The following is a 60,948-nucleotide window of genomic DNA, read 5'->3' as shown; positions in this document are numbered from 1 at the left end:
CAGAGCCTCTACATGTTCTCACTGTAATTTCCCCCTCACGAATGAATTTTTACTAGCACTAATTTGAATGTTGGGGGGAATCAAACGCATTTTACTCGCAGTACTCAAGCTGACTTACCTTTGCTTGAATGACGGCGTACTCACAACGTGGAGGCTTAAAAAATAGCCAAATCTTGTACCCAGTCCTTGGTGAATTGGATGTGCGCCTCCAGAGATTTATAATTGCGAAATTGGTGCGCCGTGTATGCTCTGACTCCACAGACATGGTATGAGAGTAGATCATGCTAAGTCAATAGCGGTTTGGTCTTCAGGGTTTCTATTCCATGGCTATATTTCATACGGGTCCACATTTCAACAATCAAGTACCGTCTCTTTGCATCTGGACAGAATCTGTCTCTATACCGTCATTTTCTTTTGAGCTACGTTTCAGAATGGTTCGTAGCAATCTTGTTTTGATTCGTGACCTGCCAAGATGGTGCTGCGCTCCCACAATGCATTGCGACATTACGTCAACTCCAAAGCCCTTTGCGTGCAGGAGTGTATGCGCATGCGCATTGCCACGGTGGTTTAAAAAATAAAGATATAATGAAAAGTAATTAATAAAAATTAAATATTTAAACATTCCCACAAATGTGCAATGAACGTGCAAAAACTCTCTTTAGTAGTTGTTGCTGTTTCTTTCTTTCTTCTTTTTTTTTTTTTTTTTTGAAAAATAACGACGTCTCTGAGGCGCGAAATCTGACAGCGAGAGGAACGGCCGGATACAGGAGACGGGAAGAAACAAGCCGATTATGTTCGCGTTAATTAAGTGGTTGGAAGATGTAAAATTCTCAATTCTGCCAACTGAACATATACGAGATTTTAATGAGGATGAATAATTAGCCGGCATGGAGGAAACGGACCTTTATTTCATGGAGTGGCGACAAGAAGCCAAGGCGGGTGGCCAGTCTAAGAAGCCTCCATCATCAAGCTAGCAGGTGCCTTTTCCCATATAATATTACTTTATTCTCGTGTATTTGGAACGGAAGCGTAGAGCTGCCACCCAGGCAAAAGAGAAATATAAGTATATCACGTTATAACGTGAAAAGTTTATCGTTCTAACAATATACTATCATGTTTGAACAACATGTTTGAACAACATTGTACGAAAAATGTACATAATTATCACGTCCGTACAATATTGTGCGAACGTGACAATTATGTATATTATAATAACGTGATATTATATTATACAAACATGAAAAGCATAATGTTAGAACAATAAACATTTCACGTCATAACGTGATACAGCTCTATTTTTCTTTTGCCTGGGTGGCAGCTCCACGCTTCCATAATTTGGTAATCAAAATATGTAACTTAATTAATTATATTGTGACGTACTTTTGCCTTTTCTTATTATTCTGCCTTCTCAATAACTATCAAAGCCTATTCACATTTAATTTGGCTTTCACAGAAATCCTACCTCTCCTTCTGGCTACAGAGTACTTACCAAGGTTAGAAACAAAGAACAGTTATGCTTTATTAATGTTCGCTAATTACAATGTTCCACATTTCCTTGCTTTTTAAGTCATTTTTAGGCTTTTTAGAGTTTTTGTTTTTTATTTTTTTAGCAGTAATGTTTCTGCCTATTTATTTCAGCCCATGAAATCGAATGCAGATCTTCCTAATGTGAGATTTACATAAATGTAAGTAATTTTGTTTGTCATTGTCATTAATGTTGTTGCTGTTGTTGTTTTTGTGCAGTTTGCAATCATATAAACCTAGCAAGCATCAGTCAGCACAGTGACTAACCTAAACAGATTCTTGCTTTATTCACATATATTATATGTAATTATATATACCTGCACATTGTACCTAGGGTTGCAGCCACTTGGCCCCACCCCATTGTTGTGACAGCCCTGATTGTACTTATACACTGCATCTGAACAGGGAACAGTCTGCCACATTAATGTATTTTTAAGTGACTTGTTTGTAATACATGAATTTGTTTTTTTACAGATGTCAAAGTCTCAACCTCATGCTGCCCTCCCCCATCCTCCTAAAGTAAGTATTTGTTGTTGTAGTTTTTTTATGCGGTGTCTGTGTCACATGCTAATCATAATTATTGAAATAACTGTTTTCTAACAGATTTTCCAAAACACTAGTTATGTTTGTTGTCATTCAGACCAATACTACTGCTTAGACATTGCATATGCATAGATACAGTCGTAGTGCTTGACACATGCAAACAGCAGTAGATGTACTAAAAAGGAAATAATTACAATCATGATGTTGATTGCTGATGTCAGTATATATATTTTAGAGGAATGTTTTGTTTTTCACCCAAAATGAACTATATTGCTTCAGAAGAGATTTATTACCCTACCGGACTCTTATATATTGTTCTGTTTTTTGTTTGTTTTTGTTATTTTCAGGTTCAATGGTGCGTGTTCTTCTAATGGCCGCCTTCCCACTGGAGGTTTTGATCCACAGCAATTTAAAAGGTAATCAGCTTTGAAAGTCAGTTCAAATGGTTAGCTAATAGTACTTTAAAAAGCCTACAACTCTGTCACCAGTTTCTTTACCAAAAATTACCCATAAAAGTATCGCTCAATAGCATATATTGTAGTTCAAATGTTTAGTTGTACAAATATCAAATTTTTGGAAATCTAAAACTAGTCAAACACTCAAATGTTCATGCTTTTTATAGGAGGACAGAGCAAAACGGACATCGGCGCAGAGTGAAGAACTGCCCTTGATAAGGACACTATGACAGCCATATATAGTAAGTGAAGACTTTCTGTGTATCTAAAATTGCATACAGCACAAATAACTTACTTTGCAACCATTAAAATAGGTTGTAAAGTAAGTTACCAATACAAATAGGTGATGATGCATTGTAGTGGTTGGTCTCAGACAAAGAAGGTCAACAGATTTATGAATGCTGGAAGGTAAGGAGAGACGACCAAAAGGGGTGTTAGCATTACTGTAATGTGAATTGGATAGACTTCCCATCTAGGAAAAAAAAGAGGTAAAATTATGCGTAAAATATATCTGTATTAATATCTGTATCTATATAAACAGAAATATCTGTTTGCTAAATGAAGCCAGCTAACATAAATCACATTTTTATTTTAACTCTGATAAAAGTAATAGAACTGTGACTTTTGTTTGTTACAGTGGCGGTAAGGAAGGGGTTTCCCAGCGTGTCCAGAAGGGCTTTGAGGATTGCCGTGAAAGCTGGGGGAACTGAGACTGCTGGAAAAGGAAAAGAAATTACATTTTAAGTATGCTGACTTATGTTCATACAATCACACACACATGCGCGCGCGCGCGCGCGCGTGTGCGTGTGTGTGTGTGCGTGTGCGTGTGTGCGTGTGTATATATATACATACACACACACACACACACACATATATGTATATGTGTGTGTTTCTTTTAGAATGTTTAAGTATGTAATGAGAATAAACTTATAAAATGAATATTCCTTGCTTGATTGATATGCTATATGTATGTTTTAAACATCAAATAAAGATTTCTTTCAGATGTTACATGTGAATGTGTTTTCTTAGAAATATATGAAGGGTTAAATTTATATTTTTTTGAATGATTTTAAATAAATTTAAATTGTATTTTGAAATATATTTTATTAATATATTTCAAAATATACAAAAAATGGCCAAAAAATATGTGCTAAAATACATTTTAAATATATAAATATATTTTAAAATGTATTTTAGCACATATATTTTTTGGCCATTTTTTGTATATTTTGAAATATATTTCAAAATGTATTTTAAAATATATTTTTTTACCGTATGGGTTTTAATGTCCTCGACTTCCTCAGCTGTCGGTGTCCTCTTCGGCCCCATTTTATCTGGTTACCCTGGTAGCAGGTTCAGTCAGCTGATTCCTCAGTCAGCTGTTAGCCTGGTAACGCGTTGGCTAGCCTGCAATTACCTCGTTAACTCAGTTAGTCCAGTCCAATATCCTGTATCAAAGTCGTAATCCAGACAGGGTTGTACCAAAAGTTCCAACAATGTGAGTAGTCTTTGCTCCAGAAATTGATGGCCAAATTTCAAAAATCCACAGGACACGATCAAAACACAACTTCCAAACAAATGGCAATGGCTTGGAAGACAACAGACCAGGCATGGAAACACGGAGGGTGGGAACACAGACGACGCGACACAGACTGTAAGAAACACAGAGACTAAATACACATGAGGGATGATCAGGGGAAGTGGCCACACATGGGAACGCAGCTGACATACATGAACTTAACGACAGGACAGGAGGAGTGAGCTGAATACACAGACAGTGAATGCAGGCCTTCAAAGTAAAACAGGAAACATGAGACATGAACCGGGGAGACGTAGTACAGGGGGAGGTGACATAACTGACAGCATGAACTTGACAGTACAAGACACACAGACATAACCACACGAAGGGCAAGGGAGACGTAATGCAAGGGTAACATAATTACAAAAAGGACTGGACTACCTTAAAGAACCTAAGCAAACAATAAACATCAAAATAGGTTAAGCATAACACACTCCCAGTAAACACCAGTATGTGGGCCCCACATGGGCTATGGGGGTTCCAAGTGGGGATGGGCTTACAATGGGCATCCAATCTGGGACCCACCTGGGTTAGCCAAGTAGGACCCACTTGAGCCAGCCCAGATGGGCTATGTTCTATGGGCACCATATGGGTAACATATGGGAAGTTGCATGAACAGGCAACTGAGTTTAACGATCTTAGTTAAGTATAATTATTAGTCATGTGTAAGTATAAACATGAATTAAGATGAAATAACTGATAATAAATTATGCCAGAGGCAGCATATGTATATTTAATTAATAACAAAATATACATATAAAATATATTAATATAAGTGAAACACAAAGAACAGATGTGACTTAAAATTGTAAGACGCTTAATAAAATAAAACAAATGGTTTTACATTTGAGTGGGAAAAAAATTTCACTCCATGTAGGAGTGCTTTTCGAAATCTCGCGTTATTTCATGAAATATCACGAGGTTTTCTCAAACTCGTCCCCCCATTCTGGAACATTCTTCATTTCGCGCCCTTGGACAAAGCTGACAGTTAAGCTGGCAATTTTTGGATTAAGTTCATCTTTGAGCTACGGACTTATTTTCTGCACTAACGGTAAGAACTTTTTGACTTAATTTGAATCCCTAAGTATAAATGAAATGTTTACAAAGTTATGATGCTGCAAAGTAATGTATGGCACAAGTGCTGGCGAACTTTTTCCTAGCACTCAGGCAAGGCTAAGCTAGTTTAAATTTTTAGGTAATGTTGGATTTAGCCAATTTTCAGTTTGAAAGCATTTTCTGGTGTCCTGTATACTGCTTAACTAGCACCAAAATTAATTACTGCGTGTACTTAACATCAAGTTGTACTTAAACATTATCTTGGTTTTTCTCTATGATTAGTATTAATAAAGGACTGTATTAGACCAATTTAACAAAGTTCTAGTTTTTTAGGAGGAATATGGGAGGGTATTTTCACTATCAGAGCAACCAAAATTGCTTTGGTGTTGTCTTTATTAGCTTCATTCCTCACGGCTAAGTGAGGAGGGTAGGCCATGGTCATGAGCAACTAGTCCCCAGCTTTTGCCCCTGTGTCAGGAGCATGCACAGCAGTCAGAGAGGCAGATCAGTGAGCACTCTATTTCTGTAGAAGACATAATCATCATTTTTCTTGCCATTGTTCTCATTTTTCCAGAAAAAGCAAAAAAGAAAATATAGGTATTCTTGATTTGTTTGGGGTTTTTTTTTTATACACACTTTAGTATGCAACTTTATATGTGTAGTTGTTTTAGTGAGAACTTCATCAGAAATACTGTACTGACTCAAGAATCTGCCTCTTACTGTTGTGCAAGCTCTGTACATGAGGGAAACTGATTATTTAAGCAGAACTGGTCGGTCTTGTTAGGGCCACAGTGCCAACTCCTTTTACTATGATTGCTGTGGCCCTCCTTTTTTCCTTTTTGTAATGTATATTTGGCTAGAATCTACACATTTATTTATTTATAAAAAAAAAAAAGCAATTGCTCTTTGGATGTGGTCCTAAAGATCTGTGATCTTTAAGTGTTTGTCTGATGCCTTATTTGTGCATGCGCGCTGTTATTTTAATTTGTTTCATTATGGCTTAAATTTGTTTGAATTTTGTGCATGCTCCTTTATCAGCCTTCCTGCATGGACAGCTTGTGTGGTTATTGGCCAGGAGGGTTAGCAATTATCTCAAAACTTGAGATGTTTGTTGTTTTGATTATGACTATGGCTACTTATAAATTGCATAGTCACACTATTACAATAATATGTTATTAATATCTGTATATTGGTTTGATTTTGCTGTTGGACAGTGGAGTGAATAGTAGCAAGGGTTATGTGTGATTTCTTTCTTTCTTTCTTTTTACAGACTTTGACATAAGAAGCAGTGTATATTTCAAAATTCATTTCTATTTAAAATTTGATGCATGCCAGAAATATACTTGTAGGAATCTTTTTTTGAGTTTGTAACAATTAGAATTGTTACTTTATAAAGTGATGTCAGGGTCTTTTATTGTAATACAACAGCTTTTAAGGCTGGTGTAAGCATCACAGCAGATGTCTTTATGCCAAAGTAACTGAGGATAAAACACAGAAAAAAGGAGATTTTCCTAGAGTGGCTTTTTAAATCAGATAGCCTTAGAAATATTCTGCAGTTGAACAAAAACTGAAGAAAACCATGAATCAATATATGAACATTACCTGATGCTGCTGAAGTAAAGCAGAGCAAAGTTACAGAAATTTTTTTTAGAGGTTTTATTAGTGAACAAGGTGAGTTTTTTGCAATTTGGCACAAAAAACAACTGACAACAGCGCTAAGCACAACTGTACACTGATGTATAATAAGCAAGGGAATAATGTGGAAAACATATTTCAGATGGGGAAACTTTTCTTGAAGTATACTACGAGAGAGATGTGCAAGAAGTATGATGTTTTTTGTTTTTTTTTTTGTTTGTTTTTTTCAATCGTGGTGGAAACAAGACAGGAAGAGGGAATTAATGACAGTATTTATCAAATGTGAAGCGTAGTTTGGATCTTCTTTTGCTGCTGGTTCAGTTAATTTTGAATTTTGATTGGAGAGTGATGAAACCTGGAGCTTCAGAATCTGTGAGCTGTCTTTCAGAAAGCAATGGAGCAATCTCAGAGGACAAAGAGCTCAGAAAGTTGTTGAACATTTTAGTTTCGTTTCACAGTAAAATGAGTCAGAGCATCATCAGGACTTAATATTGTACTCTGATTCTTTTGAGAATAAAACACTTGAGGAAGAGCACTACGATTGCGATGAACATGCTAAAGATTATGTTATCATGAAATTTCTGTTGACTAAAGGACTGATGAAACTTTGTGCTATGGCCAACAAAGAGCACCAGGTTGGGGTGTCACTTTGAACGAGCTGGGTGTGGGATATGGGGGTAATGCGCAAGCTTATTTATCTTTGGTTAAAAAGTCCCCGAAAATGCAGACAGTCTACGCAAATTCTAACTGATTTCAGCATTCATGGTTTCTGTCAGGCAATATCTTCCTTAAAGTTTTGCAAGGAAACCAAGGTCTCTCATTGAAATTAGCACGTAGAAAGCAACTGAATTGAGACAAGTTTTGCTTTACACAAGCCCAGTTCTACTGAATAATATACCAAGCCAAATGTATAGATACTTTATACTGTTATCTGTATCTACAAGAATTCATCTAAGTCCTGATTTGTATATTGATAACTGACTGTGATTATGCAGAGGATGTTTTGAAGCAGTTTGTGAAAGATTTTGCTTTGATTTATGGTCTTGACTTTGTTGGTTATAATATACATTCTTTAATACACCTAGCTCAAGATGTACGGAAGTTTGGCCCTTTAGACAGCATTTCCTGCTTCCCATTAGAAACCTTCCTTGGTGGAATTTATTTGGATTCTGGAAGCAGATTGGGAAAGGGAAGCGGAAAAGGAGGTAATTGTGTTGAAAACACCTTAAAAGCAAAAAATTATTGAGATTATAAGAAAAAAAAAACCTGACAGTTTCTTTAGCAGACACTTGCCTTGCTGCTCATCAGGTTCAGATATGATTTCAAAATCGCTCGGGCCCCTTTGGAGGTGGGGTGCCCCCGGCCTCTCGGCCTGGGGCTCGGTCACTCAGGCACAGCTGGGGGCCGGCGGAGCTCACGGGCGCGTCACTGCAACTCCCCCTGACTTCTGCTCCGCGGCTGCTGGGCGAGCCCTCATCTGGGACTCTCCTCAGCTCTTACTGGAACAGTGGCGCGGCTGCCCCTCTGTTGGTCTTCCATGGTCTCTTGTGTTCTGGGGGCCTCTGGATGTCTGGAGTTTTGATCTCCTCCATACCCGCTTCACACCCTGGAGGACGGGGCTGTGGCCCCCCCACACTCCCTAGCAGATCATTACATGGAGAAACCTTTGGAATGCAAGCATGCTGATCCACACAGGTATGCACACATGGGTATTCACAGACGCGGACTAAAGCTTTCTTTGCTGCTGCCTCAAAGCACACTGTGCGCTGTCTATCTTGCGTGCTGCACAATATCGTTTATTATTTAGTAAATATTGATATCTATGACTAGCTAGTTTATTGTGATGGTGCTTTGTTTTCTCTATTATTATGTTGCTCTTTGTTGTTTGCTGTCTCCTCTGTTTGTTTTTTTTGTTTGTTTGTTTTTTTTCTCCATACAGGTGACCCAGGAGTTCTTTTTTTTTTTTCTCTCTCTTCCCCCCCCTTCTCACCGTCTCTTCTCCCCTTTGGTTTTCTTTCTTTCTCTCCCCCTCTTTCTCTCATTCATTCCCCCTGTCCTATTTATTTAAAAAAAAAAAAAAAAAAAAAAAAAAGACAAAGGATGAACTGAAGCTCTGCCATCACGTAATGTCGCATACTGCTGTTTCTGATGTCATTTAGAAAAAAAAGAAAAAAAAAAAAAAAGAAAAAAAAAAGATATGATTTCAAAATAGCGCTTTATAATTTGTTGACTTTTAAAAATCTGTTTTAGACTTTTTTTTGATGCCATTATATACATTAATGTTTTTAGTTTGTAGGACTAACCAGTACCCTAAATTATGTGTTTGGATTATTATTTATTTGTGTGTGTATGTTTGTTGTATTTTGTTTGTTTGTTTGTTTTAAGGCCAGTGATCCCGTCGAGCTCTGATGAGGATTGGGACAACACTGCGGAACAGCCAGAGACCTCACCACCATCAGCAATGGAGAATAGACATTCAAGTGAAACTCACTTCCTGAACATCACTCATCCATTTGTTCAGCCGCTACAACCCTCAACTCCTTCATCTGTGGTTTCACAACCAGTTCCAAGACAACTTCTACAAGCCACCAATACGAGCATGTTTGTACGTGTTCTAACCCTCCTGGAAGACATTAAGGACACTCAGAGGGTCCACAGTCGAATGCTACAGTCTCTCCTTACACAACGTGATGGACCAGTTGCTGCAGTATTACCCGAGGGTGCTGTATTTCCCATCCAGACAGTAGCAGATGTGGCAGCACTGGAGCAAAAACTGGCAGACCCTGTCTTCCTAAAAGAAGTGGTAAATAATAATGATGTAATAACAATATTCAATGATTAATGCCTCAATCAGTCTGTGTTTCATGCTAGCAGTTATGATCAAGGAAAGTTGCTGTTTGTTCGAACATGGTCAGTGCAATGAAGGAGTGGGAGGAGAGCTGAACAAAAGTTGCTATTTTTGTTAATAAAATAACTTCTCCAAACATTACCTAGTTATAAGTTGTGCCATGCCAAACCCAAAACTTAAGAAATTACTTTTGGTGAATCATTTAGCTCTTTGCATTCACATCAGACAGTGTTTGACTTTGACACCTAACTCTTTCTCAGTCAATTAGCATCAATATTATAGAGCCTAATTACTGTGTAGCTGTGCTTGCTTTCTTTTAGGTGTGACTGATGGTACTACTGTCAGTAAAATTATTGTCCTTGCGTGTCCTAAGGTTGCTGTTGTGGCAGAGATCAGAGGGAGCACTGTTGATGAAGCCACAAGAAGAATGATGGCCTTCATTATGGACAATGCTCTTTCCAGGCAATATAACTTCGTTGGGTGCCATGGAAAGCGGGAATTTCGAGGGCTTAAAGTTTTTGAAGTGCTATATGGTAAGTTCATTAGTTGTAAGATATTTTGTTGATGTTTGAATAACGGATGCTCACTACAGCTGCAGTCATTCAGAAACAACTTTTCTCTCCACCATTGTGAGCGGCTAGCTTCGCAATAACAGAAGTTTGACTTGATTGACGCGGGAATGTTCCCAGTTAGCCTAGCGGTCAGCAAGGAGGCTTCAGCGGTGCATTATGGGATCTGTAGTTTGTATATTATTAGCGCCTCATATCGCCGGGCCATGCATAACAATAATAGTACATCTATATAAAATGATCTTGCGGGCCGGATATAAATGTATGCCGGGCCGGATGTGGCCCGCAGGCCTTGACTTTGACACGTGGTTTAGATAGACTGTACAAATTGTGGAGATGAAACCATCAGCTCATGTTGTTCTGGAGGTTGGTGGCTGCTGGCAGGAATGACCACGTTTCTTTCTGGCTTGTAGCATACTTGAAGAAGTCTCTCACTAAACAGTTTTTTGGTTGCTCACAGAATGTGAATAAGCTCCAGGAACTCCAGAGCCAGCCTCTATTTTTTCCAGTGTAATTAGTAACACACTGATTTATCTGATGGCCCTATTTTTGATTTACATGAAAATAGGGCTGCCACAAACGATTATTTTGATAGTCGACTAGTCACCGATTATTTTTGCGATTAGTCGACTAATCAGATCATCATCCATTGGACGTAAAACTACAGCTTATTGCACCAGCAGCATCTGCTCTTATATAACTATCATTAGCTTACAGCTTTAAGTGTTTATGGTCTGTGCTAACTAAAAATAAAGACAAGATGATAGTTTATTCAATTTTAATTAAATTTGCAGATTGTTTCGGTGAAGTTTAATAAACTCCTTGCTATCTAAAATATAACAGGACACCGGAGTATATTCTGGAGCATCTCACACTTCTGATAATCAGTTGTCTGCTTGACGTTTATTCAGCTGTGTAAAAGCTATAACTTTAATCTCAGACAAACTGATTTACTCAGGAACAAATAAAATACTAAAAAAAAAAAAGCCAAACAATAACATTTTAAGTTATCTAAGTGACTCATATATATTTAACCTGAGTAGCGAAAGACGGCGGTGGGTTTGAAAACGATTTGCGGGGAGTCCGGTGTTCTCACGGCGCTAGTGAGCCTAGCCCCCGGCTCGCTAACGAGCTAGTGGGTAACAGATGTCTCCGAAAACGTCGGAGCGCTTTCGAAAATATGTGGTGTCCTGATAAACTGAGCAGATATTTGAGGTTTACACAGCTACATTCTCGCCTGAAAATATGTTAAACGTTTATTTTGTGACCCAGAAAGAATAATAAGAGTAACATTAAAACTAACTAGCTGCCGCCATTGTTGGAAACTGCGCTGGGCCGCGCTATGAATTCTGGGACACAGCTGCTTCTTCTTCTTCGGGGTTTAACGGTAGCTGGCATCCTTGTACATGCAATGCTGCCATCTTCTGTTTCAGTCCGTTATTACACTCTTAAATCCTGCCACTTATTCCTGCGTCTTTTGTGATCTTACAAAGCTTCAAACGACGCGTCGACTATTAAATCAGTCGTCGACGATTTTGATAGTCGACGTAATCGTGACTAGTCGACAAATCGTGGCAGCCCTACATGAAAATTATTGGCGCCCGCCTGGCACACACCTCAAGAAGTGGAATCTGTTTTCTCCTTGGTAGATGTAGCCCTTGTTACATTTTACTATTTTGTTTTGTGTTCATTATGAGGTGCTGTACCATGCAAAAAACTGGTTAACCACTTGCCTGTTCTAAGCTCTGTGCCAATCACTGAGACAGCCCACAACACCAGTTATCATTGTAACTATGTAGACATCTTTTAAACATTTGTCTTAAATGTTTTAAGGTAAAATGTTTCACATTAATTTAATTTTTGAGTGCCTACTTGGTAAATCATTTTGTAAATAGCTTTTCTGTTTCCATGAATACTCATGGTCTTCAAAGAGTTCAATGTAGGAGGTCAAACAACTTGAACAGCACAACCTCCAAAACAACTTCAGTACTATCGCAAATCTGATTTTGTTTGTGAAAATGCACTAATTTTTTATTTTATTTTATTTCTTTCAGGACCAATGGATTGGTGAATGAGTGAGAAGCTGTGGTTTGCTGCATTTGTTTTTCCTTTAAACGGTATAACATTTATTTGTTATTGTTTTGTGTATACTGTGGACATTTTTGTCAACATGTTCTCCAAACAAAAAATGTATTATATAAAAAAGCATACTGTTTTAAAATTTCATAGTAATCAGTATTAATAAAAAAGATAAACTGGCTTTGTTGTACAGGTGATTTAAATTATAGCTTACTTACATTATCCAAAATTCCATCTGGGCAAACACACTTGGGGCCACCATGGAAACTGAGGACAAAAATAGCTGGGTCTCAGGTTGGTAACCCAAGTGGGCCCCAAGTATCAGACCTGCTTCTATCCATCTGGGCCCCATACTCATTTATTGTCTGGGGCTGATTTGGGACCCATCATTAACCCATCTGGGAAAACACATTTGGGGCCATCATGGAAACTGAGGACAAAAGTAGCTGGGTGCCAGGTGGGTAACCCAAGTGGGCCCCAACCATCAGACCCGCTTCTACCCATCTGGGCCCCATACTCATTTGTTGGCTGGGCCTGATTTGGGGCCCATCCGGGTCCCATCAATAATCCATCTGGGCAAACACATTTGGGGCCACCATGGAAACTGAGGACAAAATTAGCTGGGTCCTAGGTGGCCCCAAATATCAGATCTGCTTCTACCCATCTGGGCCCCACATATTTTTTTTGACTGGGCCTGATTTGGGGCTTATCTGGGACCCAGCATAAACCCATCTAGGAAAACATATTTGGGGCCACCATGGAAACTGAGGACAAAATTAGCTGGACCCCAGTTGGGTTTCCCAAGTGGGCCCCAAATATTAGCCCTGCTGCTCCCTATTTGGGCCCCACATATGTGTGTTGACTGGGCTGGGTCACACGACCCAGGACCATGACAGGAGGCTGCGGTCTGTGACCGGCTCCCGGTGCAGACGGCTCCCTGTTATAATGTTTCCTCACTTGGCTCATGCGAGCCCAGCCCAATTTTTACTCTTTAAGTGTGCGCGTGTGTGTGTGTGTGTGCGTGCGCGTGTGTGTGTGTGTGTGTGTGGGGGGGGGAAGATATGTGTGTATTCACATCATATATGTTAATGAGAGTGCGGGGAGTGAGTTAGAGGGTGGGGTGGGCTGCTTTTAACTATGTAAAGCACTTTGTGCTACATTTTTTTTTTGTATGAAAAGTGCTTTATAAATAAAGATTGATTGATTGATTGATTGATTGATTGATAACAGTTGTATTGATGTATAGCAACTTGAAATGCTCCCAAAAATGGCACTACAGCATGTAAAAATATAAAGTAAGCTCTGGCGAACTTGGTTCTATGGTAGGTCTTAAAGGGTTAAACAAATAATGAAAGGATAATGAAAGAAAGTTTAATGTGAAATTACTGAATTATATGAAATATTATGGCTTTGTCTGCCAGAGTGTTTTTCTTTAAACTACTTGGGACACTGCCTTTTAGTGATGTCACTAAAAGGCAAGGTTCTAATGTTGTGTTGCCATAGTCTCCGGAGTTTACTTTTAAAGCTCACTTACAGAACTGACTTATACAGCTTAGTTAGAAAAGTCAAGCATCCAGACATTTGAAGGACTATTCACTCATTAAGGTGACATTTTCTATTTTAAAAGTTCTCAAAAAATTCAGATGAAAAAGGAAACAAGAAAAGTTACGACTGAGGCAGATAAGAAAGATCCAGGAGATCAAAGTAAGTAAAAAAAAAAAAATCCCCCAAATAACAGAATCGACATTTCTAACAATGTTGAGGCTCTGTGTATAAAACGATTCATTTTTAGAGGATTTAAATCCTGGTTTTGATTGAAACTAACCTAAGTGCAACATGTCTAATCAAAGAAAGGTTACTGGGGCACTTTGTCTTTTGGTAAAATAATGTGACAAGTTTATTCTTGGACTGAGCAGTGAAAACAGAGCAACAAGTGTCATCAGTATCTAGACTTAGTAGATGGACTCGTGTTGGTGTGTTTTTTATCAAAAGGATAAACTTGTTATTATATTGTAAGCAATACTAATTAAAAATTCAGTGACATCAAAATCCTTCTAGTCCTGATGTCGAGCGCTCTTTTTCACTAATGTGTTGTTGTTGTTTATAGATTGTAAGAGCAGGATGGCTAAAAGAAAGGCCAGTCCTGAAAAAACGACCCCCATAAAAAGAAGGAGGGTCACTGAGCAGGCTGGTCCTTCCACCAGCTCAGATGCTCATGTGGTCAGGGGAGTCAAGCGAAAGGTCCAACAAGATGAAGCGGGGACAGCCAACACAGCAAAGAAGCGTAAACTTCTTGACCATGTGAGCGGTGACAAGGGGCAGGCATCTTCCTGGTTGGACACTGGTAAAGGTAGGCTAATTAGTTGAGTGAGGGGTAGATTAAGTGTACATCTGGTTGCTAGTTTGAAGATATTAGTGTTTGGGAGATATTTGTGTCTATTATCTAATAAGCTGACGTGCTTTTGGTGTTTTCCACATCTGCAGACTGCAGCATAGAGATTTCAGAGAGCTGCAGTAAAAACAAAAAGGCTGGCAAAAGGAAAGCTGCGGGAGACACCAGGGACCCACCTAAGAAAAAGAAAGTGGACCAGGACAAAACCAAAACTGTTGCCAAAAAGTCAGTGGCTGAACAGAAACGTAAGTAGCAAGCAGCTTGGCTTTTATATTCAGGTGAAGAGCAAAATGAACATTTAGGGTACAGCAGAGAGTAATTTGTGTGACAGCTGTAGTAAAACCCAATTTGTGTTTGTCTGTTTAGGTGACTTCCAAGCGAGATACGTGGAGGAGCACCGGCTTGGAGAAGGAGGGTGTGGAGCAGTGTTTGCTGGCTACCGCATAAAGGATCATTTACCAGTAAGTGTTCAGATGGTGGTAGTAAGACAGGCAGTAACGCAGATAAGGGATAATATCGTAAGCTGTTTTACACCTTTAATTATGTCATACTGAGGAAATGCTCATCAATGCCCTGTGTCTTTTAGGTGGCCATCAAACACATCCCAAAGGGGAAAGTGTACTGCAAAGTGAAGGTAAATATGCAAGACTTGAATTGCTTTTACATTAGTGGATTGCATGCAGCGTTCACCTGTGGAACGTCTGTGCCTCATCATCCACTTTGTTGAAATATTTCAGGATGATAACGGGAAGAATGTGTCAGTGGAAGTTGCCATCATGCTGAAGCTTGCAGCTGAAGCAGATGGATCAGTGGAAACATCAGCCCCAGTGTCTCTGTTGGAGTGGTTTGACTTTGGCAGAGAGCTGATCCTGGTGATGGAGAGACCTGTCCCCGCTGTGGACCTGGATAAATATATAGAAGAAAATGGAGGATTTTTGCCAGAGGACAAGGCCAAGGCAAGTTGACTTGCTTTAGAAGAGTCTTAGACTGTACATCATTCAATCAAAGCACAGAGTGTTAGAGAAACATTAACCCATTGATTGATTATTGTCTTTTTCATCGTTTCCAGGTAGGGCTGGGCTATATCATACCATTCACGGTAATACCGGGGTAATTTTGGGCAACGATAGGAAAATGAAATATCGCGATAGAATATGGGTAAAACGCGCATGCGCAGTGCCTTTGTTTACATACGCACATGGCGGTGACGCCGCATGAATTCTGGTTGTGTTTACTGACCTCAAAACGATGACGCACAATGAGAAGAGCGAAAGTGGATCGTTGAATGAAACGGATGAACCAGAACTGGTTTGTAAAAATGCTGCAACTTTAGTGGTGTGGAACTGGTTTAGCTTTCGTCTGTCAGATACACAACAAAGCACAATTTTTGGGAGCGAATGCTAGCGGGGCGTCGTTATTACCGTGTTGTTTGGAAAATACGGCACACTTAAAATCAATCCTTTGATTTTTCTGAAACTCGACAGTGCCCCTTATAATCCCGTGTGACTTATGTATGAATTCTGGTTGTGTTTACTGACCTCAAAACGATTTTATGTACACGGCGACTTTGCTAAGCTACAAAGCAGCACCGCTCGATGGATTGTCGGAGCATTACGGCTATCGTAGGCAGGCGCCTCGCGGAGTGATACGTACTGCACCTCAACATTATATTACCGTATTGTGTGTGTATAACCTCTTTTTAAGTTTTGTGGATATTATACATGGTTATGCTGAGGATATGTCGGCCAATTTCCACTGGAAATGCCTTTTGGTTAAACTGTCAGCAAGGAATTTGCACTGTTACATTTTTATATAACTTTAATGGACATAAAAAAACAGCTGCTTGTTTAAGTGAAAATACATTGATGGGGTTTTTTGCACTAATAGTTGTGGAGTTGTAAAGTATTTTGTCTAGTGTCAATTATATCGTCAGTTATATCGTTATCGCAACTTTTCAAATGTATATCTTGATAAATATTTTTGGTCATATCGCCCTGCTCTATTTCCAGGTCATTCTGAAGCAGCTGGTTGATGCTGCGAAGCACCTGGAGGATAAACACATCTTTCACCGGGACATCAAGAGTGAGAACATTCTAATTGAGACCGGCTCAGATGTACCGCGTGTTCGTATCATCGACTTTGGACTGAGCTGCTTTGTTAAGGAGCAGTCGCAGTACCGCGTCTTCTATGGTAACATATTCTGCTCTTGCTCTTCACAGATGTCACAATTTTCGCCTTTTGTTTTAGAAGAAATTGCAATTGTGTCTGTTTATTAGGTACAGAAATTTACTCCCCTCCCGAGTGGTACGGGCGCAGTTGCTACAGGTGTGGACCCACCACGGTATGGCAAATGGGAGTGGTTCTGTACGAAGCGCTTCATGCGGGAGACTTTAACACCACGAGCTTCCTCAAAAAGCGCCTGAAATTCAAAAGACATCTGTCCAAAAGTAAGAAAACGTCACACTTCAAGACTGACTGATGGCTTGGACCACTGGAACTATCATCTTCATGTTTTTTCTCTTTCCTTTCTTTCCAGACTGCCGGGATTTCTTGGACGCGTGTTTAACCAAAGTCCCGGAGACGCGGCCGACGCTGGAGGAGCTACAGCATCACACGTGGCTGAGATAAGCATATCACACACACACACAAACACACACAATTCAGACGTTATCATTTATGTGTGATGTATGAATTACCTTGCTTTTTTTCAGGAAATAATTTTTTTAATTGGCCCACTTTAAATTTCAGTGTTTTGGAATTCCTGTAACCCCCCCAGCCATCCCAGGAAAGGGGATCTCTCTTTGAATGGGCTTTCCCGAGGTTTCTTCCCGTCAATCTGGCCCCCCCAGGGGAGTTTTTCCTCGTCTTCATAGAGAGCTTGGGCTGGGTCAGGAGCTCCATCAAAACTGTCTTTATTTAATTACTCTAATGTAATCATATACTTTAAAGTAATCAAATAAAAGACAGTAAAAATCTGAAGACTTGAAGTAAACTTCCATTAAAATAAAACTTGTTTAATTCATCTTTGCTGAGGATACTGTGTTATTACTATTTCAAGGGTCAGAACCGGTGCGATACTGGTACCCATCCCTACCCATCACTAGGGAACAGAACAAACCAGACATCAATTACAACAAAAATGACACTAAACAGTTGTGTTTTGTTTTAACTTTAACATATCATAATTTGATTGGTAGCAACTTTTACAACTACAGTGAGCCAATCACTCATAATTCCTAAACATGTCAATCAGGTAGGAATGAAGTAAGACATTAATAGAAATAAAGAGTTGTATGCTGACATGTAGCCCTTTCCTTGCTTAAATCATTAATATTTTTGAAAAATGAATCTGTGAGAAGACATAGCTTATCAAGATAGAACCATCTAACTAAAGATGAACCAAACTGTTCACAGTTTTATCTAACTCTGTTTTTATAAAGGCTGGTGACCCCTGTTATAGAGTCTGACAGCTGCAGGGATTATATACAAATACTCAACTATACCAGAATTAAACCAGGTCTAAATAAAAAGGAGTGAGTATCACTACAAAGATTAACCTACATTGGTCCTAATACCAGTTTGATATCAGCAAACACCGAGAGCATACATATGGCACCACAGCCATGCTATCGTTGCAAACACTGATAACAGCATAAATTGAATTAAATCAGGACTTGATGAGACATTTCGAGTATCACTAGAAATATTATAAACAGTTGTCTCCGTACCACAGTTTGCTATCAGTAAACACCAACGGCATTCATTGATGGCATAGCACATCCATGTTAGCAGTCTATAAACGATAGTTTAGCATATTAGCACAGGTATCAATAAAGGACTACCGTATTAAACACTTTTACTAACCTCAGGCAGACGGACAGGCGCTCTGCAGGTGGGATTGAGCGCCTGTAGTCGGTGTCTAGGCGGGCGATTCTTGGACCAACGCGGGACAGCAGGTCCTCAAACTGGGCGAGGGGAAGACGGCGATATCGCTGAAATCGGCCGTCATCCAGGCGCAGCTCCTGGAGCAAGTGTTGAAACTCACCAAACTGCTCACGCGTCTGGAGGACCTGATGGACCCAGGTACGGCGAGGACGTCCTTAACGCCGCTGCTCTGCTCTGCACAGTAAATAGAGAAGGGAGACTCTCTCTTCAAACGCTAGCTCGACAGCTGACAAAGATACCGGTCTGGCACAACTTCCTCCCACATTTCCGGTTCACGCACGTCAAAATATGCAATTTTGAGGCGCGATGGATTTTTCTTGGTCACGCGTTGAGGTGCGAATGTGCACGCGTCAAATTAGGGGCGTTTGGGGCGTTTTCGTTCGCGTCTATCGCGTTCAGTGTGAACACACCGTTAATGTTTTGCTTTTATTCCCCTTGTTTTTTAGTGTATTGCATTTATAAAATGAGGTTGCTGTTGTAAAATGTGTGACTTTGGCATATCCTTTAAGTGTGTGAGCTCTCATAAAAAGAAAAAAGAGATTTGTGGGATTAAAATATAATTACATTTTATCATAAGAATCAAGAATCGCACTAACTGTACCATGACATAAAACATGTGGCATTTTACCCAGCTAACTATTTTAATTGGAATTATGTTTTGTAAAGTATATTTTTTGTTTTTATTTTTTGTTTTTGAAGGCTCTGATAGGATGAATTTCTTAGACAACCAAGAAATTGAGGCACTAGTAGCTAACACTGTATTTTAAGCGAAAGCATAATTCTGGCAACCACTACCAATCAGCAATCAGAAAACAAAAATAAAAATAATGATGAGGAAAATGCAAATAGTTCATCCAATCTGGGAATCACATCAGCTTTAAGTAAATCATGCTAGCTCACTGCATGTGACAATCCCACCACCTCCTAACAACAGTATGTTGCTGTCATTAGAAGGACTACATTGTGTGATTATTTCAACAAGTGTCTGAATAAAATTTGACCAACTAATTTAGTTTGTGTGGCTATTTCTGTGTGTATAGATTAATAAAATGATTAGGTTCCATTCAGTAATCCAAATCAAGTGAGTAAACTTTGGAAATAAATCAAGAGAGGATACATACACATAATTCGGTAGTAGAACGACTTTTAGCAGCTATATCTTGAAGTAATCATTTTCTGTATGGCTTTATCATCTCACATAACTGTGGAGGACATTAGGCCCCTCTTTTAACAAAAGAAACTGTTTATTGGGCTTGATTGCTATTTAAAAGTCGGTGCTATTGTTCAGATATTTTTTCTTTTTTTTACAGCCCATTTTTTGTGCTTGTTGCATTACAGTTTTACTAAAGTAAATGACTCATTGTCTTGATACATGCTCAATCATCCAGGTAAGTACATCTTTTTTCTGTTAATATTTTTTATATGGACCAGCCTGTATCCTTATGATGTTAAGACTGCTAGATGAGCTGTTAGTGACACTGAGTTAGTCATGACTATGCTTTCTGTGTTTTTTCTCTCCCCTTTTGGTATCCTGTTCCTGCTGGATGAACCACTTCATCTGATGACTCCGCTGCGCTATCCTGCCTGGTAGATTCTCCTTGCTGCAGGTGTATGCTTCTGCCAGCTGGATGCTGTTACTGGATAGTACACCGTTCCAATGGCGCGGTAGGAACAAATTGAAACACACTAAAAGAAAAGGGTTATTGCTTAAAATTGTGTTTTAATAAATGTGTTAATGTTAATTAAGTGTTCATTGTGTGCTGGAGGTCCTACTGGTCCTATGGTGGAGCAGCTACTACCTCTCCTTTAGGAAACTTGCCTCTGATGGGATACAGATATTTGGGACACATTTCAATTCTTGTAAGGGTTTAAAAAATACACAAACTTGGAAGAGTTGGCTGGATTTGTACAAAATGAGATGGCTGGCAATGGAAAGATGCAATTCGATTGTTACATGTTTAACCCTTTAAAGCCGGTCGGAGCAGGCACGCTCTGTTTTGCGTAACTATTTTTAAATCCCTGTAGAACCGGGAACCGCGTAAGCTAGCGCAATAATTTTTTTTGCATATGAAACCAGAGTTGTACTTAAATCTTATGCCATCGGCTTGTCCTAGGTCATGGTTTCCTTACACATATAGCTTTGCAAAAATTGCATAAAAGCGCTTGCGGGAACAAAAACATAATATTCCAGAAACACGCTTTGCCGATCCGATCAGCTGTTCGTAACACTTCCCACATTGAAACAGACGTCAGCGCGAACGATCGCATGTCCACCATTTCCTGCCCGAAACCGGAAGTGACGTCATTTTCGCGGAAAATGTAGTTTTTTACTTGTAGGCCTTAAGAGCCTATACTGGTGTTTTTATAAGTCATGTTTGACTTTATGCTTTTCTGAATAGTTTCTGGGATGCTTAGAACTCGAATTGCACTGCTTAAAATAGTTTATTTTGATGCACATGCTGTTTTCTTTGCAAATTTGCATCATAGGATTGTTTTTCGTTATTCCTGCAGTATGTAAAAATTGGTGTATCTCAAAAATAAAACTATGAAGACACTCAAAATAAATTTCCTGTTGTTGTAAACTATTTTTTGCAACTTTTTTGTATTTAAAGTTTTGAGGGATAAGCCTCTTAAATTTCTCCAAGTAGAAATATATTTAAAAAAAACCAAAAACGATTTTCAATTTTTTTTGTAGTTTGTTGCACTTTTTTGCAATTAATGTAGTTACTATGGACTTAATGCATACATATTATTAAAATATGGGCTATAACAGTTGTATTGATGTATAGCAACTTGAAATGCTCCCAAAAATGGCACTACAGCATGTAAAAATATAAAGTAAGCTCTGGCGAACTTGGTTCTATGGTAGGTCTTAAAGGGTTAAACAAATAATGAAAGGATAATGAAAGAAAGTTTAATGTGAAATTACTGAATTATATGAAATATTATGGCTTTGTCTGCCAGAGTGTTTTTCTTTAAACTACTTGGGACACTGCCTTTTAGTGATGTCACTAAAAGGCAAGGTTCTAATGTTGTGTTGCCATAGTCTCCGGAGTTTACTTTTAAAGCTCACTTACAGAACTGACTTATACAGCTTAGTTAGAAAAGTCAAGCATCCAGACATTTGAAGGACTATTCACTCATTAAGGTGACATTTTCTATTTTAAAAGTTCTCAAAAAATTCAGATGAAAAAGGAAACAAGAAAAGTTACGACTGAGGCAGATAAGAAAGATCCAGGAGATCAAAGTAAGTAAAAAAAAAAAAATCCCCCAAATAACAGAATCGACATTTCTAACAATGTTGAGGCTCTGTGTATAAAACGATTCATTTTTAGAGGATTTAAATCCTGGTTTTGATTGAAACTAACCTAAGTGCAACATGTCTAATCAAAGAAAGGTTACTGGGGCACTTTGTCTTTTGGTAAAATAATGTGACAAGTTTATTCTTGGACTGAGCAGTGAAAACAGAGCAACAAGTGTCATCAGTATCTAGACTTAGTAGATGGACTCGTGTTGGTGTGTTTTTTATCAAAAGGATAAACTTGTTATTATATTGTAAGCAATACTAATTAAAAATTCAGTGACATCAAAATCCTTCTAGTCCTGATGTCGAGCGCTCTTTTTCACTAATGTGTTGTTGTTGTTTATAGATTGTAAGAGCAGGATGGCTAAAAGAAAGGCCAGTCCTGAAAAAACGATCCCCATAAAAAGAAGGAGGGTCACTGAGCAGGCTGGTCCTTCCACCAGCTCAGATGCTCATGTGGTCAGGGGAGTCAAGCGAAAGGTCCAACAAGATGAAGCGGGGACAGCCAACACAGCAAAGAAGCGTAAACTTCTTGACCATGTGAGCGGTGACAAGGGGCAGGCATCTTCCTGGTTGGACACTGGTAAAGGTAGGCTAATTAGTTGAGTGAGGGGTAGATTAAGTGTACATCTGGTTGCTAGTTTGAAGATATTAGTGTTTGGGAGATATTTGTGTCTATTATCTAATAAGCTGACGTGCTTTTGGTGTTTTCCACATCTGCAGACTGCAGCATAGAGATTTCAGAGAGCTGCAGTAAAAACAAAAAGGCTGGCAAAAGGAAAGCTGCGGGAGACACCAGGGACCCACCTAAGAAAAAGAAAGTGGACCAGGACAAAACCAAAACTGTTGCCAAAAAGTCAGTGGCTGAACAGAAACGTAAGTAGCAAGCAGCTTGGCTTTTATATTCAGGTGAAGAGCAAAATGAACATTTAGGGTACAGCAGAGAGTAATTTGTGTGACAGCTGTAGTAAAACCCAATTTGTGTTTGTCTGTTTAGGTGACTTCCAAGCGAGATACGTGGAGGAGCACCGGCTTGGAGAAGGAGGGTGTGGAGCAGTGTTTGCTGGCTACCGCATAAAGGATCATTTACCAGTAAGTGTTCAGATGGTGGTAGTAAGACAGGCAGTAACGCAGATAAGGGATAATATCGTAAGCTGTTTTACACCTTTAATTATGTCATACTGAGGAAATGCTCATCAATGCCCTGTGTCTTTTAGGTGGCCATCAAACACATCCCAAAGGGGAAAGTGTACTGCAAAGTGAAGGTAAATATGCAAGACTTGAATTGCTTTTACATTAGTGGATTGCATGCAGCGTTCACCTGTGGAACGTCTGTGCCTCATCATCCACTTTGTTGAAATATTTCAGGATGATAACGGGAAGAATGTGTCAGTGGAAGTTGCCATCATGCTGAAGCTTGCAGCTGAAGCAGATGGATCAGTGGAAACATCAGCCCCAGTGTCTCTGTTGGAGTGGTTTGACTTTGGCAGAGAGCTGATCCTGGTGATGGAGAGACCTGTCCCCGCTGTGGACCTGGATAAATACATAGAAGAAAATGGAGGATTTTTGCCAGAGGACAAGGCCAAGGCAAGTTGACTTGCTTTAGAAGAGTCTTAGACTGTACATCATTCAATCAAAGCACAGAGTGTTAGAGAAACATTAACCCATTGATTGATTATTGTCTTTTTCATCGTTTCCAGGTAGGGCTGGGCTATATCATACCATTCACGGTAATACCGGGGTAATTTTGGGCAACGATAGGAAAATGAAATATCGCGATAGAATATGGGTAAAACGCGCATGCGCAGTGCCTTTGTTTACATACGCACATGGCGGTGACGCCGCATGAATTCTGGTTGTGTTTACTGACCTCAAAACGATGACGCACAATGAGAAGAGCGAAAGTGGATCGTTGAATGAAACGGATGAACCAGAACTGGTTTGTAAAAATGCTGCAACTTTAGTGGTGTGGAACTGGTTTAGCTTTCGTCCGTCAGATACACAACAAAGCACAATTTTTGGGAGCGAATGCTAGCGGGGCGTCGTTATTACCGTGTTGTTTGGAAAATACGGCACACTTAAAATCAATCCTTTGATTTTTCTGAAACTCGACAGTGCCCCTTATAATCCCGTGTGACTTATGTATGAATTCTGGTTGTGTTTACTGACCTCAAAACGATTTTATGTACACGGCGACTTTGCTAAGCTACAAAGCAGCACCGCTCGATGGATTGTCGGAGCATTACGGCTATCGTAGGCAGGCGCCTCGCGGAGTGATACGTACTGCACCTCAACATTATATTACCGTATTGTGTGTGTATAACCTCTTTTTAAGTTTTGTGGATATTATACATGGTTATGCTGAGGATATGTCGGCCAATTTCCACTGGAAATGCCTTTTGGTTAAACTGTCAGCAAGGAATTTGCACTGTTACATTTTTATATAACTTTAATGGACATAAAAAAACAGCTGCTTGTTTAAGTGAAAATACATTGATGGGGTTTTTTGCACTAATAGTTGTGGAGTTGTAAAGTATTTTGTCTAGTGTCAATTATATCGTCAGTTATATCGTTATCGCAACTTTTCAAATGTATATCTTGATAAATATTTTTGGTCATATCGCCCTGCTCTATTTCCAGGTCATTCTGAAGCAGCTGGTTGATGCTGCGAAGCACCTGGAGGATAAACACATCTTTCACCGGGACATCAAGAGTGAGAACATTCTAATTGAGACCGGCTCAGATGTACCGCGTGTTCGTATCATCGACTTTGGACTGAGCTGCTTTGTTAAGGAGCAGTCGCAGTACCGCGTCTTCTATGGTAACATATTCTGCTCTTGCTCTTCACAGATGTCACAATTTTCGCCTTTTGTTTTAGAAGAAATTGCAATTGTGTCTGTTTATTAGGTACAGAAATTTACTCCCCTCCCGAGTGGTACGGGCGCAGTTGCTACAGGTGTGGACCCACCACGGTATGGCAAATGGGAGTGGTTCTGTACGAAGCGCTTCATGCGGGAGACTTTAACACCACGAGCTTCCTCAAAAAGCGCCTGAAATTCAAAAGACATCTGTCCAAAAGTAAGAAAACGTCACACTTCAAGACTGACTGATGGCTTGGACCACTGGAACTATCATCTTCATGTTTTTTCTCTTTCCTTTCTTTCCAGACTGCCGGGATTTCTTGGACGCGTGTTTAACCAAAGTCCCGGAGACGCGGCCGACGCTGGAGGAGCTACAGCATCACACGTGGCTGAGATAAGCATATCACACACACACACAAACACACACAATTCAGACGTTATCATTTATGTGTGATGTATGAATTACCTTGCTTTTTTTCAGGAAATAATTTTTTTAATTGGCCCACTTTAAATTTCAGTGTTTTGGAATTCCTGTAACCCCCCCAGCCATCCCAGGAAAGGGGATCTCTCTTTGAATGGGCTTTCCCGAGGTTTCTTCCCGTCAATCTGGCCCCCCCAGGGGAGTTTTTCCTCGTCTTCATAGAGAGCTTGGGCTGGGTCAGGAGCTCCATCAAAACTGTCTTTATTTAATTACTCTAATGTAATCATATACTTTAAAGTAATCAAATAAAAGACAGTAAAAATCTGAAGACTTGAAGTAAACTTCCATTAAAATAAAACTTGTTTAATTCATCTTTGCTGAGGATACTGTGTTATTACTATTTCAAGGGTCAGAACCGGTGCGATACTGGTACCCATCCCTACCCATCACTAGGGAACAGAACAAACCAGACATCAATTACAACAAAAATGACACTAAACAGTTGTGTTTTGTTTTAACTTTAACATATCATAATTTGATTGGTAGCAACTTTTACAACTACAGTGAGCCAATCACTCATAATTCCTAAACATGTCAATCAGGTAGGAATGAAGTAAGACATTAATAGAAATAAAGAGTTGTATGCTGACATGTAGCCCTTTCCTTGCTTAAATCATTAATATTTTTGAAAAATGAATCTGTGAGAAGACATAGCTTATCAAGATAGAACCATCTAACTAAAGATGAACCAAACTGTTCACAGTTTTATCTAACTCTGTTTTTATAAAGGCTGGTGACCCCTGTTATAGAGTCTGACAGCTGCAGGGATTATATACAAATACTCAACTATACCAGAATTAAACCAGGTCTAAATAAAAAGGAGTGAGTATCACTACAAAGATTAACCTACATTGGTCCTAATACCAGTTTGATATCAGCAAACACCGAGAGCATACATATGGCACCACAGCCATGCTATCGTTGCAAACACTGATAACAGCATAAATTGAATTAAATCAGGACTTGATGAGACATTTCGAGTATCACTAGAAATATTATAAACAGTTGTCTCCGTACCACAGTTTGCTATCAGTAAACACCAACGGCATTCATTGATGGCATAGCACATCCATGTTAGCAGTCTATAAACGATAGTTTAGCATATTAGCACAGGTATCAATAAAGGACTACCGTATTAAACACTTTTACTAACCTCAGGCAGACGGACAGGCGCTCTGCAGGTGGGATTGAGCGCCTGTAGTCGGTGTCTAGGCGGGCGATTCTTGGACCAACGCGGGACAGCAGGTCCTCAAACTGGGCGAGGGGAAGACGGCGATATCGCTGAAATCGGCCGTCATCCAGGCGCAGCTCCTGGAGCAAGTGTTGAAACTCACCAAACTGCTCACGCGTCTGGAGGACCTGATGGACCCAGGTACGGCGAGGACGTCCTTAACGCCGCTGCTCTGCTCTGCACAGTAAATAGAGAAGGGAGACTCTCTCTTCAAACGCTAGCTCGACAGCTGACAAAGATACCGGTCTGGCACAACTTCCTCCCACATTTCCGGTTCACGCACGTCAAAATATGCAATTTTGAGGCGCGATGGATTTTTCTTGGTCACGCGTTGAGGTGCGAATGTGCACGCGTCAAATTAGGGGCGTTTGGGGCGTTTTCGTTCGCGTCTATCGCGTTCAGTGTGAACACACCGTTAATGTTTTGCTTTTATTCCCCTTGTTTTTTAGTGTATTGCATTTATAAAATGAGGTTGCTGTTGTAAAATGTGTGACTTTGGGATATCCTTTAAGTGTGTGAGCTCTCATAAAAAGAAAAAAGAGATTTGTGGGATTAAAATATAATTACATTTTATCATAAGAATCAAGAATCGCACTAACTGTACCATGACATAAAACATGTGGCATTTTACCCAGCTAACTATTTTAATTGGAATTATGTTTTGTAAAGTATATTTTTTGTTTTTATTTTTTGTTTTTGAAGGCTCTGATAGGATGAATTTCTTAGACAACCAAGAAATTGAGGCACTAGTAGCTAACACTGTATTTTAAGCGAAAGCATAATTCTGGCAACCACTACCAATCAGCAATCAGAAAACAAAAATAAAAATAATGATGAGGAAAATGCAAATAGTTCATCCAATCTGGGAATCACATCAGCTTTAAGTAAATCATGCTAGCTCACTGCATGTGACAATCCCACCACCTCCTAACAACAGTATGTTGCTGTCATTAGAAGGACTACATTGTGTGATTATTTCAACAAGTGTCTGAATAAAATTTGACCAACTAATTTAGTTTGTGTGGCTATTTCTGTGTGTATAGATTAATAAAATGATTAGGTTCCATTCAGTAATCCAAATCAAGTGAGTAAACTTTGGAAATAAATCAAGAGAGGATACATACACATAATTCGGTAGTAGAACGACTTTTAGCAGCTATATCTTGAAGTAATCATTTTCTGTATGGCTTTATCATCTCACATAACTGTGGAGGACATTAGGCCCCTCTTTTAACAAAAGAAACTGTTTATTGGGCTTGATTGCTATTTAAAAGTCGGTGCTATTGTTCAGATATTTTTTCTTTTTTTTACAGCCCATTTTTTGTGCTTGTTGCATTACAGTTTTACTAAAGTAAATGACTCATTGTCTTGATACATGCTCAATCATCCAGGTAAGTACATCTTTTTTCTGTTAATATTTTTTATATGGACCAGCCTGTATCCTTATGATGTTAAGACTGCTAGATGAGCTGTTAGTGACACTGAGTTAGTCATGACTATGCTTTCTGTGTTTTTTCTCTCCCCTTTTGGTATCCTGTTCCTGCTGGATGAACCACTTCATCTGATGACTCCGCTGCGCTATCCTGCCTGGTAGATTCTCCTTGCTGCAGGTGTATGCTTCTGCCAGCTGGATGCTGTTACTGGATAGTACACCGTTCCAATGGCGCGGTAGGAACAAATTGAAACACACTAAAAGAAAAGGGTTATTGCTTAAAATTGTGTTTTAATAAATGTGTTAATGTTAATTAAGTGTTCATTGTGTGCTGGAGGTCCTACTGGTCCTATGGTGGAGCAGCTACTACCTCTCCTTTAGGAAACTTGCCTCTGATGGGATACATACATATTTATTAGTTTCAGGTTGGCCATTCTTGTATTTTGCTCGTTTGTGTTGTTGTGTTTGCACATCTCTGTTGCTTGTGGGGCTCGCACACAAGAATTTCACTCGCATGTGCTGTGCCAGTGTGCCTGCACATGTGATGTGACAATAAAAAGTGATTTGATTTGATTTGATTTGATACAGATATTTGGGACACATTTCAATTCTTGTAAGGGTTTAAAAAATACACAAACTTGGAAGAGTTGGCTGGATTTGTACAAAATGAGATGGCTGGCAATGGAAAGATGCAATTCGATTGTTACATGTTTAACCCTTTAAAGCCGGTCGGAGCAGGCACGCTCTGTTTTGCGTAACTATTTTTAAATCCCTGTAGAACCGGGAACCGCGTAAGCTAGCGCAATAATTTTTTTTGCATATGAAACCAGAGTTGTACTTAAATCTTATGCCATCGGCTTGTCCTAGGTCATGGTTTCCTTACACATATAGCTTTGCAAAAATTGCATAAAAGCGCTTGCGGGAACAAAAACATAATATTCCAGAAACACGCTTTGCCGATCCGATCAGCTGTTCGTAACACTTCCCACATTGAAACAGACGTCAGCGCGAACGATCGCATGTCCACCATTTCCTGCCCGAAACCGGAAGTGACGTCATTTTCGCGGAAAATGTAGTTTTTTACTTGTAGGCCTTAAGAGCCTATACTGGTGTTTTTATAAGTCATGTTTGACTTTATGCTTTTCTGAATAGTTTCTGGGATGCTTAGAACTCGAATTGCACTGCTTAAAATAGTTTATTTTGATGCACATGCTGTTTTCTTTGCAAATTTGCATCATAGGATTGTTTTTCGTTATTCCTGCAGTATGTAAAAATTGGTGTATCTCAAAAATAAAACTATGAAGACACTCAAAATAAATTTCCTGTTGTTGTAAACTATTTTTTGCAACTTTTTTGTATTTAAAGTTTTGAGGGATAAGCCTCTTAAATTTCTCCAAGTAGAAATATATTTAAAAAAAACCAAAAACGATTTTCAATTTTTTTTGTAGTTTGTTGCACTTTTTTGCAATTAATGTAGTTACTATGGACTTAATGCATACATATTATTAAAATATGGGCTATAACAGTTGTATTGATGTATAGCAACTTGAAATGCTCCCAAAAATGGCACTACAGCATGTAAAAATATAAAGTAAGCTCTGGCGAACTTGGTTCTATGGTAGGTCTTAAAGGGTTAAACAAATAATGAAAGGATAATGAAAGAAAGTTTAATGTGAAATTACTGAATTATATGAAATATTATGGCTTTGTCTGCCAGAGTGTTTTTCTTTAAACTACTTGGGACACTGCCTTTTAGTGATGTCACTAAAAGGCAAGGTTCTAATGTTGTGTTGCCATAGTCTCCGGAGTTTACTTTTAAAGCTCACTTACAGAACTGACTTATACAGCTTAGTTAGAAAAGTCAAGCATCCAGACATTTGAAGGACTATTCACTCATTAAGGTGACATTTTCTATTTTAAAAGTTCTCAAAAAATTCAGATGAAAAAGGAAACAAGAAAAGTTACGACTGAGGCAGATAAGAAAGATCCAGGAGATCAAAGTAAGTAAAAAAAAAAAAATCCCCCAAATAACAGAATCGACATTTCTAACAATGTTGAGGCTCTGTGTATAAAACGATTCATTTTTAGAGGATTTAAATCCTGGTTTTGATTGAAACTAACCTAAGTGCAACATGTCTAATCAAAGAAAGGTTACTGGGGCACTTTGTCTTTTGGTAAAATAATGTGACAAGTTTATTCTTGGACTGAGCAGTGAAAACAGAGCAACAAGTGTCATCAGTATCTAGACTTAGTAGATGGACTCGTGTTGGTGTGTTTTTTATCAAAAGGATAAACTTGTTATTATATTGTAAGCAATACTAATTAAAAATTCAGTGACATCAAAATCCTTCTAGTCCTGATGTCGAGCGCTCTTTTTCACTAATGTGTTGTTGTTGTTTATAGATTGTAAGAGCAGGATGGCTAAAAGAAAGGCCAGTCCTGAAAAAACGACCCCCATAAAAAGAAGGAGGGTCACTGAGCAGGCTGGTCCTTCCACCAGCTCAGATGCTCATGTGGTCAGGGGAGTCAAGCGAAAGGTCCAACAAGATGAAGCGGGGACAGCCAACACAGCAAAGAAGCGTAAACTTCTTGACCATGTGAGCGGTGACAAGGGGCAGGCATCTTCCTGGTTGGACACTGGTAAAGGTAGGCTAATTAGTTGAGTGAGGGGTAGATTAAGTGTACATCTGGTTGCTAGTTTGAAGATATTAGTGTTTGGGAGATATTTGTGTCTATTATCTAATAAGCTGACGTGCTTTTGGTGTTTTCCACATCTGCAGACTGCAGCATAGAGATTTCAGAGAGCTGCAGTAAAAACAAAAAGGCTGGCAAAAGGAAAGCTGCGGGAGACACCAGGGACCCACCTAAGAAAAAGAAAGTGGACCAGGACAAAACCAAAACTGTTGCCAAAAAGTCAGTGGCTGAACAGAAACGTAAGTAGCAAGCAGCTTGGCTTTTATATTCAGGTGAAGAGCAAAATGAACATTTAGGGTACAGCAGAGAGTAATTTGTGTGACAGCTGTAGTAAAACCCAATTTGTGTTTGTCTGTTTAGGTGACTTCCAAGCGAGATACGTGGAGGAGCACCGGCTTGGAGAAGGAGGGTGTGGAGCAGTGTTTGCTGGCTACCGCATAAAGGATCATTTACCAGTAAGTGTTCAGATGGTGGTAGTAAGACAGGCAGTAACGCAGATAAGGGATAATATCGTAAGCTGTTTTACACCTTTAATTATGTCATACTGAGGAAATGCTCATCAATGCCCTGTGTCTTTTAGGTGGCCATCAAACACATCCCAAAGGGGAAAGTGTACTGCAAAGTGAAGGTAAATATGCAAGACTTGAATTGCTTTTACATTAGTGGATTGCATGCAGCGTTCACCTGTGGAACGTCTGTGCCTCATCATCCACTTTGTTGAAATATTTCAGGATGATAACGGGAAGAATGTGTCAGTGGAAGTTGCCATCATGCTGAAGCTTGCAGCTGAAGCAGATGGATCAGTGGAAACATCAGCCCCAGTGTCTCTGTTGGAGTGGTTTGACTTTGGCAGAGAGCTGATCCTGGTGATGGAGAGACCTGTCCCCGCTGTGGACCTGGATAAATACATAGAAGAAAATGGAGGATTTTTGCCAGAGGACAAGGCCAAGGCAAGTTGACTTGCTTTAGAAGAGTCTTAGACTGTACATCATTCAATCAAAGCACAGAGTGTTAGAGAAACATTAACCCATTGATTGATTATTGTCTTTTTCATCGTTTCCAGGTAGGGCTGGGCTATATCATACCATTCACGGTAATACCGGGGTAATTTTGGGCAACGATAGGAAAATGAAATATCGCGATAGAATATGGGTAAAACGCGCATGCGCAGTGCCTTTGTTTACATACGCACATGGCGGTGACGCCGCATGAATTCTGGTTGTGTTTACTGACCTCAAAACGATGACGCACAATGAGAAGAGCGAAAGTGGATCGTTGAATGAAACGGATGAACCAGAACTGGTTTGTAAAAATGCTGCAACTTTAGTGGTGTGGAACTGGTTTAGCTTTCGTCCGTCAGATACACAACAAAGCACAATTTTTGGGAGCGAATGCTAGCGGGGCGTCGTTATTACCGTGTTGTTTGGAAAATACGGCACACTTAAAATCAATCCTTTGATTTTTCTGAAACTCGACAGTGCCCCTTATAATCCCGTGTGACTTATGTATGAATTCTGGTTGTGTTTACTGACCTCAAAACGATTTTATGTACACGGCGACTTTGCTAAGCTACAAAGCAGCACCGCTCGATGGATTGTCGGAGCATTACGGCTATCGTAGGCAGGCGCCTCGCGGAGTGATACGTACTGCACCTCAACATTATATTACCGTATTGTGTGTGTATAACCTCTTTTTAAGTTTTGTGGATATTATACATGGTTATGCTGAGGATATGTCGGCCAATTTCCACTGGAAATGCCTTTTGGTTAAACTGTCAGCAAGGAATTTGCACTGTTACATTTTTATATAACTTTAATGGACATAAAAAAACAGCTGCTTGTTTAAGTGAAAATACATTGATGGGGTTTTTTGCACTAATAGTTGTGGAGTTGTAAAGTATTTTGTCTAGTGTCAATTATATCGTCAGTTATATCGTTATCGCAACTTTTCAAATGTATATCTTGATAAATATTTTTGGTCATATCGCCCTGCTCTATTTCCAGGTCATTCTGAAGCAGCTGGTTGATGCTGCGAAGCACCTGGAGGATAAACACATCTTTCACCGGGACATCAAGAGTGAGAACATTCTAATTGAGACCGGCTCAGATGTACCGCGTGTTCGTATCATCGACTTTGGACTGAGCTGCTTTGTTAAGGAGCAGTCGCAGTACCGCGTCTTCTATGGTAACATATTCTGCTCTTGCTCTTCACAGATGTCACAATTTTCGCCTTTTGTTTTAGAAGAAATTGCAATTGTGTCTGTTTATTAGGTACAGAAATTTACTCCCCTCCCGAGTGGTACGGGCGCAGTTGCTACAGGTGTGGACCCACCACGGTATGGCAAATGGGAGTGGTTCTGTACGAAGCGCTTCATGCGGGAGACTTTAACACCACGAGCTTCCTCAAAAAGCGCCTGAAATTCAAAAGACATCTGTCCAAAAGTAAGAAAACGTCACACTTCAAGACTGACTGATGGCTTGGACCACTGGAACTATCATCTTCATGTTTTTTCTCTTTCCTTTCTTTCCAGACTGCCGGGATTTCTTGGACGCGTGTTTAACCAAAGTCCCGGAGACGCGGCCGACGCTGGAGGAGCTACAGCATCACACGTGGCTGAGATAAGCATATCACACACACACACAAACACACACAATTCAGACGTTATCATTTATGTGTGATGTATGAATTACCTTGCTTTTTTTCAGGAAATAATTTTTTTAATTGGCCCACTTTAAATTTCAGTGTTTTGGAATTCCTGTAACCCCCCCAGCCATCCCAGGAAAGGGGATCTCTCTTTGAATGGGCTTTCCCGAGGTTTCTTCCCGTCAATCTGGCCCCCCCAGGGGAGTTTTTCCTCGTCTTCATAGAGAGCTTGGGCTGGGTCAGGAGCTCCATCAAAACTGTCTTTATTTAATTACTCTAATGTAATCATATACTTTAAAGTAATCAAATAAAAGACAGTAAAAATCTGAAGACTTGAAGTAAACTTCCATTAAAATAAAACTTGTTTAATTCATCTTTGCTGAGGATACTGTGTTATTACTATTTCAAGGGTCAGAACCGGTGCGATACTGGTACCCATCCCTACCCATCACTAGGGAACAGAACAAACCAGACATCAATTACAACAAAAATGACACTAAACAGTTGTGTTTTGTTTTAACTTTAACATATCATAATTTGATTGGTAGCAACTTTTACAACTACAGTGAGCCAATCACTCATAATTCCTAAACATGTCAATCAGGTAGGAATGAAGTAAGACATTAATAGAAATAAAGAGTTGTATGCTGACATGTAGCCCTTTCCTTGCTTAAATCATTAATATTTTTGAAAAATGAATCTGTGAGAAGACATAGCTTATCAAGATAGAACCATCTAACTAAAGATGAACCAAACTGTTCACAGTTTTATCTAACTCTGTTTTTATAAAGGCTGGTGACCCCTGTTATAGAGTCTGACAGCTGCAGGGATTATATACAAATACTCAACTATACCAGAATTAAACCAGGTCTAAATAAAAAGGAGTGAGTATCACTACAAAGATTAACCTACATTGGTCCTAATACCAGTTTGATATCAGCAAACACCGAGAGCATACATATGGCACCACAGCCATGCTATCGTTGCAAACACTGATAACAGCATAAATTGAATTAAATCAGGACTTGATGAGACATTTCGAGTATCACTAGAAATATTATAAACAGTTGTCTCCGTACCACAGTTTGCTATCAGTAAACACCAACGGCATTCATTGATGGCATAGCACATCCATGTTAGCAGTCTATAAACGATAGTTTAGCATATTAGCACAGGTATCAATAAAGGACTACCGTATTAAACACTTTTACTAACCTCAGGCAGACGGACAGGCGCTCTGCAGGTGGGATTGAGCGCCTGTAGTCGGTGTCTAGGCGGGCGATTCTTGGACCAACGCGGGACAGCAGGTCCTCAAACTGGGCGAGGGGAAGACGGCGATATCGCTGAAATCGGCCGTCATCCAGGCGCAGCTCCTGGAGCAAGTGTTGAAACTCACCAAACTGCTCACGCGTCTGGAGGACCTGATGGACCCAGGTACGGCGAGGACGTCCTTAACGCCGCTGCTCTGCTCTGCACAGTAAATAGAGAAGGGAGACTCTCTCTTCAAACGCTAGCTCGACAGCTGACAAAGATACCGGTCTGGCACAACTTCCTCCCACATTTCCGGTTCACGCACGTCAAAATATGCAATTTTGAGGCGCGATGGATTTTTCTTGGTCACGCGTTGAGGTGCGAATGTGCACGCGTCAAATTAGGGGCGTTTGGGGCGTTTTCGTTCGCGTCTATCGCGTTCAGTGTGAACACACCGTTAATGTTTTGCTTTTATTCCCCTTGTTTTTTAGTGTATTGCATTTATAAAATGAGGTTGCTGTTGTAAAATGTGTGACTTTGGCATATCCTTTAAGTGTGTGAGCTCTCATAAAAAGAAAAAAGAGATTTGTGGGATTAAAATATAATTACATTTTATCATAAGAATCAAGAATCGCACTAACTGTACCATGACATAAAACATGTGGCATTTTACCCAGCTAACTATTTTAATTGGAATTATGTTTTGTAAAGTATATTTTTTGTTTTTATTTTTTGTTTTTGAAGGCTCTGATAGGATGAATTTCTTAGACAACCAAGAAATTGAGGCACTAGTAGCTAACACTGTATTTTAAGCGAAAGCATAATTCTGGCAACCACTACCAATCAGCAATCAGAAAACAAAAATAAAAATAATGATGAGGAAAATGCAAATAGTTCATCCAATCTGGGAATCACATCAGCTTTAAGTAAATCATGCTAGCTCACTGCATGTGACAATCCCACCACCTCCTAACAACAGTATGTTGCTGTCATTAGAAGGACTACATTGTGTGATTATTTCAACAAGTGTCTGAATAAAATTTGACCAACTAATTTAGTTTGTGTGGCTATTTCTGTGTGTATAGATTAATAAAATGATTAGGTTCCATTCAGTAATCCAAATCAAGTGAGTAAACTTTGGAAATAAATCAAGAGAGGATACATACACATAATTCGGTAGTAGAACGACTTTTAGCAGCTATATCTTGAAGTAATCATTTTCTGTATGGCTTTATCATCTCACATAACTGTGGAGGACATTAGGCCCCTCTTTTAACAAAAGAAACTGTTTATTGGGCTTGATTGCTATTTAAAAGTCGGTGCTATTGTTCAGATATTTTTTCTTTTTTTTACAGCCCATTTTTTGTGCTTGTTGCATTACAGTTTTACTAAAGTAAATGACTCATTGTCTTGATACATGCTCAATCATCCAGGTAAGTACATCTTTTTTCTGTTAATATTTTTTATATGGACCAGCCTGTATCCTTATGATGTTAAGACTGCTAGATGAGCTGTTAGTGACACTGAGTTAGTCATGACTATGCTTTCTGTGTTTTTTCTCTCCCCTTTTGGTATCCTGTTCCTGCTGGATGAACCACTTCATCTGATGACTCCGCTGCGCTATCCTGCCTGGTAGATTCTCCTTGCTGCAGGTGTATGCTTCTGCCAGCTGGATGCTGTTACTGGATAGTACACCGTTCCAATGGCGCGGTAGGAACAAATTGAAACACACTAAAAGAAAAGGGTTATTGCTTAAAATTGTGTTTTAATAAATGTGTTAATGTTAATTAAGTGTTCATTGTGTGCTGGAGGTCCTACTGGTCCTATGGTGGAGCAGCTACTACCTCTCCTTTAGGAAACTTGCCTCTGATGGGATACAGATATTTGGGACACATTTCAATTCTTGTAAGGGTTTAAAAAATACACAAACTTGGAAGAGTTGGCTGGATTTGTACAAAATGAGATGGCTGGCAATGGAAAGATGCAATTCGATTGTTACATGTTTAACCCTTTAAAGCCGGTCGGAGCAGGCACGCTCTGTTTTGCGTAACTATTTTTAAATCCCTGTAGAACCGGGAACCGCGTAAGCTAGCGCAATAATTTTTTTTGCATATGAAACCAGAGTTGTACTTAAATCTTATGCCATCGGCTTGTCCTAGGTCATGGTTTCCTTACACATATAGCTTTGCAAAAATTGCATAAAAGCGCTTGCGGGAACAAAAACATAATATTCCAGAAACACGCTTTGCCGATCCGATCAGCTGTTCGTAACACTTCCCACATTGAAACAGACGTCAGCGCGAACGATTGCATGTCCACCATTTCCTGCCCGAAACCGGAAGTGACGTCATTTTCGCGGAAAATGTAGTTTTTTACTTGTAGGCCTTAAGAGCCTATACTGGTGTTTTTATAAGTCATGTTTGACTTTATGCTTTTCTGAATAGTTTCTGGGATGCTTAGAACTCGAATTGCACTGCTTAAAATAGTTTATTTTGATGCACATGCTGTTTTCTTTGCAAATTTGCATCATAGGATTGTTTTTCGTTATTCCTGCAGTATGTAAAAATTGGTGTATCTCAAAAATAAAACTATGAAGACACTCAAAATAAATTTCCTGTTGTTGTAAACTATTTTTTGCAACTTTTTTGTATTTAAAGTTTTGAGGGATAAGCCTCTTAAATTTCTCCAAGTAGAAATATATTTAAAAAAAACCAAAAACGATTTTCAATTTTTTTTGTAGTTTGTTGCACTTTTTTGCAATTAATGTAGTTACTATGGACTTAATGCATACATATTATTAAAATATGGGCTATAACAGTTGTATTGATGTATAGCAACTTGAAATGCTCCCAAAAATGGCACTACAGCATGTAAAAATATAAAGTAAGCTCTGGCGAACTTGGTTCTATGGTAGGTCTTAAAGGGTTAAACAAATAATGAAAGGATAATGAAAGAAAGTTTAATGTGAAATTACTGAATTATATGAAATATTATGGCTTTGTCTGCCAGAGTGTTTTTCTTTAAACTACTTGGGACACTGCCTTTTAGTGATGTCACTAAAAGGCAAGGTTCTAATGTTGTGTTGCCATAGTCTCCGGAGTTTACTTTTAAAGCTCACTTACAGAACTGACTTATACAGCTTAGTTAGAAAAGTCAAGCATCCAGACATTTGAAGGACTATTCACTCATTAAGGTGACATTTTCTATTTTAAAAGTTCTCAAAAAATTCAGATGAAAAAGGAAACAAGAAAAGTTACGACTGAGGCAGATAAGAAAGATCCAGGAGATCAAAGTAAGTAAAAAAAAAAAAATCCCCCAAATAACAGAATCGACATTTCTAACAATGTTGAGGCTCTGTGTATAAAACGATTCATTTTTAGAGGATTTAAATCCTGGTTTTGATTGAAACTAACCTAAGTGCAACATGTCTAATCAAAGAAAGGTTACTGGGGCACTTTGTCTTTTGGTAAAATAATGTGACAAGTTTATTCTTGGACTGAGCAGTGAAAACAGAGCAACAAGTGTCATCAGTATCTAGACTTAGTAGATGGACTCGTGTTGGTGTGTTTTTTATCAAAAGGATAAACTTGTTATTATATTGTAAGCAATACTAATTAAAAATTCAGTGACATCAAAATCCTTCTAGTCCTGATGTCGAGCGCTCTTTTTCACTAATGTGTTGTTGTTGTTTATAGATTGTAAGAGCAGGATGGCTAAAAGAAAGGCCAGTCCTGAAAAAACGACCCCCATAAAAAGAAGGAGGGTCACTGAGCAGGCTGGTCCTTCCACCAGCTCAGATGCTCATGTGGTCAGGGGAGTCAAGCGAAAGGTCCAACAAGATGAAGCGGGGACAGCCAACACAGCAAAGAAGCGTAAACTTCTTGACCATGTGAGCGGTGACAAGGGGCAGGCATCTTCCTGGTTGGACACTGGTAAAGGTAGGCTAATTAGTTGAGTGAGGGGTAGATTAAGTGTACATCTGGTTGCTAGTTTGAAGATATTAGTGTTTGGGAGATATTTGTGTCTATTATCTAATAAGCTGACGTGCTTTTGGTGTTTTCCACATCTGCAGACTGCAGCATAGAGATTTCAGAGAGCTGCAGTAAAAACAAAAAGGCTGGCAAAAGGAAAGCTGCGGGAGACACCAGGGACCCACCTAAGAAAAAGAAAGTGGACCAGGACAAAACCAAAACTGTTGCCAAAAAGTCAGTGGCTGAACAGAAACGTAAGTAGCAAGCAGCTTGGCTTTTATATTCAGGTGAAGAGCAAAATGAACATTTAGGGTACAGCAGAGAGTAATTTGTGTGACAGCTGTAGTAAAACCCAATTTGTGTTTGTCTGTTTAGGTGACTTCCAAGCGAGATACGTGGAGGAGCACCGGCTTGGAGAAGGAGGGTGTGGAGCAGTGTTTGCTGGCTACCGCATAAAGGATCATTTACCAGTAAGTGTTCAGATGGTGGTAGTAAGACAGGCAGTAACGCAGATAAGGGATAATATCGTAAGCTGTTTTACACCTTTAATTATGTCATACTGAGGAAATGCTCATCAATGCCCTGTGTCTTTTAGGTGGCCATCAAACACATCCCAAAGGGGAAAGTGTACTGCAAAGTGAAGGTAAATATGCAAGACTTGAATTGCTTTTACATTAGTGGATTGCATGCAGCGTTCACCTGTGGAACGTCTGTGCCTCATCATCCACTTTGTTGAAATATTTCAGGATGATAACGGGAAGAATGTGTCAGTGGAAGTTGCCATCATGCTGAAGCTTGCAGCTGAAGCAGATGGATCAGTGGAAACATCAGCCCCAGTGTCTCTGTTGGAGTGGTTTGACTTTGGCAGAGAGCTGATCCTGGTGATGGAGAGACCTGTCCCCGCTGTGGACCTGGATAAATACATAGAAGAAAATGGAGGATTTTTGCCAGAGGACAAGGCCAAGGCAAGTTGACTTGCTTTAGAAGAGTCTTAGACTGTACATCATTCAATCAAAGCACAGAGTGTTAGAGAAACATTAACCCATTGATTGATTATTGTCTTTTTCATCGTTTCCAGGTAGGGCTGGGCTATATCATACCATTCACGGTAATACCGGGGTAATTTTGGGCAACGATAGGAAAATGAAATATCGCGATAGAATATGGGTAAAACGCGCATGCGCAGTGCCTTTGTTTACATACGCACATGGCGGTGACGCCGCATGAATTCTGGTTGTGTTTACTGACCTCAAAACGATGACGCACAATGAGAAGAGCGAAAGTGGATCGTTGAATGAAACGGATGAACCAGAACTGGTTTGTAAAAATGCTGCAACTTTAGTGGTGTGGAACTGGTTTAGCTTTCGTCCGTCAGATACACAACAAAGCACAATTTTTGGGAGCGAATGCTAGCGGGGCGTCGTTATTACCGTGTTGTTTGGAAAATACGGCACACTTAAAATCAATCCTTTGATTTTTCTGAAACTCGACAGTGCCCCTTATAATCCCGTGTGACTTATGTATGAATTCTGGTTGTGTTTACTGACCTCAAAACGATTTTATGTACACGGCGACTTTGCTAAGCTACAAAGCAGCACCGCTCGATGGATTGTCGGAGCATTACGGCTATCGTAGGCAGGCGCCTCGCGGAGTGATACGTACTGCACCTCAACATTATATTACCGTATTGTGTGTGTATAACCTCTTTTTAAGTTTTGTGGATATTATACATGGTTATGCTGAGGATATGTCGGCCAATTTCCACTGGAAATGCCTTTTGGTTAAACTGTCAGCAAGGAATTTGCACTGTTACATTTTTATATAACTTTAATGGACATAAAAAAACAGCTGCTTGTTTAAGTGAAAATACATTGATGGGGTTTTTTGCACTAATAGTTGTGGAGTTGTAAAGTATTTTGTCTAGTGTCAATTATATCGTCAGTTATATCGTTATCGCAACTTTTCAAATGTATATCTTGATAAATATTTTTGGTCATATCGCCCTGCTCTATTTCCAGGTCATTCTGAAGCAGCTGGTTGATGCTGCGAAGCACCTGGAGGATAAACACATCTTTCACCGGGACATCAAGAGTGAGAACATTCTAATTGAGACCGGCTCAGATGTACCGCGTGTTCGTATCATCGACTTTGGACTGAGCTGCTTTGTTAAGGAGCAGTCGCAGTACCGCGTCTTCTATGGTAACATATTCTGCTCTTGCTCTTCACAGATGTCACAATTTTCGCCTTTTGTTTTAGAAGAAATTGCAATTGTGTCTGTTTATTAGGTACAGAAATTTACTCCCCTCCCGAGTGGTACGGGCGCAGTTGCTACAGGTGTGGACCCACCACGGTATGGCAAATGGGAGTGGTTCTGTACGAAGCGCTTCATGCGGGAGACTTTAACACCACGAGCTTCCTCAAAAAGCGCCTGAAATTCAAAAGACATCTGTCCAAAAGTAAGAAAACGTCACACTTCAAGACTGACTGATGGCTTGGACCACTGGAACTATCATCTTCATGTTTTTTCTCTTTCCTTTCTTTCCAGACTGCCGGGATTTCTTGGACGCGTGTTTAACCAAAGTCCCGGAGACGCGGCCGACGCTGGAGGAGCTACAGCATCACACGTGGCTGAGATAAGCATATCACACACACACACAAACACACACAATTCAGACGTTATCATTTATGTGTGATGTATGAATTACCTTGCTTTTTTTCAGGAAATAATTTTTTTAATTGGCCCACTTTAAATTTCAGTGTTTTGGAATTCCTGTAACCCCCCCAGCCATCCCAGGAAAGGGGATCTCTCTTTGAATGGGCTTTCCCGAGGTTTCTTCCCGTCAATCTGGCCCCCCCAGGGGAGTTTTTCCTCGTCTTCATAGAGAGCTTGGGCTGGGTCAGGAGCTCCATCAAAACTGTCTTTATTTAATTACTCTAATGTAATCATATACTTTAAAGTAATCAAATAAAAGACAGTAAAAATCTGAAGACTTGAAGTAAACTTCCATTAAAATAAAACTTGTTTAATTCATCTTTGCTGAGGATACTGTGTTATTACTATTTCAAGGATTGTATTTTACCTACGATGTATTTTGAAAAGTAAGAAAATTAAAAGGTAAATCAGGTTCAGGTATATACAAAGAAAGTCACGCTACCACTGCTCTGGAGACTTCCATCTGTTGCCCTAACCCCCAACCAGTATTGACAGATTTCCTGGTTCTAGCAGAGGTTGCAGCAGTTTTTCCTTCCCACTGTTGCTGATTGTTTGCTCATAGTGGGCTGTCTGATTGGTGGGATTCTTTCTCTAATATGGTGGGTTCTCTACCTTACGATGTAAAGTGACGGATGTGATTTGATGCTATAGTTACGATTGAATTTATTTGTTAATGTCCGTTCAAGAAAGTTTGATATTTCTTAATATCCGTCTATGCTCAGTGTGAACTGTGAGCTGTTTGACTGATCACCTAATGTGTGACAAAAGAATGCGCTGTGATGCTAATGACAGTCTGCGCTCTCTTACCTGTCTGCAAAGGTTGGCCATAAAATTACTGCTGCAATTTATCGGAGATGTGCAGAAGCAGAGGGAATTTACCGGATTTAAAAATGATGTAATTCATGCAATATTGGTTAAGCTACTGTTAAGACATAACGTAATAATTTAACAAACTGTGTTTATTTATTTATTTCTATAAATATTTCTATATATATATGTGAATTCCACATTTGTTTATTGTACTTTCATTAATGCATGTCCGTTCACTGAATTAGTCAAGTCAGGTGTGACTTTTTAAAAACAGAACCACTGTTGTTAAGCTTTATGCAACAGTTGCCCTAGATTAACAGTATTGGTGATTTCAAAATATGTTTTTATGTTTCTGTAATAGTTAGATCAAAAGTATAATGCTTAAAATTAAGGAGCTTGGAAAGAAAAGCGTCTGGACTTCCTTAAGTTGCTTGAAGATGTTTCACCTCTCATCCGAGACGCTTCTTCCACATGTCCTGTACATGTGGCAGAATCGACAAATAAAGTTGACTTTGACTTTGACTTTGACTTCTTCAGTCAAATGGCGGAGAGTCCCATATTTAAACCCAGTGGGAGTATCCCCCCAAAGAGGGACAAAGGACCCCCTGATGATCCTCTACCTAATCACATAAGCCAAGGTGTGAAAACAGGTGTGGGTCACATCAGCCAGGGTTTCAGGTGAGCTCATTGTGAAACCTGGCCCCACCCTATCATGTGGTATCAGAGAAACTCAGAAGAGTTTTCTCCAAGCACGACATCCCAGTACATTTCAGACTCAGCAACACACTCAGACAAAAACTGGTTCACCCGAAAGACAAAACTCCAAAACACAAACTTAACAATGTGGTGTATGCTGTACAGTGCAGCGAGGAATGCCCAGACCTCTACATTGGAGAGACCAAACAGCCACTTCACAAGCGCATGGCACAACATAGCAGAGCCACCTCCACAGGACAAGACTCAGCAGTCCATCTGCATCTAAAGGACAAAGGTCACCCACAGGACAGATGGTTTGAAAGAGGAGTGAAAGAAGCCATCTATGTCCACTGTGAGTGACCATCTTTAAACAGAGGCGGGGGTTTACGACACCAACTGTCTGCCATCTATAATCCAGTTTTGAGATCCCTTCCCAGACGTCTTAACACCCACTCACACCCTGGGCTGTTTGACCTCAGGAAATCACATGATAGGGTGATTTCCTGATCACCCTATCATGTGATAGGGTGATCAGCTCACCCGAAACCCTGGCTGATTGTGACCCACACCTGTTTTCACACCTAGGCTCATGTGATTAGGTAGAGGATCATCAGGGGTCCTTTGTTCCTCTTTGGGGGGATACTCCCACTGGGTTTAAATCTGGGTCTCTCCACCATTTGACTCTTAGAACTGAAGAAGCTTCTCGGATGAGAGGTGAAACATCTTCAAGCAACTTAAAGAAGTCCAGACGCTTTTCTTCCCAAGCTCCTTAGACTACGATGACCTGGATGACTGAGAACCTTCACAGACAATGCTTAAAATTAACATTTTACGAAACAAACAGAAAACATTTTAAAGCACAGCATTATTTTTTATGAAGATGCCACATTACATTCAATTACTTTCATTCCTGAACAAAAATAAATATAAAGGTTAAGTGGTTAAATTAGTCTCTGACTTCTCAGAAAAGTCCAATTTCAGCTATAAAAAACATAAATATTTGTTTTTATGACAAATTATCTTCTAAATTTGTTAGGCACTGTATGTGAACCATTTTCCTAATTAATAGAAGATAAAGTTGATAATGATGAAAACCTTTACCATTCACTAATACACTGAAATTCTACATTAGACTTAGTCATTTCATGTAACACACAAACAAGGCTTGACCCGTCACTGTGCAAACTGGAGAAAGGACGTGCTTGGACTTGAACCTCACATTTCCACTGTTTGCTGTAATTTTTATGTTTTGGTGGTGTCTTTCCTGGGAGGCTACATGGAAATCATTTTCGAATCTATATTTTTGAATAGTATTCTCATCCCTGAATGCTCTTAAAACATGAATTTATTAGACCACAACCCAATGTAATCCCATCTAATCCATCATTTTATTACTGATGACACACACGAAAATATTAATTAGCTGGGTGTTATAATTTTGTGAAAGTAATTATATAAAAAAGAACATGTTTTTCACTCTATTTGGAAAGATAAGAGGTACAAAACCCCGCAGCTAGTTCAGGGTAATTTCAGTGCATTATGGACAAACTGAGCTATATTAAAAAAAGGGAAAAAAATCATTATCGCTGTTTAATGAACATCCATTGTCATCCTGTGAGTTTAATATTTATACAATGTAGCAGTGATAAACAAACACTAAGAAGATTACAGATGATTATTTTTCTCTACTTTGTTTCCTTGTTTAAAAGACTATGCTTCCACAGTGTATGCTCATGACTGCACTGAATAAATTAAACAATAAAATGTAAAAATAAAGCTGTTTTTGCATGAACGTGAGTGACTCATTTTAGATAACAAACAATATTCATGTTGATCAGTGAGCTGATGTCATTAATGACATGGGAAGCATAAAGCAGTCAATCTACAAAAAAATATAAAGAAGTAATGGTAATTAAACATATGAGATGAGATTATGTATTAGGGAAATTTTTTAATATGTTAAACACTCACTGCATTTGTCTAAGAGAGAGTCTATCCTTGAAAGAGAATTGACATGCCATCGATGTTAGTGGACTCTTCGTGTTTTTGGCAAGAGAGTTAAATCCCTAATCAGTGATGACACTGAGAGATAGCCTGAGGCTTTATCGGGAACAATTAGAAGGAGACTGAATTTTTAAACTCAATTAACAACACCGAAATGAGTGTGGCAGAAAGTGCCACATTGGAAGATAACTTTCTCTTACTGCATGTGAATTATTCAAGGAGGATTTTTTTTCTTATAATATCGATTATTTTTGATGGAAACTGTAAAAGGTTATTATGGAGGTCTTTGGGGAGTTTCAGAATAAATGAAAAATGTGCCGTGGACATTGAATTAATCTTGATTATAACGTTGCTACAATGACCTGTGAATGGGGCGGTCAGTATTTTTTTTTTTTTTACTACATTCACTTCATTCCCTGTTGAATGGACTTGAATTTAATCGTGATTACATTTACAGTCAGACAGTTAGAAACTATTCTGTATGAGAGATGTCAAAGTGTAAAAAATGCTGCTTCGTGATCTACTATTAGGCTCTTTTTATGACAAATCTTAAGCAGCATTAACTTATGCACCCACTACAAAGATAACATATTTCTGAGCGACTGAGACCTAGAAATTTATCAGACAAGCGTTAAACTTTTAAGCTTTAATTAAAGACACCATCAACAAATGCAAAAGGAAAATTGACCCACGTAAAAGTTGATGAGAAGCAACAGAGAGAACATCATTGTGTTATAGGCCCTTATGTACTTTATTAGATTATTTTTTAAAAAAAAATCAACATGCTGTAGTAATCTTCGTGTTATTGTTATACTGAGAGCGTGTATCCTGTAAAGAAGGCAGGATTGTGGTTTCCTGCAGTGCGTTTTTTGCCCTGCTGTTCTGTGTCTGGTAGAATTATAATTTAGACAGATTTACACACAGTGTGACACACATACAGATGAGTGCAGTTTAGTGATTTCTAAGATATTAGTGAGTCTGCATGTGCCCTCCAGCTAGCTGAGCTGACAGTATTGTATGGTATTCATTTGAAGTTCAAAGGGTCACAGGATGTATATAAAAACAAACAAACAAACAAGTGTGGATCACCCAACTAAAGCAAAAAAGTCTAACAATCTAAGAACTCATCAATCATTGTGTTTTTTCCTTGTGTGCAGTTTGCCATGTCAACTAATTCACAAGCTAATGTGTCTGGACTCTGTTTACAAAGTCCAGACACTGACATGCTGCATCATTGGTAGTTTAGCTCTTCTGAACTTCACAGGAAACTCAGTGTGCTTTTAGAAACCAAGTGTTTATACATGAGTTATTCATGTTTTGCCACCGATGGTGTCTGATGCATGAGTGTTGTCACTGTGACTGCTCATTTTTCGGTTAAAGCTTAAGCGCTTAATGTGGCCTTGCTGGAACGATACTTGGAGAAATCAACACTTTTACCACCACTGCTTTCATATGAATGAATGATAAAATATTATTGATATCAGGGGTGTTATTGTTTCTGCTTTAGTCACCTTCTTAGTCATCCTAACCCTCTGTTACTGATCAGATTTCTGTGTGAGACAAAAAAAACGTATACAAGCAATGTTTGTATTAGAGATGGCACGATACCACTTTTTTATGTCCGATACCGATACCGATATCATAAATTTGGATATCTGCCGATACCGATATGAATCCGATATAGTGTTTTTTAATCAACAAAACTGTTTTTTAAAATATCTTGCTGCATTTTGCAAGTCTGCAAGTTCATACTCAAGTTTAAAACAACAACTACACTAAAGCTATTCTGTTATACCTGTATACAAAAAAAATATTTCATAGTTCAGCAATACTGATCAATCTAATAAACTTAGACCTACACCATCCTCCCTATTCTGGTATTTTAAAGAGTACTTAGCGTAAATATTAAGCAACCTAACTAATAGGGTTCCAACTCCCAGCAACAACAAAATTAAATAAATAAAAAATGGGGAACCACCCCTCACGCGCCACCTCATGATGCTTAATCGACGTAATCAACCTTAATTTGATGCAGTGTGAAAAAAAATGCACAGAAATCAATTATTTTTCAAGAAATATTAAATAGATTCAACATCTTTCTTCAACAAAATTGCAGACTGCACAGATGGTACCTTCCCAAAGTAAAAAGTACTATAGCTTACTAGGGTATATATATTAGACTTAATAGTCACTATATACAGTAATTGACTTCTATTCATTTTACATCAAATTAAAACTTTGGGTGTCAGATAATTATTTATTAAAAGCTAGACATTTTAAATGAGAATAAGAAAGAAAAGTATGTCTTTGTGCCCCCTTTTCCCAGTTAATGCCCTATCGGCCCCCCTGGCTAAACTTTGCTAGATCTGCCCCTGCACAGTTACCAGCCGTCAGCTACGTAGAAAAAGATCCTGGTGTAGAAATTAATATTAAATAAATTCTAACAACAGCTTATCAAGCTTAAACGTGCTGCTGTTGTTCAGCCGCTGGTTTGCTCTTTCTGGCGCAAAGTGGACCAAAAACAAACGAGAGACGGACTCGCGACAGAAAAGCCGATCAGCTGATTTAAGCAGTTTCACGATTGAAGTAGCAGCCGGAGAGCGAGAGGCAGTCGCTTGTTAAGCTTAACGTGGGAATGCTTTACAAACATTCAGAGATGGACTTACACACTTGCTTTACTTCTCTCGGGGATAACTTTGTCGGAGATGAAATGCCAGGTTGCTAGCGAAGCTCCACATGCTATCCAGACCACCGACAGGTCCTGCATGCCACAGCTGCTCTATCACGTGATGCATATGTTCTGAGGTGAGTTACGGCGTGTTGCAAGTTTTGTGAGGTGCTTTCGTGATATTTAATGGATCGGATTACATTTTTTATTTTTCTCCGATATCCGATCCAATAATTTAGGTCAGTATCGGACCGATACGTAATATCGGATCGGTCCATCTCTAGTTTGTATTATCTTTCATTCTGAATACTGTTTGGAAACAGCAGAAAAAAAGGCCCCAGTTCTACAGTCCAGAGTTTGATTTCATCATCACTGTTGTGCAATTCCCTGTTGTCAGTAAAACATGCCAGAATTGATAAGAATTAATAAGCTTGGAGACGTACAGTTCAGATGGGTTAGAAAATTTGGCATCAAGTTGAGATTTGACATTCTGCATTGTGACACTTATTTGTCACTGCAGCTCTAAAGCATCTAAAACATTAGCTTTTTCTTTCAGAGTTGAGTTTTCTGATATACTGTAACTCCTAATTAAGACATGCAGTATTAACCATAAAGAGCTATAAGCAGGGGTTAAAGTGGGCCTGAATGATCCGGAACGGCATGCCGCCACCTTCATTTAATGAGTAATTAAATCTGATAGGCAGGTTAATGCACATTACTATTGAACGACTTAATTTTTCATGTGCTGCAGCCTGGCATTGCTTTCAGTGATGGCATGGAGATACTTGCTCAGTAATAAGAAAATAATGACATCCCATGGCCTGCTTATAGCTTCCACACATCCTTCACATCCCTGCGATGCGTTCATGGTGCATATGTAAAGTTGCATTCGCAATGCTTAAGCATCTGGCTAGCAATACAGAATATGAACAAGCATAAACAGAGTAACCAGAGTAAAACATGTCAGTGAAACATAGTGTTTCTGCACAGTTTGTCACAAAATGTGTCTATGAGCTCAACGTACAGTTGTTTCCCCAAAAATGTTAATGCTAATACAGGACTGACAGATGAAGAAAAATATAAAAACAGAACAGAGAAAAGGATGATAGATTATTTTCAGAGCCAAGCACAGCTCAACAAGTGACATGAGACTGGAAATGTAAAGCTCACTTGTAGTGTCTTCATTCATTTTGAAATCAGATATTAGATCTATAGATGATGTGACCCTAATGGTTTTGTAAAAATTATGCAAAACATATTTGAACACCCTGATTTCTGCTAATTGGAGGTTGCATGAAAACACCAGGCAAATAGTGGAGGAGTATACTAGTTTAATGCATTAATGTGATTAATTTTAAAGTGATGTACTATTTTAGTGCCTAGAGGTTGGAAATCAGGCATTTAGCTTACATAACATCTTCTTGTATCTTGTTAAATTCAGATGGCTAAATCCACAAAGATCAGTGGATACAGGAATATAGAATTTACTGGAGTTCAAGAATCAAGAATTATTTTTATTTTTTATTACTTTGTTGGTAAATCTTAAAGTTATTTCTTACATGTAAATTAGGCTAAATCACAGTCAGATGCTCTATTTTAGTCTTTTTTAGTACTTTATGAATGTTTACAGGTCTGAGAAAACTTTCAAGACTTCATACAAACAAATAACACTTTTTAGATTTTAGGTTAAATTATAATTCCAGATTTTGATGTTCAACACATCCACTAAGTATTTTGTATCAGCATTATTAGCTACACACTGTTTGTAAAAATTAGATGTATCCACTGTGCAGCACTGTGCTATCAGCTCAAAATACCACATTCTAAACTTTATTCACTGAAGTTTTCAATCTCTGTTTTTAATGGAAATGGCATTAAAGCACAGTAATTGCAAAGCTGATACCTACCTGATATCTAATATCTAGCATATTTCAAAAGCAGGTACTTTCTTATTTTCATGGATTGTTATTAGAGACCCTTCTCAAATGTGTTTACCATTTGCAATAAGCCACTTTCTTGTCACTGCATGTTCTGTGCCAGTAAATCTCTAAGCTTCTGCTATGTACTACATATTTGACATTTCATAGACAGAACCCAGCTACTTGTTATGTACAAGGATGGGGTGCTCATTGTCCTTTTCATTTTTAAAAAGGTTAGTGAGTGTCATTTACTAGAAAGTTGATTATGGTTTACAAGTTACTTAGATATGTTCAGAGATATATTTAGTTGACTACTGTTGTAAATAAAAAACAAGACATTACTTTAACTCAGATCAGCCTTAGATATGTGCATGAGATTTGAGTTAAAGCAGTGTTTTAACTCAAATCTCATGCACATATCTAAGTGTAATGGCTGTGGTGTAGTTCATGGTTTAGTCCCTGCCTACAATATTTTTTCATGCCGGTGCTACACATTTAAAAAAGGCTCATTTGTTTGATGTCTTTTAGAATCTAGTGGACTTACATGGAATGAACATTTTTACTTATTCAGGTGTCACAGTGGCAAACCAGAGCTGTAAATAATACCAATAGTGATGTCTGAATTCCAGTTATCTCCTTCAGTTGTGAATCCTGGCTTACTTAGTTATTTTTTATATTGAAATTTTTACTTGATAAAGTTTTCATACTGTGAAAACAGTTTAATGACACAGCAGCAAGAATGCTTAATGTGCTATTAAATGCATTTATTAATTTATTCAATTCAGTTTTATTTATAGAGCACCAAATCACAACAACAGTGGCCTCAATGCGCTTTATATTGTAAGGAAGACCCTACAATAATACATACAGGGAAAAACCTAATAATCATGTGACCCCTTATGAGCAAGCACTTTGGTGACAGTGGGAAGGAAAACTCCCTTTTAACAGGAAGAAACCTCCAGCAGAACCTACACCTATTGTCGCATAACTAAGGCAGGATTCAGGGTCACCTGATCCAGCCCTTACTATATGCTTTAGCAAAAAGGAACATTTTAAGCCTAATCTTAAAAGTAGAGATGGTGTCCATCTCCCGAATCCAAACTGGAAGCTGATTCCATAGAAGAAAGGTCTGAAAACTGAAGGCTCTGCCTCCATTCTACTTTTAAATTTATAATGTGTAGTTATGAATGTTGATATTTCTTATTATCGAGACAGATGAGTATTTTGTACTAGATGTACTGGGCTGAGTATTTCAGATTATGCTGGGATTTTGGTGAGATTGGGATTTTTCCAAACAACTATTTCCAGGATATTGAAGAAGATAGGATAGAGCGGCAGAAGAACACAATGGCTGCCACCACTGGGGGCTAAGGAAACTGAGGTTACAACTCACTCATTAAATTTGGACAGCAGGAGACTGGGAAAACATTTCTTGGTCTGAATTTCAATTTCCTCTGTGAGATTTGGATAGCAGTGTCAGATTGGGGGGTAAACAATATGAAAACTTGGATCCATTCTGCATTGTATGAGCAGTTTAGGCAGCTGGTGGTGATGTAGTGGTGTAAGACAGCGGTCCCCAACCTTTTTTGCGCCACGGACCGGTTTATGCCTGACAATATTTTCACGGACCGGCCTTTAAGGTGTCGCGGATAAATACAACAAAATAAAACTAGTACCGGTACCGAAAAAAAGATTTATTCATAACACACGTGAAAAGACCCAGGAAAACCGAGTAAACGATAAAAACGATAACAAAATAACGCTGAAAACCGATAAAAACCCTGAAAACCATACATTTCACACCTGAGCCTCAACTCTCGCAGCCCGGTACCAAACGACTCACGGACCGGTACCGGTCCGAGGCCCGGGGGTTGGGGACCGCTGGTGTAAGAGATATCTTCTTGGCACCCCTGAGTATCAACCCATTTTCATTTTAACACCACACCCTGTAAAAGCACTTTATTTTTTCTGACAGTCTCATCATGTTGTGACCACATTGTACCCGTCATGTGATGGGGGCTTTCAGCAGGATAACACACCATGTCACCAAGCTCAGATCATCTCAACCTGGTTTCTTTAATATCACAATGGGTTCACTGTATTGAAATTGACTCCACAGTGACCAGTTTTCAATCCAACAGATCACCCTCGAGATGTGGCGGAATGGGAGATTGGCATCATGATGTGCAGCTTAAATATGGTAGAAATTATACTGACATATGTTGGGCAGTGGGACAGAGAGGATACGAACTATAAATCACATGTGTACAAGCATCTACTGATAGAGTCATGTTAATGCATGTTAGTTCTCTAAACCATTAAGACAGAGTTATACTGCCATTGTTTCCAGAGAAAACAATTAGGGCATAATTTTGTTTTGCTACAGTGCTTTCAGACTAAAACAACATTTTGAATCCTCAAATTTATTTCCGCTCTGGCAGAAAAATTATACTTAATTGTCTATCGAGTGAACCTTTATCTTTCCTTTTTATCAACACCAGTGAGAGCAAGTTGCATTAGAAATTCCTCTCTCATTCAGACAAAAAAAAGGCTTTTAATGTGAGTGTTCATTAACTTCCATTTTGCATAAACTTTGCTTTTATTTGTTTTATAATGGGCCATGTGGACGTGAACTTGGCTTCCTGTTTGTGTGAGATGGATAGTTGATGAAAAAGGTTTTGTTATGGATAGAGATAATGTATTTGAATGGAAATGCCTTCCTTCTTTGTTTTGTGCAGCACCCGCTTTTTCCTATAAAAGCACTAGATTCCACTTCAGGCTTGTTAGATGATTATGAGCTGCACAATAACACATTCAGCATTGAGGGCCTGGGGTGAAACGTACCCAGTGTCAACTCCCTGCCCCAAACATGTTGACATCAGTTCAGAGGAAAGGGAGTTTGCAGCAATTTGCCAGCGAGACCTCTCTACATGGTGTGGGGAATGTTGTCGACAAAGGATCCTCTAGGGTCCACCATTACCTCTGGACATTTTCTTTCATTGGGTGTCTTTTACTCTTTGTCTGCTACAGCATTAGTGGGATTGTCTACCTACTTTGAGTTCCATCATATCACCAAACTTGAAGAAATCATAGTTTCTGGGAAAACCTTCCCTGCTATTACATCCTGTAATATAAATCCTCTTAGAAAGTCTAAATTCACTGCCTGCGACACAGAACGTCTGAGAGAGATGTGGGGTATACCTGCAAAGCTTACAGGGAACATCACAAGTTCTGTGTATGAGATGAATAGGGAAACTTTGAAATAGCTCAATGGGACCAAAGCAGTGCTTCCATGCTGTGGCCAGTTTGACTGGGAAAAGCTGTACGACCGTTCAGCTCACTGCCTGTGGGACATGGTGAAGTCTTGTCGCTTTGGAAAGACCAGCTGCACAGCTGAAGACTTTGAGTCTGTGAGTAATTTTCTCGCTTGCCTTTGAACTTAATCCTTTCAGTAGAGGTTTTGGCCTTAAGGCTCTCACAGTTGTATGGGAGATATGAATAAACCAAGAAATATGCATATAAACCACAGTGTATTGAAGAATCAAAGACTTTCACCCCTAATTTTTTACCTGGTTTCAGAGTGTGATTGGTTTCATAAGAGATGGACAGTAGAGTTATATACACACCTTTTCTTCCAGTATAGCAAGGACATGCATATTGCCTCAATTTCGTCAAGCTCGCGGAGACTTTTTTATCTGCGAAGACAGTAACTAGACATCAAAGCGGATTTTTTTTTCTGTTTAATATCTGCATCGTACTGTAGAATTTCCCCATTTCTCCATTGTATTTGTAGTTAGTTGTATCAGACCTGTGCTGGGTGCATTTTGTATATTCTGGAGCATCAGAATTTCTTGTGTTGAAGCTACTTTCAAAGTCAAAATGTCATATCTTTGTATATTTATAAGGCCATATTGCTCCCATTCTGTGCAGAGAAGTATTTTATCTATCAGCTGCACCAGTCTGCTAGTACAGTTTACCTCTCACCATTGCCACATCCTTCGTGTGTCCAATTACTGAAATTCACCTAGTGGAATAAACTGGAGTATCTTTTATTTAACCTTTTTTGATCTTCCTGATCACTCCAAGTTCTTTAAATTACAAGCCACATTTAACCATAAAGTTCTTTGTTTTACCTTAGTTCTTGCTGGATACATTTTTCATTTGATAATCACTACTTATGTGGAGGAATTGTAATACAGTAAGTTCTGATGATTCTTTTAAGTCTGTAGCTTTTATGAAAATCTGTTTTGCATGGAAAACTTCCACATCTAATATTTTTTTTTTTTGCAGATTAAAATATTTGTATATCAAAAGGAGAACATTAGAGAGGAGAAACATATCAACTTCTGGAAATAGTATTAAAGCATAGTGCACCAAAGTATGCACGGGGGTGGTGCTAAATTAGTTTAAAATGGGAAATCTAATTGACGAGAGCTATTGCTTGAGAAGCAGTAAAAAAAAAAAAAGGTTACTCAGCTACTATGGGATTTGTTTCCCCAATACTTATTCTGTCCCTGCAGTCCTATCCACTAAACTAATTGTATGGTTGGTACCTCATTGTATTACTCAGTCTACTCAACTCATACCTACAATAACATAACAAATAAGTGGTGAGATAAACAAAAAAAATAAATGCAAATGCACCATATGAGATTTGCTTTTTCTAAATTATTAATGGGTTTTTAGCAGCACTTAGTAACCAAAGTAATAGTCCCAAATGAATATTTACTACATATGCTCTAAGCCCAATTTGTTCGGATGAACTCTGTGTGTAAACTCTGAAAGTCATCTGACTCTTCACCACAAAGGTTGGGTGGATTATTCTGTGGTATTTACAATCTCTTCCCATTTGATTAGAGATCTAAGAGCATCAAGGAAGATTAACTGAGCCCCTATGGTGTAAATAGTCCCACGAACCTCCTCACATCCACGGCAGCAACTCACAGGGCATTAAGTTGTGAAAACTTTATCGATAGGTTCTGTCTTCGTGGGTTTAATTAAAACCCTTCTCACTTAGAAGGCAGTGTCACTGCTCTGAGATATCTTAGTCTGAAAGGGATTCGGTTTATCATCATATTTGTCACAACCCCATGTTAATATCTGCTAAAATCTTACTGACAATGACAGTTTTGCAAATCATGTGGATGACAGCCATATCTTAAAAATATAACACTGAGGAAAGTGTTATATTTTGCCACACTCTGAAACCAGGTAAAAAGTCTTATAAAAATCTGTGCTTTTTTGCTTACTTAATTTAATTTAAAGATGTTAAAAAGTTTGCAAAACACAGCAGCAGATATTTCAGAGAAAGAATTACAGTGATGCATGGAGGTGTCACCCTTTAGGGCCAAGTATAAAGTGGAAAAATTGTAAGTTTAAATTATTACTTTGGAGAAGTCGCATCTTATACTCCCCCCGAGCCAGGGAGAGTATGTTGCTCGACACTTCCCATGTTTAAATATACTACATGGGTATTTGCTTCTCTGACCTTGTGGTCTGTGGGTTGTAATTTACCTTTTGGTTCTTAATGTGAAGTTACCAAACCTTCAATTACTCAGATGAAAATTGTGTGCCAGCTTTTTTTATTCTTCTTACTTTCTCTGCAATATGCATGTATAAAACCGTATTATATAATGAAAGATGGTGACTCTGATAGAACAGTTCGAACATCATTAACTAATGTACACCATTCAACAGATTAGTATCTGTGATGTGAAAAATGCTTTTTCCACATTGCATAAGCTGCAATAAAACCAAGCTTGAATGTTTGAATATTTCACATTTTCTTTATTCTACCCTCTTAATTACCCTTTAAATTACCCACTGATTATTGATCAATAATGTAATTATAACTTACTGAGACGATATGATCTAATTTGAAGTCAGCTTGAAAGGTAGGCAAGCGCACTTAACAATCTGGCAATGAGCGAAACTGGACAGGCTACTGGGCAAGAGAGATGAAGGATCATTTTCCTGTAGGCTTCGATACAACTGGACTTCCTTTTCGAAAGTAGAGGAGTTGCCTCCTTGTGGCCAATAGAAAGAATTCAGGTTCCTGGCAATTTTGCATAGAGTCCACTTTTCACATTCAGATTCTACATCTGTCTTTTAGACAGTGTGTGAACACACCCTCTTGGAGAGTCAAACTTTTTTGTAGTTGACTCGGGGTGAACCACTAAATTCAATTTCAAATACTGATTTGATCACTGATTCGGTGAACATGGGGACACTGATGAGTTACTGATTATCTGTGAAACAATTTCAGAATGTGTGAAGAGGAAAGATGTAAGGTTTTTCATCCCTGAGCAATATGTGACACTAGGAAATTTGATTTACTGTGTATTAAATCACTTGAGACAGGTTTGTTAGTGCAAGAAAATCTAGTCATTTTAGAAATGAAGTTAGAAGTGTGAGCGTGCTGAGGGAAGAATAAACATGGCATTGGCTATGAGGTGCTACATGTGGCACTACATTAATAATTACTTAATTGACCAATTTTAATGTTCAGCTTGAATTTGCTTTGGTTTCGAAAACAAACAAATGACTTCAGTGTAGGTTGGTGTTTTTACAAGACACGCTGGTCCTAGTTAACTAATGAAGTGTTCTTTGAGCATCCCGTCACAGCTGTGTGCAAGATATAGTTATGAAACTTTGAAAGTGAGAGATTAAATTAAAGCTCAGGTCAGATTTATTAGTTTTTCATTTGCATTAGACGTTTTTTTCCTTTTATTTCATTCGAGCTTAATGGTTTTAATTCAGTTTAGTTTCAGTTACTGTCCAGACTTTATTTTCCTATTTTAGCATTTTTTGTTATTATTGGGAAAAAAAATAGTTTCTGTTTATTTATTGTATGGAGGACGTATGTCAGAGGCAAGATTTTGGAAACTCATTAGAATTATTATAATAAAACATAGTTTTTTGAAAACAGTTGTCTTGACACCCAAAGTTTAAAAAAATATGTCCATCAATGGTTCATCAGATAATTTGTGATAACAATTTTGTTTTGCCAGACTTACAGATGATAAAACTATTAGCTCTATATTTTAACTCTATATGAAAAAAAAATCATTTTTTTTAACGTTATTATTTTAGTTAACTATAATGCTTTTTTAAATATGTGGTTTTAGTTTTTAGTGTAGTTTTAGTTGCCTGTAATATCCATGGGTCAGACCTGCGAAGTCTGACTAACACAAGGTTGAAGTAGGGTGGCAATAGCGGATCAATAAAATAAATAATAATTATGATAATAAAAAAGGGGTGAAACCAGTCCAAAATATTTGGCCAGCCATATCGGGGCAGGATTTGTAATTCGCAATTCCTATATATTATCATATAGGAATTGCTTTTTATCATCATAAAAATATAATGATTTGGGTGCTTGAGTTAAGCCTCTAATTCTTTATATACAGACAAACATTATGTCTGTTAATGTCATGTGCTCTCCCAAAATGAAAGCACATAGTTTACCACATATACAACAAAATCCTGCTGCTGAATATTCAGAAGAAATCCATGTGTCCAGCTTCACTGGCAGGTACACACAGATGTAATGAATACATTTAAAATGTTGTCATGCTGGGTAAGCATCACTCTTTCCTGCTCAGCAAGTATCCATAGCAACTCTAATTTTGCAGGTGGAGCCAGATCACTGGTGGTAATTGCTTCAAACCGATGCATACTTTTACAAAATTGACCTTTATAAAAACCTTGAGACATATTAATCATCTGTTTAGCCCCCACTTAGGCTATATTCTGTCTTTGTTGAGCCGTATTGATTTATACAGCCGTCTGCAGGGAGGCACCAGACAAAAACTTTTCAAATAAAGTTGAATGACACCATTTGGTCCTGTTCGTCAGAGTGAATAAATAAATAGATAAACTGGTGAGATCATAATAGACTTTACTTTAAAGGCTTTGCTGTATTATATATGATTTTTGCACTTCAAATTTCAAGTGAAAACACTTGGCTTCTCTTTGAACGCTTGTCAGAGTCATCAGGGATTTTTCAAGAAGATTTAAATCATGTGCCTATCCAACTATTTTACAGACATTACCACTTGTACAGGCTTTACTGAATAAAAATCCTTGATCTTTTGAATTGCATAAAATGACAGAATGATAGTGTAACCCAGATCATTGGTTGAGTATGGGATTTCTGATTATTTGTGGTCGCTGAACGCACCACTGTGCCGTGCGCATAGCCACTCTCTAGTCCAGCTACAGAGTTTTTCCTTCCGTTCGTCCGATGAGGCGCATGCTGCTCTCGTGCCCTCTACGAGCTGGAAATTCGGGAAAAAGTCTTGTAGCGGTTACAAACGTGAAGCGGAGCTGAGTCCGACAGCATTCGCCATTACACGAACTCCTCTGGCTGGTTTGTTTGCCCTTTTGGTGCCCTGGATCCTACTGGATGAACTGCCTTGTGGAAGTCCTCATCTGATGACTCTGCCGAACCGTCCTGGCAAATAGATGGTCGTTGCTGCTTGCTGGATGCTATTATTGGATGCTACACCGTTCCAACAGAGCGGTAGGAACAATTCAAAGGGCCCCAACGATGCGCTTTATTTTTCCCTGAGCTCAGGTGATTTTCTTTTGGCCAAAGGACCTTAAAGGATACATATTTGTTTTTATTTATTTATTTTATTTTTCTTATGACACTGAGTGGAAAGACACTACAAAAAAAGGGGTTTATTATTTAAAATTGTGTCTAATAAATGTGTTTATGTTAAGTAAGTGTGGTGTCCATTGTGTGCTGGAAGCCTTATTGTTCCTGTGGTGGAGCAGCTACTACCAATCTCCTTTACGAAACTAGCTTCTGACAGGATACAGGTATTTGGGATACATTTGATTTCTTGTAACCTATTTTTAGAGAAACTGTGATTCTGGGTTAAACATCGGGGTGAAATTGATGACACTGACACCTAGTGAACTGCCCAAGGTCAACAGTCCTGATTTCCACGCATTAAAGGTTTGGCGTAAGTACAGATTGCGTTACAAGTGGCGAGCCAGCCAGGAGATTGGTGAAAAGTAGCACCTTGACTTTCCAGCTCACAACACCTACCTCTTTTCCTTGACCCTATTGTGTTGGACATGGATCTTTGCAGACGTTTTGATGTAGATGGCCAGTGCTCACTTTTTGTGACTGGCGTTGAAGGGATTTACACAGATGATGACATTGCTAGTGTTTTTTCAGTAAATGGTAAAGTTTCTCGGATAGTTCGAATTCCAGATGAATCAAACCAGCCAGAGGGTAGAGTCCTGATACAATATTTGTCCGATCAAGCCATTTCCAAGATCAACCCCCAGATCTTAGGCGACTTGCCGAGCCCCAAGGATCCTGCTATCGGTTGGTCTGTCAAAACCATTCGAGATGTTGCTCAGGAAGAGGTAGGCAAGGAGTTAGCTCGTAGATATTTAGAAGAACTGAAGGCTGTTGGAGATAGTGGTAAAGCAGGTTTCTTGAGTGTTATTCAGAGTGAGGTCAAAGAAGTTCGACATAACTCTGAGATTCCTGACACACGGCCACACACAGCTCAGGATGGTGACACATCCCTCCATGACATTGTAGCTAGTGATCATGATGAACCTAATCACTACACACAGACCCACAATGCACCTGATAGTGCTGTGGTGAACCCTGTTAATATCGACCGCAGTCTCCTTAACCCACCTCAGATTCAAAAAGTTGTCGTTGAGCACGTTATCAGAAATGACTCAACAGCCCCGTGGTCTACACAAACCAGACTGCGCACCTTTTCTGGCCGTGCTCCTAGGCCCAATGGTGAGGTAGACTATGAAACATGGCGCACACAAGTGGACCTTCTTGTCAGTGATTGCTCTCTTAGTGATGTGCAAAAGGTTAGGAAAATACTTGAAAGTTTGCTAAGTCCAGCAGCCGATGTTGTTAAGTTGCTTGGTGTGAGCTCACCACCCAGGGCTTATGTTAGGCAGCTCGATTCCGCTTTCAGTGTTGTAGAGGACAGAGAAGAGTTATTTGCAACCTTTCTCAGCTCCAACCAGAATAGCGGAGAAAAGCCCTCAGCATATTTGAACAGACTCCATAGCCTCCTTACTCGAGCTATTTCTAGAGGGGGAGTCTCTGTCGAAAGTTTGAGCGAACACCTACTCAGACAGTTTATTAGAGGCTGCTGGGACCAGAGTCTCATTATAGCTCTCCAACTAGAAAACAAAAAGAACAGTCCACCAACATTCCCAGATCTACTCCTTATGTTGAGGACCGAGGAAGGTCGTAGATCTGCAAAGCTAGACCGGATGAAAAAACATCTGGGTGCTACAAAAGCAGCTGTACATGCCCACTCCATTTTTGATGTACCCTCCTATGATGATGAGCCCGTTCCAACACAGACTGCAAAGCAGAGCGAAGCATCTAAGCTTGAGAGGAGAATGGATGAGCTTTCAAAGCAGGTAGAGAAACTGAGTCAAAGGTCCAAGAATTCTCCTTTTGACAGTGAGCTTAGTGCAGCGTTAAAACAGAGACAAGAAGAAACTGTTAAACTTGAAAGCAAAATAGATGAGTTGTCTAAACAACTCAGAGAGCTCACTCAGAACCAAAAATGTCCTAAAGAGAATAATAGTGGCAAAGACTTCCTTGCGGCAAGAAATAGCAGTGCCAGGAGACCAGTTAAGGTTCCCTCTATGCCAAAAGCATGGTTCTGCTTTAGATGTGGTGAAGATAACCACATTGCCACTCGATGCCCAAATGAACCCAACCAGGCACTAGTCCGCCAGAAGAATGCTGAGTTAAAGGAAAAGCAAGGAAGGTTCCAAGCCCAACAGGTTACTGAGCCTTTTGCTTTAAACTTGTAGCGGCTCCTGCTGTGGGACGTCCAGGAGCTGAGACCAGCATTAGTCCCGCCTCAAGTGACCAAAGAATTGGTGTTCAGAGCAAAATAAAGACCCAGACAACGGTTCAAGATTTCAGTTCCCAATCCCGCTTGCCACCCGGTCTGATAGGTCCTCGTTGTTCAGCTTCTGTTTTGGTTGAGGGTGTGCAATGCAACTCTATCATGGATAGTGGTTCACAAGTCACTACAATCTCCGAATCATTTCACAAGGATAAGCTGGCACATCTCCCCATTCAGCCCATTCAAGCATTGCTTGAGATTGAGGGTGCAGGTGGACAGCACGTTCCCTACCTTGGTTATGTTGAGACCCACATCACTTTTCCTCACAACATTACAGGCAAAGAGGAAGAGTTGGTTGTTTTGGCTCTTGTTGTGCCTGAGTGCCATTTTAACAGCAGAATACCAGTTTTGATTGGTACCAATGCACTGTTAAGACTCCATGATAAGTTATCTGAACGTGACGGTCCAGATTTCCTTCACAGACTGTGTTCCAGAGATGTAGCACTGGTTCTCCAGCACTTGGCTAAACAAATGGATGATTGCCATATACACCCAGTGAGGTTGCACGGGAAAGTACCAGTCACCATCCCTGCCAACCACAAGTGCTGTTTAATGGGCGATGTTAGGCTGAGAAAGAACACTCCTAACGTAAGTTTCGTCCTTGAACCAAATGAACACGACAAGTTACCTGGTGGTTTATTTCTTGAAACTGCTTTGATAGACATCCCTTACAAAGCTAAGAGTAAGGTTCCAGTCGTCTTGCAGAACTTGAGTGGGCATAGT

General features: G+C 39.2%; 5 protein-coding genes and 1 long non-coding RNA gene across 6 annotated transcripts; all 6 read left to right on the top strand.

The window, feature by feature from the left end:
- Nucleotides 1-986: 986 nt before the first annotated feature.
- LOC147311855 (uncharacterized) lies at nt 987-3,498 on the top strand. The gene is made up of 5 exons (XR_015125280.1): nt 987-1,685; nt 1,999-2,043; nt 2,415-2,483; nt 2,690-2,764; nt 3,160-3,498. It is a non-coding gene; the product is annotated as an uncharacterized LOC147311855 (long non-coding RNA).
- A 1,523-nt stretch (nt 3,499-5,021) lies between these two features.
- LOC147311854 (uncharacterized) lies at nt 5,022-10,954 on the top strand. Its single transcript, XM_086265495.1, has 5 exons — nt 5,022-5,152; nt 7,878-7,997; nt 8,101-8,487; nt 9,178-9,595; nt 10,014-10,954. Exons 3-5 carry the CDS (start codon nt 8,447-8,449, stop codon nt 10,203-10,205), a joined length of 651 nt encoding a protein of 216 aa, XP_086121621.1. The 5' UTR covers nt 5,022-5,152; nt 7,878-7,997; nt 8,101-8,446; the 3' UTR covers nt 10,206-10,954.
- A 2,798-nt stretch (nt 10,955-13,752) lies between these two features.
- LOC147311853 (serine/threonine-protein kinase pim-1-like) lies at nt 13,753-17,702 on the top strand. Its single transcript, XM_086265494.1, has 9 exons — nt 13,753-13,992; nt 14,396-14,638; nt 14,773-14,925; nt 15,047-15,141; nt 15,267-15,314; nt 15,418-15,636; nt 16,690-16,870; nt 16,957-17,127; nt 17,217-17,702. The coding sequence occupies exons 1-9, from the start codon at nt 13,932-13,934 to the stop codon at nt 17,306-17,308; spliced, it is 1,263 nt and encodes a 420-aa protein (XP_086121620.1). The 5' UTR covers nt 13,753-13,931; the 3' UTR covers nt 17,309-17,702.
- A 142-nt stretch (nt 17,703-17,844) lies between these two features.
- Nucleotides 17,845-25,582, top strand: LOC147311852 (serine/threonine-protein kinase pim-1-like). Its single transcript, XM_086265493.1, has 11 exons — nt 17,845-20,013; nt 20,217-20,290; nt 21,796-21,872; nt 22,276-22,518; nt 22,653-22,805; nt 22,927-23,021; nt 23,147-23,194; nt 23,298-23,516; nt 24,570-24,750; nt 24,837-25,007; nt 25,097-25,582. Exons 2-11 carry the CDS (start codon nt 20,283-20,285, stop codon nt 25,186-25,188), a joined length of 1,287 nt encoding a protein of 428 aa, XP_086121619.1. The 5' UTR covers nt 17,845-20,013; nt 20,217-20,282; the 3' UTR covers nt 25,189-25,582.
- Nucleotides 25,583-27,026: 1,444 nt separating this feature from the next.
- On the top strand, nt 27,027-33,644 carry LOC147311851 (serine/threonine-protein kinase pim-1-like). Its single transcript, XM_086265490.1, has 10 exons — nt 27,027-28,170; nt 29,858-29,934; nt 30,338-30,580; nt 30,715-30,867; nt 30,989-31,083; nt 31,209-31,256; nt 31,360-31,578; nt 32,632-32,812; nt 32,899-33,069; nt 33,159-33,644. The coding sequence occupies exons 1-10, from the start codon at nt 28,163-28,165 to the stop codon at nt 33,248-33,250; spliced, it is 1,287 nt and encodes a 428-aa protein (XP_086121616.1). The 5' UTR covers nt 27,027-28,162; the 3' UTR covers nt 33,251-33,644.
- Nucleotides 33,645-33,786: 142 nt separating this feature from the next.
- LOC147311850 (serine/threonine-protein kinase pim-1-like) lies at nt 33,787-41,524 on the top strand. The gene is made up of 10 exons (XM_086265491.1): nt 33,787-36,232; nt 37,738-37,814; nt 38,218-38,460; nt 38,595-38,747; nt 38,869-38,963; nt 39,089-39,136; nt 39,240-39,458; nt 40,512-40,692; nt 40,779-40,949; nt 41,039-41,524. Exons 1-10 carry the CDS (start codon nt 36,225-36,227, stop codon nt 41,128-41,130), a joined length of 1,287 nt encoding a protein of 428 aa, XP_086121617.1. The 5' UTR covers nt 33,787-36,224; the 3' UTR covers nt 41,131-41,524.
- Nucleotides 41,525-60,948: the final 19,424 nt, after the last annotated feature.

This window comes from Aulonocara sp. 'chitande type north' Nkhata Bay, linkage group LG16, assembly GCF_057382095.1.
Source record: "Aulonocara sp. 'chitande type north' Nkhata Bay isolate Kocher_YH1m ecotype deep benthic linkage group LG16, A_spYH_male_GT1.1, whole genome shotgun sequence".
Lineage (NCBI taxonomy): Eukaryota > Metazoa > Chordata > Actinopteri > Cichliformes > Cichlidae > Aulonocara > Aulonocara sp. 'chitande type north' Nkhata Bay.
The sequence above is the reverse complement of the archived record's forward strand: the minus strand, read 5'-3'. Positions and strand labels throughout refer to the sequence as shown.

What these genes read in the sequence shown, in the direction of transcription:
- LOC147311854 (XM_086265495.1), top strand. Translation starts at nt 8,447, where the DNA reads ATGGAGAAACCTTTGGAATGCAAGCATGCTGATCCACACAG. An exon ending in AAGCATGCTGATCCACACAG is followed by an intron (nt 8,488 to 9,177) that starts GTATGCACACAT and finishes GTTTGTTTTAAG; the next exon opens with GCCAGTGATCCCGTCGAGCT. An exon ending in CTGTCTTCCTAAAAGAAGTG is followed by an intron (nt 9,596 to 10,013) that starts GTAAATAATAAT and finishes GCGTGTCCTAAG; the next exon opens with GTTGCTGTTGTGGCAGAGAT.
- LOC147311853 (XM_086265494.1), top strand. Translation starts at nt 13,932, where the DNA reads ATGAAAAAGGAAACAAGAAAAGTTACGACTGAGGCAGATAAGAAAGAT. An exon ending in CTGGTTGGACACTGGTAAAG is followed by an intron (nt 14,639 to 14,772) that starts GTAGGCTAATTA and finishes CCACATCTGCAG; the next exon opens with ACTGCAGCATAGAGATTTCA. An exon ending in CAAAAGACATCTGTCCAAAA is followed by an intron (nt 17,128 to 17,216) that starts GTAAGAAAACGT and finishes CTTTCTTTCCAG; the next exon opens with ACTGCCGGGATTTCTTGGAC.
- LOC147311852 (XM_086265493.1), top strand. An exon ending in CTGGTTGGACACTGGTAAAG is followed by an intron (nt 22,519 to 22,652) that starts GTAGGCTAATTA and finishes CCACATCTGCAG; the next exon opens with ACTGCAGCATAGAGATTTCA. An exon ending in TGCCAGAGGACAAGGCCAAG is followed by an intron (nt 23,517 to 24,569) that starts GCAAGTTGACTT and finishes CTCTATTTCCAG; the next exon opens with GTCATTCTGAAGCAGCTGGT.
- LOC147311851 (XM_086265490.1), top strand. An exon ending in TGCCAGAGGACAAGGCCAAG is followed by an intron (nt 31,579 to 32,631) that starts GCAAGTTGACTT and finishes CTCTATTTCCAG; the next exon opens with GTCATTCTGAAGCAGCTGGT. An exon ending in CAAAAGACATCTGTCCAAAA is followed by an intron (nt 33,070 to 33,158) that starts GTAAGAAAACGT and finishes CTTTCTTTCCAG; the next exon opens with ACTGCCGGGATTTCTTGGAC.
- LOC147311850 (XM_086265491.1), top strand. An exon ending in TGCCAGAGGACAAGGCCAAG is followed by an intron (nt 39,459 to 40,511) that starts GCAAGTTGACTT and finishes CTCTATTTCCAG; the next exon opens with GTCATTCTGAAGCAGCTGGT. An exon ending in GCAGTACCGCGTCTTCTATG is followed by an intron (nt 40,693 to 40,778) that starts GTAACATATTCT and finishes TCTGTTTATTAG; the next exon opens with GTACAGAAATTTACTCCCCT.